Here is a 72,089-nt window from a genome sequence, read left to right on the forward strand (position 1 = left end):
TGAACATTTCATTGCTGAGAAAAGGGGCCTAGTTGTATATACACTCAGTATACAATGAATTTGATATTGACTTTGTAGAATCATAAAATACTTGTTTGAATGCAAGAGAAATTATATTCTTGTAATAAACTTACCAATATGTATTTGAACGTTGGATTTCACCCTGGATTCCTCAACCTCTCTTCCTGACAGCTGCTTCCTCCCTTTAGTGAACACTGGGGTAATTAGACTGACACCTAACAGAGTGAAGTCCTCCTGAAGGGTAAACCCCCCATCGGCCAAGATCTGAAACACATGAATAAAACATAATCCAAATTATTTGTTAAATATCTGTAAAGAGTATCCAGGGTACCTCTGTCTGGCAATGAAAAAAAAGGGGGTGACTGTGGTCCTCAACTTGGACTTTTAATTCACAAAACAAGTCATCTTGCCTAGGATACTATGCACACATGTCTAATACTATTCATTATGCAACCTTTATCTATTCACTTCAAGCTTACTCCTAATATGTGGTATTGCCAGATATGAATAATTTAAGTAATGAGAGGGCTTAAACCATGTAGGAGAATGCTGATTACTTAATGTGTGCTGGGCAACAAATTCACATTAAAATGGAAAATGAGTGTGCACAGTCATATGCCTCAACAAAACTTTTTCTTTTGGGTCTGACAATCTTGACATTGGATGCTCTGCCATCTCAACCTTTTGACAGGAATGTGATACTTCCAGTTGGGCTACAGGCAATGAAGTACTTCACCGTTGTCCTTTTTTATTTTTTATAATGTAGGTAAATCTTTGCCCTGTGTGAAATAAAGATGGATGGATTCACTTTTTTTGAACCCTGGCCTTATATCTACATTGTCTGGCATGCTGTGGTCTGGCCATAATTTCACCTATCTCTTTAGCATTGAGAAACTAGGCATTGCATTGCACCCTCTCACCAATTAAGTGGGGAAGGTGGTGAAACCTTCAAAACCATGATACATATCCTTTTCCAAAATTGTAAACCTACAGTACAGTCATTTGTATGTTCTACTGATATAATGATTGCAAACTGTACATTGTATCAAACATCATAAGTTGCCTAGGCTTTGTGCCATTTATGTGAGTTACGTGCATAACTAGCCTATGAAACTCACCATAATGTTTGATACAGTGTACATTAGTGACCATTTCCTCAGTAGAACATATGAATATGTGTCTGACTATAGCCATACTGTGAACATCATCATGCCAGACAATGTTTAAATAGGGCCTGGGTTAAAAAACAAACCTGTAATTTAATCAATCAATCAATCAATCAATTTTTATTTATATAGCGCCATATCACAACAGAAGTCATCTCAAGGCACTTTTCACATAGAGCAGGTCAAGACCGTACTCTTTAATATACAGAGACCCAACAATTCCCCCATGAGCAAGCACTTGGCGACAGCGGTAAGGAAAAACTCCCCTTTAACGGGTAGAAACCTCAAGCAGACCCCGGCTCTTGGTGGGCGGCCATCTGCTTTGACCGGTTGGGTTGAGAGAGAGAAAGAGAGAGGGAAAGGGGGAGGGGGGACAGAAGAAAAAAAAATCACACAATTTAAGACGATGGAAATTCTTTTCTATGGAAAAATGTCAATCATAAACATCATGCACATTTCAGTCCTATTTCTTTTGTACTTACGTTGCCTCTAGTGTCCTGGAATATTCAATACAAATCTCAAAACAGTCAATGACTGATGTAAGATGAGGAAATTTTACTTTCATCTCTGTTGGTACAGTAGCTGAGATGCATTCCCTGTCAGGCCAGTGGATGAGGAAGGTGTTCTTGGCATACATCATGTTTAGTCACTTTGTGAGCATGTCCTGTATGGTAGAGTGTCTCATGTCCAGAACTTGGCACCATGGATGGACTCTGGCACAGTTTCAGTAAGGTGAGGAAAAGCTGGTCTTTAGTGAGCAATTTGAACTCCCTCCTTGGCTTAATGAACTGGACAAGATACTTGTGCAAGCATGAAAAAAAGTGCAGAGCTGAGCCCAATCATGGCTTTGCATACAGTATCATCCCCCTTCACAGCACTATATAGCATTAGCTAAGTTAGCTCTTCCCTTGTTTTCCACACACGTGTGGAGATGCAGGGTCCCATAGCTTCCTGTTCTCTTCCCTTCTTGTAGCTTGGAGCCACAAAGCCTTTCTATTGGGATCTTTTTTAGGAAATGGTAGGGGAACAAATTGGAGATCAGCATTTTTGGATTTATTGTTGGTGCAACCAACTACACAGCAACTCTTTGGCATAGAGTTATTCATTTAAACCAGTTTGTTTAAAGTGTTAACACTGTTGCCGTCTATGTGGGACGCAGGATTGTTTTCCCCTAAAAAGGGGCATGGTGATGAGCATACTCTGGATGATGTATTGCCGGTCTGATGTATACCTCCATTTATTGAAAGTGGATCTCTGAGTTTTTTCCACGGGAAGATCTGCCCTTCAACTAAAAAGTGTTTGTGCTGATGTGATAGATGGAAACATACTTACACCACATACTGTAGACCTTTTTGAGAACCAATATGATGACAGGAAAAAATAAAACTATCAGGAGAGCAAGATCCCATAAAAGCTTATCAAATGGGGTTGTAATGTCAGCAGGTGCTGATATACTCGTTTGAACCTCGTTTTTAGCTGATATTTTTTTATGTTTTGGCAAATTGATTCTATTAAAATGTCATGTCGAAAAAGCTATTAGAAGTTCCTGTTTACAATGTAGCCATGGATGTACAGACAACTATGACTGGATTACTTTAATACTGAAGAAAACTTCAAAATAAGATGACGATGGGCAATGGCGGAGAGGATGGTGCTAATCAAGCTGGTGAGCTTTTTAAACAACATCTCCCATCCCTTCCATGGTGGGCTTGTTAAACAGAAGAGCACCTTCAGCAACAGACTGATCTCCCCTAAATGTTCCATACAGAAGGTCATTTCTGCCGGTGGCCATCAAACTTTACAACTCCTCCCGTCTCTGCTGCAACATGGGATTAGGCTGACATTTTCCACCCTATGCTTCCCCCTTTCTCACAATAACTGACAACTGGTTAAGAATTACACAATATAATTATTACTATCGTTCTGTGCAATGTATAATAACAATGTTTCTATTGCACATTGCATAATAATCCTACTTGTTTTATTTTTACCATACTTCATTATTTACTTTGTATATAATCATTGCACAATGGATAACTGTTTTATCTATCTCACTACTCTCATTTTATTATATACTATGTACATAATTACTGCACATTGTGTAATAACAACCTTTCCTATTTAACTATTTATCTTAATTTGTGATGTGTACTGGACAATGCTGTTGTGACACTTAAATTTCCCTTGGGATTAATTATTTCTTATTCTTATTCTCAGGCAAATTCTGAAACGTCTTTTTTCTCTGATTTCTAAGTGGATTTGTGGACGTAAATTGGTGATTTACATTGGAGTTGTCATCCTTGGGAAGTTAAACACACTGAAAGATACAGTTTTTCATGTTTGCGTATTAAGATTTGAGCAATGACTCTGAGAAGGACGATGATTTTTGACTCAAATTCACCTCCCTCATTATCTTTGCCTTACCTTCAAGTCTTCTGCGCTCCACTGTGGAGGCTTTTGGCTTCATTCTGCTGAATGTCTGTGTCTATGACAGACCAGATCCTGTAATTTCCTGATGGTTAAAATCCCATCTGGAAAGATGAGTTGAATAACCAAGGGGCACCTTGAATATGTTCTCCACCTTTAATGTTGATCAAAAGGGGGCTTAAGAAAGGGAAATGTCCACAACTTCTTTCAAGTAATTAAATCATATTAAGATACATTAATGTTCTACATTATACATCTTTGTTCTATTGCAGCTTACAGCTCATTTACAAGTGGTGCCAATCTGATCTGGGGTCTGACTGTTTTTCATCCTTATCTGCCACCTGTGTAAAGTAAGATTAAATACAGTTTTAAACTTAATTTAGCTGACTATTTTGTCAAATTCTGACAATGGTCCACACACAAATTAGCTTTTAAAATCTAATAAATGTACATATTTTTCTTTCTGAAAAAAAAAGGAAATGCATTTCGCTCGCATATGTGAGTGAAAATTATAGTATGACAGTGTGAAAAATTGTTTGGGCGCACTGGTGTGAATGACTTGAGTTTTGACACTCATGTTAGCAAAGCTCAGAGTACAAAACATTCAGATAGCCCCTTCCCACTTTTAGCTGGTGCTGTCACCAATTAAAATGTGAAACATCACATCATATCAGTTGTCACTAACAAATGTTTAATTGCATGATTTAGCTTGATGCAGGCCAAAATGAAACTTTGGTGTTGTTTGGCTTGTGTGCTCTCTGTGGGGAAACAGGCTTCAACACAACACAGCTGTTTGAACTAAGCCAAAGATTGTTTATGACGTAAAAGAAACTTCACTCTATAACACCACTATACAATCAATACAGTACGGTACAACTCCAACAGAATGAGATGTCCTCTCTACTAGAAAAGCTGACTGCATCATGTCAATTTTCTCAAGTCAGAAAAAGGAAAAAAAAAAAAAAGATTCAAATTATATCAATATTTAAAGTGGATCAACTGAATCAGGACCTTCATTATTTGGAGCAAGTAGCTGTTGGAAACTAAGGTGTGCCATAGTCAGTAGGCTGCTATTGTTTCACTGTGTAAATATGTATTTAATCAATATGGATATATTCTGTCACTATGTATATATTTATTTTTACTGTGTATACTGAGCATCTTTGGCAAAATTACTTTCAGGATGAATTAAATTCTATCTGATCTAATTTTCAGGTTGTTGTGGAGATTTCTGTTTTCTCAACCTACAGATTTTAGCTGGATATTTTGAGTTTTAGTTATTTATAATTTTAGTAGCTTTCAATAATTGAACAGTTACCATAGAAAGCTTCTCTACGAGTTTTGAAAGGATTTAGATTAAAAAAGGGAATTTGATAATGGATTCAGATTTTCAGAAGAATTTGTAGTGTAGAAAAGGATACATTGATCAAGAACAATATATTTCTGTCCATTTTAGGTCCCAAGTACACATTATGTTTAAATATTCTTTAGTAATCTTCTAGTTAAGTCAGTTTTGCCCTTTGTCTTATACATATTGTATGTTTAATATAAAATAACTTTATTACTTATATGACTTTTATAACTGTGCCCCCACATTTTCTAACAATAAATGTAAGCCCTGATCTGATTAAAATGTGCCCAATAAGTATCAGTTCATGTTTTTTGTCAAGAGAAGCACAAACCGTGTCCAGGACCTCGGCTCATGTCTGCATGTTTCAAACTGTTGTGTATTAACGGCTCTGTATAAAAAAATATGCATTTGGTTTTGAATATATAGTGATATTTACAAAGAAAGCAGGAGTAGCATGATGTCTTGTAAACAGAAACACAAAGACAAACAGTGCAGATGAATTAATGAGTGGACTTTCATTTTCTGCTGTTTGCGCTCACATTGATCATTTAAGTGTTCTGTACTTAGTTGAAGTAGCTGGTACTGAAAATTCATGCGCAGCCGTATGTGATAGTATTTACTTTTTAAAATATGCATAATGATGAAACCTTTGCAAGTGTTGCATGTCTTTTATTATTCTTGCTCAACTGTTATGCACATGTAAGCATAAAACAGATGTGTCATGTTTTAGGCTTTTTGCATGTGCCCAAGAAAAAAAAAAAAATCCTTGATCATTATTTTTATAACTGAGAAATGTGTTTACTATTCAGCCTGTAATTTGCACTTCACCCAGTTTTATATTCAAATAAAAAAAGTGTTTCTTGCTTGTTGAAGGTAGACGTTTAAGTTAAGGTCGAATCGAGAAGTACTTAATGCAATATTAGTATTTATCTTATGTAACTGAATCAAGAATTGAATCAAAATTAATTGAAATTAATCCATTCTGGTTTTTGTGAATCATAATCAAATCAAATTGAATCTCGAGACCAGTGCTGATATCCAGCCCTATTTCATGCTGTGTTTTATCGGATCATTATATAATCTCTGGCAAATATCATGAGAAATGTATTATACTTAGAAGCAACATGAAGAAGTTAAATTGTGTTTCTAAGTTTCTGTTATTTTCTCATTGTCAGCTTATGGTAATATTTTTTGTATAACACCAACTCCTCACTTTTATTTATTCACAAGCACTCTCTTCCAATTTTTCAGTTGGTATCTATCAAAAGCATAAGCTTCCTAACTAATTTCCACCATCAAAGAAGGTGAAATTAGAGTTGTGGAAATATTTTAGAAAAATGCAGAAAGTATGCAAGGAATTAATGATGGTTTGATGATCATTAACCTGTTTGTTAAAACGTAGTTTTTTTTCTCACATCTCAATCAGGATCTGTGGCCAGACACTTGCTAATTGATCGTTCACTCGCTAACCAAGGGATGGTGATGTGATGGACAGTCTCAAGCTCCTTTCACACATATAAACTGCAACCCTGAAGTTATCCGGACATTATCCAGAGGAGTTGTATATGAGAATGCAAATGTCTGAATTACTTGGACCAGACATTCAACAGATTTTACCCTGCCAGCTCCCTAGTACAAAGTCTGTGTAATGTTTGATTGAGGCCATGTGTGAATACAGTTGGTCATTTTCCAGAGAATACACAGCGAGTGAGTGGGGGAGGGGTCATGGGGTCAAGGCTGAAAAAACTTTTTTTAAATACTAAACTCAGGAATAGAACTCAGGAGTGCAGGCAAAGCGAAACTGAACTGAACAATACTGAACAAAGGATTCAACAAAACTGAACTGAAAACCAGGCTGGGAGCTGATTGGCTGGGTTGACACAGGGAACAGGGCAGGTGTGGAGCACAGGAACACAGAAGGGAAACACAGAGTAAGCAGAAAACCAAAAAAACCCCACAACTCACATGAACACAACTTGAATAAGTGCACAAGTCACAATGAGCACACAACAAAATAAACTTCAGCATACATTGCTGTTGACAAAAATATGAATAAATAAGTCTGTCAAGCAGAGTGGCTTGCATATTAAGGCTGCATGTGACAACATAAATCAAACTAAAAGACAGCTGCAGCTCTGAGTAACATAACTAGTGTTTCAGTTCACTTTAGCACTTAATTCCAACGAGAGTCAATGTAGAAAGCAACAGTTTCTCAAGTGGTCCTTAAATGTAATCTGCAACCTATCTCATCTGTCCTTCTTCCCACTCAATCCAGTCTTAAACCGGCAGAAAAGCCTGAGGGCATCTGGTGGACTGGTGGAGGGACATAGAGCCAGACTGGGACAGAACCAAGCGCTGCACATGCATCATTCTGTACAGTTAAGCTCAAACATTCAACTGTAGGAACAAGAAGAAAAAGCTTCTTAGCAATAACTTATCTTTAACTTAACCGTTTGCTTACTGCACACAGTGGGCTGCCTGGTCGATGAACAGATAGGGGAGAGACAAACTCCTCAGCCATGTGTGGTGTCGCAACGTGTCGTCACTTCCTGTATCCGTCGTTTCAAATTAAAAGCCCTTTATGTACTTTTGTAGCCAGGCAGACATACTGTGTGTTGTCTGTGTCTGTGTGACAGAGAAAATTGTTTTTGTGTCATTTAGAAGGAAATGCATTTTAGCGTTTGAATCACTTTTCAAAAGTTGCTAAAAAGTTCCAAATAAGTTTTAAAAGTAGCTAAATTTGTTGCTAGGTGCTTTTTGAAAAACAGTTGTTGTTCAAGTCTAGTCTGCAACTTTGGCCCATCCTTGGTCTGTTACTGAGTGTTCCCATGAAAGAACCAGTAGTGACGGGTTTGTTCTGTGGACCAAAGAAACCCAGCTGAGCAAAAGAGTTCCTTGGAGATTTTGTTACTGAGTTACAACAGCTTGAAAAAGGTTTTGATTTAGAGGGTAAGAAATTGAAGCTCGAGCTGGACACAGTCATTTGTGACACAACAGCCAAGTCCTTTGTTAAAAACACAAAGAACCACAATGCCTACCATGGCTGTGACAAATGTGTGCCACCTGAAAAATACATTAACAGATGCATGACATACTCATGTACAGACCATGAAGGACAGATAGATCATTTGACAACATGGTTGATAAGAATTGTCATCATGAGGGGCTACATGCATTTCATGGCAGTAGTGTTGGCATGGTTTCACAATTCCCTCTAGATTATATGCATTAGCTTTGTTTAGGTGTTGTTAGGCGAACGCTACACATCTGACTCAGGGGTCATCTGAGTTTCCAAGTACCTGCAAACACAGCAGAAAGAATGCTGGCAAAACACGTTCTATATATTCCTGTAAAGTTTGCCTAAAAGCTCAGATCGCTGAAGGAATTAGATCGCTGGAAGGCCACTGAATGAAGGCAGTTTCTGCTGTGCACAGGACCTGTAATGCTAGGTACCTTTCGGGACAGAAATATGTACAGTAATTTCATGTAATTCTTCTCTGGTATTGCTATCTTAGTAAGTACTAGACTATCCTGCCACACACAGTATGCTCACACCTTAGATCTTTTGTTAGTCACTTTTGTGAAATATATGGCAAAGATCAAATTGTTTATAATGTAAATGCTTTGGTCCACCTGTCAGATGAAGTACAACGACATGGTTGCCTTGACTCATTTTCTGCATTTCTCTATGAAAGCTACCTTCACAAGCTGAAAAATGCTAGTCAGAAAACCAGACTTTCCCCTTGTCCAAATTATCCAATTGTAATAGATGAGAATTACTGACGCTCCTTTACATGGTACCTCTTTAAAAAAGCAACACATTTTTGGGCCAATTGTAGGTGGACTGTCAGTGAAAGCACAGTGTGGTGAGATGGGCTGTGACAAGTGGACTGTTAAAGTTTCAACTAGGGCTAATGTTTTTGTCATTGGAAATGACATGTCACATACATAACATTGTAAAATGCAGTGATGGAGTGTATGTTGTATACAAAGAATTGTCAGAGAGGTCTTTGTTCTTCACTTACCCATTCAACTCTGACTATATGAATAGTCATAAAATTTCACAAACATCAGATATACTCAATTGTGTTAAAGTTTCAGAGCTTGTTCAAAAATGTGTTGTTTTGTCTCATAGGGATGGTTTTGTGGCCATACCCCTATTTCATACATTTTTGGGATGTCTCATGCATTTAGGGCTAGAAACAACAAAAACTCCACGGTTCTGTCATTTGTCCAGTTTTAGGGTAGTAACTCTACAGCTTTTGATCTTTGATGTGTGTTTTATTAGATTTAAAAAAAAAACTGTTTAAGGAAGATCAAATATTCAAATAGTGTATACTAAAGCAAATATGCACGCACATTCACAATCAAACTTGGGCTCATTCAGCTAAAACTAAAAGAAGTGTCCAGGTGGCGCACAGTTGTCCCACTGCTGTACAGATTTGGGTCAGTACCTGGCAGCAGTCCCTCTTGCTTGGCTGGCAGTTCTACCAAGCACTATTGACTAAGCAGCCACTGAGGCTTATCAGCTTTTTCTTTTTTTCTAATTGGCAATTAAAAGACCAAGGATGAAGCCATTTTTAGCTTGTTGTCATTATTGTTGTTTCCCAGGAAGAATGATGGTGCAGTAGTAGAATTGATGGTAGTATCAGTTGTAGCTCTTGTGTTCTAATATTAGCTGTTAAAATTGAAGAGGTTGCACACTTTCGTTTTGATTGGATGGGTGTTTATGCAAAATTAGATTCAGAGACTGTGACAAAAACTGACACTGACTGCATTACCACATACACTGCAATCTATGTGGAACTGGACAACAATCGACTGTAAGTGCTTTGTGTAGGTTGCTTGTCTTCAATATGTACACCAAACCTATAATTGCTGTTCAGTCATTACATGTTATGCAGTATACCTAATGTTTTCAAACCCAAATGAACTACTAAAACATTTGCCCTTATTTATCAAACCTTCAAGTGAAGATTCAAGTGCCAGGAGAAAAATGTAAACCTCTTCAGAATATTAATATGTTAGGAATTAATTTAAATGTTGTCAGTTTTGTCAGAGAATATAAATAAGTAAATTGTTTCTGATAAGAGGAGCTTAATCATCACAGTATGCCAGTGACTAATCAGATAAAATTGGACCATTCCTTTTGTTGGTGCTCTAGCTGCCACACCAATTACTTATTAATAATGATGGTGTCGCCTATTGGCCAAATTACATAAGTGACGAAAAGAGTGGACAAGGCAGTGAAAAATGCAGAGGAGCCTGGACCTGACTAGTTAACCTATGATGTCAGAGTTACTAAGTTATGTGGTATGCTAATTCTCAAATAATATTCTAATAAGAAATGGCTATTGTAAGCTTGCCTTATTTACCTTGTTATGTAATTTGAAAAAAAATCCTTTTAATCAACCTTGTTCTGTTCAGTTGTCTATAATTCTGTTTTTTTATACTGTTAATTTGAAACTCAAGTGAAGTTTTAACCATATTTAATTTTTAGATCATTACATTGAGGCACAACAACTGCTGTAGAAATCTGACATGCAACACATCAGATCTACAGTCTGAGGAGGAAGAGGAGAAAATTTGACTGAAGAGAAAGCCAGAGCCGATGTTAGTATATACGTATATTTTTCTTTATATTCTACATGAACTTTTTGACCTTTAGTTTCACAACAGCGTCAGCCAGCGTTAAGATATGACAAACCTGACCTGTCAGAGCATGCTGACAGACAGCCTAAAACATACAGACGTGGCCTAAATTATTGGTATCCTTGGATTTTATTGAAATAATGCACCATTTGCCCCAAACAGTGTGGAAATTAAAATATATTTTATTATCAGTGCATATCTATGTTTGGTTTGCAGAGGAACAAAACAAAAAGTTGTGAAAATAACTGAATTCATGCTTATTCTACAAAGACATTCTAAAATAGCCTCGACAAAATTATTGGTACCTTTTTGAAGTTGAAAGAAATGAGCAAGTCAACAAAATTGGGCAGTTTAGTTGTGCTGCTACTGCAGTAATTACGGTAGCCTAAAGGCACTCTGGGCTTTTGCTTGCCTGCCGTAATTACTGTAGTAGCAGTGCAACTGAATTTATAAGGCAGATGGCTTGACTGCAGTCAAAATGCTCTGCTTCTGAAACGCTCCCTGTGGGGCAGGATGCTGTGCGGAGGACGGGACAAAACCACTTCGGAGCCAGAACACAACGCGTACGCACCCAGTGGGATTCAGGCATAAGACAACCTGTTAAAGATAGAGGCTGAACTGAGGGGCTGAATAAAGGGCCAGTATAAGATGAATAAGGAGTTTTTTGAACAGTGAATCATGCAAAGATACTCTAGTGGAGTCCCATAATAAAAATACAGAGCTGGAAACGAGCATAATAGGTCTGCTTTGAGATCATATCACCACCATTATGCAGTGGGACTACATGTGCAGATTTCCAGTCCTGAGGGACAACTCCACTACAGATAGAAAGATTAAAAAGTTATGTAATTTGTCCAGTAATAAATGGAGCACATAGCTTTAAAAAATAAGGGTCTAGTTCATCCTCTCCAGTTGCTTTCCTGTAATCGATAGCTTGTGTGAATTACCTCCTTAACAGTAGAGGGAGTGAAGGCCTTTAGGGTGAAATGAGAGGTACAGTTTAAGGAGGGCACATGAGCCAAGGGCTTATTATTTAGAGCTGATACTGAGTACACCTTATCAAACAGATTTCCACCAGCAACAAAATGTGTGTTTAAAGCATGGTAAATCTCTCATGTCTCATTTGTTGAGCAGTCATTAAATGTCACATGAGAAGGAACAGATGTAGAGGATTTGTTATTATTTATATTTACTGCTTTCCAGAATTTTGACAGATTTGTAGAGGTGGTAGAGATTAATTCTATGTAATAATTGCCTTTTGCTTTTCTCAGGAAGGATGTGCATTTATTTCTGAGTTGTCTAAAAATCAGCCAACGGGTTCCTTCACCGGTATATTTCTCTAAAGCCCAGGCTTTGTCCCTTGCCTTGAATATCATTAATAATTCTGTGGAGAACCAGGGACTTGATCTATCTTTAACCCTAAGCTTTTTAAAAGATGCATGTTCATCAATGATAGTAAATACTGAATTTATAAAATATTGCAATGCCAGCTCTACATCTAGTATTTCAGATGTGTGATGTATATTACTGTCTCATCAAGTCTCATCAGTTTCTTGTTCCTGTTCTTGCCAAGTGCCAACTAATCTCTAATAACAGGTAGAAAACATTACTGCAGGTGTGACATATTAGTTGCATTAATGAAGTGGACTTTAGTACAGTAAATATGCTTCAGCTGAAGCAGAGTGTGAGTTTTTTTGTTTCTTTGTTTTGTTTTCATCTCATTACAATTTAATTTTACATTCAATTCTAGAATAGAATGTTTTTAGTTTTTGCTCAGTTTTAAAGCCCCTGAAATCTTGGTTACACATCTTCAGTACTGCTCCAGAACATCCCCTCTAGTGTTGAGAAAAGTATTACCATATTTTATTGATACTAGTGTTGTGGCGAGTGATGGCCAACCATGGGCCATGGAGGGCCAACAGTCTGTAAGTTTCATTCCACCCACTGATTAGCACTTCTTCAAATAGAGGACTCCTCAGTGAGATGCCCTGCTGTTGATCCTCTCATGATCTGATATTATGATGATCTGATATTATTATGATGTTCCTATGACATCATAATTAATGTTGCTTCAGGACCATCATTGCAACTGACCAATCATGTTGTTGTGATGTCATAGCTACGCTACTCAGGAAAAAAGACCAGAAAATACAAAAGCGTGGCTCAATGCCCACTCACATGCATACTGTATGCAGTGGGGAAGGTAAGCATTAAAGTACTTTCTGTAAAAATATGATATTTTAATCTAGAGATCGATCTTTTAATATATGCCTGTGGAAACGTGAAGGTCTAACCCCCTCGTGTGGCCAGCCTTCAGTAAGAGTGACTCATTTATCTTTATTTAACAGTAATTTACCACATTGCTGCTCCCACTGCTGTCAGACTGTTTGTTCTGACAGTTTGAGTTGCTGACAGCCGCAGTGTGGACACCACAAATACACCGTGATTTTCAAATGGGTGACGGAGCTAACAGAGCTAACAGCTAACCAAGCTAACAAATAAAAAGTATATTAATGTAACTGCTTTGGGGTCAATTTTTAATTTAAACAATATTTTAATAATGCAGCATGTTAGACGGTTCCTTGCACAATTTACAGCATTAATTCTTAGAGAACCTCTTTCATATCCAAACAAAATTGGTAACTGAAATATCCCTATTGAATCGAATTGGAAATTGAATCAAATTGGGACATTGAATTGTGAGTTGAATGAGAGAATGAAAATAATTACCGTAAATATAATTAACTGGCCCATGGATGTGGAATCTGGCTTAAATAAACGATTACGATTAGTAGGATTTAATAATAATAATAATAATAATAATAATAATAATAATAACTTTATTTGTATAGCACTTTTCATAGAAAAAAATGTAGCTCAAAGTGCTTTACAACAAAAGAAATTACATGCACCAAGTGCTTCACAACGAGAAAGACATAAAAGACATTAACATAATAATTAACATAAAAACATATAAATGTACATAAGGGGGAAAATAAAACATTTTTATAAAAGAAAAAATAAAGTGCAAATAGAATACATAATAAAAAAAAAATAAAATAAAAGCAAAGTTAAAACATAGAATACATAGAATGTATGAAATCAAGTAAAATTTGCCCAGAATTAACTTGTCCTGTGTCATCATAGGAATATTTGTCCTGTGCCATCATGTGAAAGTTTGTCTATTTATTTAAGACATCTATTTTAAATTTCACAAAACATTTTCTTTTTGTGGTTGTGAGACACCAGGGAGGACAGCTGCGGATGGAGTGTGACCTCAGGTGCTTTTGTCTGGGTTTTATGTCTGCTTTGTGATTTTGTGAGTCTCTAAGTGTACCTAACAAGACTGGCATTCACAGCGGAACATAGTTTTCTTTTCCGTGCAAAGGACTAAGACACACATGGTGCTGGGTCTTTACAGTTATTGAAAAATGAATAATAAATGAATTTGTACATACACAGCCAGGCCTTATTATTCTGCAAGAAAGAATACAGCGATCCAGAGAGTTACCACACCTTTTAATGCCAGACATCTTATCAAAGTATGACAAGATATGTGATATCAGTACAAACAAATGTAAACAAGAAGTACGAAATCCAAGACACTTTGAGTCCTGAGTGTATTAAATACATTTTTTGAATGCTGTAATGCGTAAGAACACACTGATTTTGTTTTGGATTTAAGCACTGCCTTTTAATTTACAAGATGATTAGAAGAGATGATTAATCTTAGTACAGTGCGCACATGAAACACATACAGTGGCTCACACTGGTCCCATAAAATTAATTCTTCATCATAAATCATTGTAGTATTGTTTTGTTGGATTTGTATTCATCAGTGATGGTGCAGACAACAAGGACTAATTCTATCAGTAAAAAAATCAACAATTCATGAAATAAGTTTAATTTTACTTGTGTATTGTGCCCCCTCCTGTCATTGTTAAAAGCCTTTTAAAATGCTAAATTTCTTAAATAAGTGGATGGACTCATAAATACTTGCTAACTTAAAGAAATAATAATGATGAATGATGTTTTTCCCCTTTAAAATCAAATAAAGCATGTGTATTGTTATGAATCATGAATGGTAATATAATGCAATACATTTACAGTAAGTGCACAAATAATTTATTGTAATTTGGAATTTTAAAACACATTAAGGCATTTTGAAACTATCTTAGAGGAACTGTGGGTTATCAATTTACATTTTCAGTTTGAGGTGAGTCCTCTAAACACAGCACCAAAAAACATCCAAATTGTATAATAGTATCACTTACTATATGTATGCTATATGCATAGACACTGAATTGTTTCAACACTTCACTGAGACTTAAAGACACAAAAAATCCAACATGCTATACAGTAGTATGTATCACTGGAAACTTTGTGATCTTCCATTATTGTGAGTTTAAATAATGTTTGACCACACAACAGTTTGTAAAAAAAAAAAAAAAAAAAGATTAATTGATTTATATGACAAATTGGTTGAAAGTTTTATGTAAATGTGGGAAACATTAGGCCACTTGTATTAGACTAAGTCCTTCTTGTTGATCCTCTGTAGGGCAGTGGAGATCAGAAAGAATTCATTAGAAAATGAGGGATGTTTGCAACACTTGAGGCCGGCTGCATGATCTATGATACATTTATTAATGTGTGATCTGTTAAGTGTGTTTTTTAAAATGCTACTCATGCTCCATAAGAAGGCTTTGAACTTGCAAGAATTCTCTTGACAGTATATATGGGTCTGGTGAAACCCAGATAGGGTTAAGTAATTCTGAATTTTGGCTCTTTTGCCACATTTCACTTCCAGTATATTAAATATTGCCAGCCTTAGCCATCTACCAGAACATCTTACCGTAATGAATCTTGAAGAATCAGGGTAAAATTGCTAGTATTAGTCGATCACTTTATAACATACCTGACATGACCAAAAAAAACGTCTTTCATCTGAATGAGTAATCCTGTAAGTATGCAGTAAGTACTCATTTTGTAAGTAAGTACTTGTTTTGGTAACAATATTAAGCCTTACATCCAATCAAAGGTTGAAGATTATATTCACTGTTTAAAATTCCTCAAATTTAATAAAACTATCAGGGCATTCCCTTTGTCACTATCTGTAGGATTGTGAAGTCACAAAACACTAACGTAGTGACTGTTATGTGGGCCACTGAAGTGCTTAGCCTGTTAGTAGGAGAAAGTGATTGAAAATTTTCAACAAAGAGAGAGTATACCTTTTTTTTATTTTGAAGAGGACAGAGGTCATATGACAAAAACACGATGATGAAGAATTAATACATTTGTACATCAACTGTACAAAGATTAACTATCCCTTCTAACCATCCAGTGAATTAAAAGACAGTGTTTATATTCAATTAAATTCATTTTCAGTTTTTGTTGATATTGTCAGAAAGGTATCGGTTCAAATGAGAACGGTACCCAACCCTAATTGTGTGAGACACAGCGTCCACCCTCGACTGGGCAAAAGTCTATCACAGGGCTAACCCATACATAGAAAACCAGAAGAAACCCACGTAGACCAGGAAAATATTTAAACTCTACACAGACAGGCCCCAAGAAGATGGGCCGATCCCAAAACCATAAAGGACGACTTCACGGACCATCAAGTTGATTCCTGTGGTTCTAATGTGGGAAGTACCTATATATGAATGAAATTAAACTTTCTGTTGTCTTCCCTGTATTATAATATCCGTCTTCATCCAGCTGCAAAAGTCTGGCAAAAGTCATCTGGCGGACTCTGGAGGTTTTCCTTTGACTACAAACTACTTCTCATTTTTTGTAGTGGTGCCTTCAAGTACTTTCAAAGGGGGGTGTCCTCAAACTCTGACCAAAACATCACATCTAGCATATTTTCTTGCCAGCAATAGGGAAAAGCAGACAGTAATATATCAGTATATTTGGAAGAAAACTAGTTTCATGATATGACATTGGAAACAGAGATGTGGCACTACTGTTCTGAGGCCGGATACTGTGCTGTAGAATTAGACACAACAGAGTATGGAGGAAGAAGTGACAGCCAGAACTACATTTCAGCTGCAGCCAAGAGACAGGTGCTGCAGCTGGAGTGGCTTTGCAATATCTACTAGTGCTCTGTGACGACTTGTGCAGCATCTGTGGCAGATGCACCATGATGGAGACAGAATGGAAAACTCTGCACTGCAACAAACTTCAAGATGCTGAGTTTATTTTGGGTAAACTCTGTGATTCCACCGACAAGGACCCAGAGAATTTTGAGCCCCAGAAAAAGCTGAATCTAAAATGTATTTGATATGTATTTGAATTATATTTTACAATATGACTTGGAGTCATACCTAGGCTACTGCGCTACTGTTACAAGGCCGAATATCACACAAGGAGCAAGTGACCACTGGAGCAACATTATAGCCACAGCCAAAAGAGTGGTGCCGAGGCCAGAGTAACTTTACAGCATTGACCAGTGCCTGATGAGAATTGTGAGACAGAATGGAGATAGGACTGAAAACTCTGTACTGCAACACATTTTGGGATACTTGGGTAGCCCTGACTTTGTTTTTTCACAGAATATTATATCAGACTCTGATAGGAAACAAATTCACCACCTGCATTATGTAAACACACCTAACCTTGGATGGGACCGCAAGCATACAATGTATTCTGGTTGTTTTAGGATCTCCCCCTTTAGAGCGACTGGGGAATATACAGCCTTTTTCTCATTTTTCTCTAGTCATAAGTTTTGAGAAATCATCTTATTTACAGCAGTGAAATTCCTCTTTAAAACTAAAAAAAAATACGTGTTCCTTAAATTCAACTTTTTATCCAATGTCCTTTCCGTAACTCTAACTTGTGATCTAGTTTGTTTAGTAAATCTACCAGTGTGTGCTCCCTGTCATCCAACTGACAATGAAGCGTGTGTGCTCTGCAAAGTGTGTATGCTCGACAAAGGTGTGTAATCTTAAATCTCTTCTCAGTCTGCTCAGTGGTGTAGTGTGTCCTCAGCCTAACCAGATTATCTGTCCACAGCACTGATGTGTGTTGCTCTTTTCTGTTGCAGCCAATTCATTCTAACTGTGTCACACTGTCAAATTACTGTACAACACATTACCTCCAGGGAGTCACACACACAAATATACACAAGCTTTGCAAACACATGAGATGAAAGGATAAAGCCGATACACAGGCACCCACACTGATTGCTATCAGAGGAGACAGGAAAGACGGAAGCAAAATCTCAATCACTTCTCCCATCTCTTCTCCCTTTCTGCTCCTCTGTCACATAAATCATGATGATGATGTTCTGTATTGAACAGTGAGTTGTGCCATTTTGCATAATAGCTTATTTAAGAAACGGAAAAATTAACTAAGAAGCCTTGCAGGGGAATAATAATAAACTGTGTGGTATTGTTAGATCTTTTAATGGAAAGATCAGTTGCATAATTCGAGTAGTTTTTGCCATTATTTCTATCATTCATGACAGTATTTACTCATCAAAATGACTTCTGAGATCTGGGAACACGGTGATATTAAACATTACATTAAAGTCTGACAGGCAAGACATAACACTTAGATCAGATTGAAAAGAGGCCAACAGTTTAGCCAGATAATCTAAACCCCTTTATCTGAGGTGAAATCTCAAAATAAATCTAAAAAGTAAGTGTCCTCAAAACAATAATCCTTCATGCCACAGGAAAACCACAGAATGTACAGAAGGTCACAGTTTAACCCGTAAGTTTTTAAAACTGATTGATGTGTTCAAACGGGCAGTTTTGAGAATAATAATGATAATATTACCAAATAATAATTTGGTTGTATTATCACCTGACTAGCTTTGTTTCTTGCCCTGTCAGATCTCTATGGAAGCTAAGATAGGCCTTAATACATTGAATTTCAACATGGAATTATCTTAGATAGGCTGAAGTGTAAAAAACTGATTACTTCTGTTGTGAAAACTTTTCATCCTCAAAGCATCAACTTTTCAAGAACTTAAAAAACAGCCTGGTTTGTAGCTTGACCTCCATGCTTGTGGTTTCTTCCAGTGGGGTTGTTTAAGGTATTCTTAACCCCGATGAGCTTCTTTCAACCCATAAAAGCTACACTTTATACAGTCTCAATGGACATACAAAGTGACAGCCAAGCTGCTCTACATTCGTCTCAGTATGTTAAGAGCCGACCTCACACGCAGCAGAGCAGCTCAATTAAACAGAGATAGCTTAGCTGGTGGGTTATCAAGAAGAAAAAGCGTGTGTAGCCACTGGATAATGTCATGGGAGGTCTCAAGTCAAAGATACAGCAGCCTTAATCCAAAGAAGGAGAGATTAGACTTTCAAAGATATGTCTCGGGTGGATGGATGGATGGATAACCCAGGTGATGTCAACACCTTGAAATTGTAACAGAAAGCCTGTGTTACAAACTGCCATGGCCGTTTTCCAAGTTTGAGGGACAGATGAAAAATGCTACTGGTTGCATTATGGGAAATGTAGGATCCAGTGTTTACTGAGCTTGACTGAAACTAAGGAGTGTTATGCCAGGTCTGGCAGCGGCCGAGACACAACATGAAAAACACCCATCTTCCCCAAGACTGCTGATATTTAACAACTGATGTGTTAATTTGTGTTGATGCAATGGATGTAGCTAGATTTAGCTTCAGGGTGGAATGAAATCAACATAACAAACAGAACAAATCTGCGAAGGTGATATCCTAACAAAATCAAAGAAAACAAATTGCAATAACACTGTTTCTACAAAGCAAGTGTTGCATGAGCAGCATGTTAGCAGAGCAGCAGCAGTAAGTGTTCCCTTTGTGTGTCTACAGATGAGGCGTTCAGGCACAGTGTTGGTCACCCAATATATGGAAGTGCTCAGAGCCCAATACACAATCACTGTAGGGTAGGCATGTAAAATGGAGGAAAATAGACTTGAAGCGTAAAAATATGCTTCGGGCTACGATTACGTGTGTATAGTGTAAGTGAAACGCAAGCCCTTACATGGCCTCTGTACACAGCTGTATTCATTAAAATAGAAGTGTATCTGTTCTGTCAGACGTGCTTTAGATGGATGATTGAAAAACGTGACTGCAATGCTTTCTGTGTAGACATACCATTATGTAAAATAGGAAAAAATAAAGTGAATAAAACTGGCAGCCCACCCTTACAAACTATTAAACAAAGCCAGCATGGCAAAGAGCATGTATTTTTATCTTTGGATGGCGAGGAGCAAGGTATGCCTAGTTTTCATAACGTAGTTCAAATTTCAAAGTAAAATTCTCCTTTTTTTGTGACACGGGAAGAAAGACAAGTGGAGAAATGTACAAGAGTCAATGCAATTTTATTTATCTAGCACCAAATCACAATAGAAATTAACTCAGGACACTTTTCACATAGAGCAGGTCTAGACCGTCCTCTTTATCAGTTCACTTTTATTTTTGTAATTTTTTTTGTCAATTTTGTGCCTCTATCACTGGAACAAAGAGGTGCATATTGTACCATGCAGAGCAGATTACCCTGTCTAGTACAGCTATGGATGGTGCTTTGTACCACCCTATGAAAAAAACATTCCTCCAGCTGCACAGATACGGTGAACTGGACGTGATGTACATGTTTATTTGCATATCGAGTGGGGACATGTAATCCAATCAGAAATTGTGACAGGAAATGGATTTAGAGATGCATATTGATGCTAAGTGAATGCAATCTGTCTCAGACACAATATCAACATCATCTTGACTCTGACATCTTGACTAGTAGCCGGGTTGAAATGGAGTTAAGAGATGACCACAGGAAAAAGATGTTAGAGACAGGTGAAGAGGCGGGGAAAGGATTTGAGTGTTCCTCCTAAGCGCTCCAAGACTCCTGCTGAGCCACTTGCTGTGACATCAGTCCTGTTAAAATTTACCTTTTTACCATGTCAAACACACTCACACACCATATCAAGTCTCTCAAGGCATGTCTTCTGCAGCCCCCGAGTGTTTTCTGCCAACTGAATTATGCAGAGTGGAGGGGAATGGTCTTCTGCGCTCCTCTCGAAGTTATACAGTACATACTGGAGAACACATACACACACACAGCCTCTCTCATTATCTCACCAGCTAAATCACATGTGGTTATGCATATCTAAACCTCCCCTCCATGTATCCTCTGTTGTTTTTAGTCCCCAGCGTGTCAGTGTTTGATGTAGAGTTGCTGGAAGCCATTTTAAATCTGCTCTCTCTGTACCCGATATCAAAGACACAATCCTGAATTTATTTGACCATGAAAATTCTACATATATTCAGGTTGATTCTCCGACGGCGTTTTCCCGCCCCTCTACTTTCACAATCCTTCATTATTTAATATAGAGATCTGAGATTTGTCCTCTGAATGTACTATTTATTGATATTCCCTAGTATCCAGATTAAACGCCAAGTCACAGCACATTTAGTCTCAGAGTTCAGCAGATCTTATGATAAGCATTTTTCATAAGATTTGTGGTTAAGAATATAAGAACTCATGTCTCAAGGCATTAAAAAAAAAACTAGGTGCGCTTGTTGATTATTGTAAAGGTCTGCAAACTCAAGTAGAATGAAAAAAGGGGACAGTCCCAAAACCAACACTAAACCTACACCATAAAACGTTTGATTTGAAGAAATCACCGTCAGCTCTGGGAACCTGTGGAGGGCATCATTCTTTGTGTCTTTAGCTTGTGCCGAGTTTCAAGTACTTGCGGTCGCTGTTTAGCCATGTGCCTCTTTCATGTCACTTCTTCCTCAACCACTTCTCTCCTTCTCTTTGCTGCACTTGAGGATAGGTGGCAGTTTAACTCCACTGACTGCATCTTGTAACGTTGTGTTATTCAGTGAAGCTTGTAGCACACATCAGACACACCAGATATGGCAAGGTGAGTTCACTTGTATAAGCCCTTTCATAGGCAAGGATAATTCAAGGTGCTTTACATAATACATTAAAACATTAAAAAGAAGAAACGGCACACTGGAACAGTATTCAAGGTACGGTTAGTCAAAGTGTGTTGATTCGGAGAGCGAATGTGACATAACTGCTACTTTTCTGGAGAGTTGATATAAAGACGCTGCAGGTGTGTGGGATTTTACATGGAAAATAATAGTTGTGGGTGGTTTCACATGCATCATATGCCGTCAACTACATTGCATTGAGAAGCAAATCACTTGCACTTCATAGAAAATAAAGAGGGACAGACTTTGCTTCATGACGCATTGCTTTTTGGGTCAATTTTGGGAATAAAGTAATGTTACTGCAGCTCAGTTATTCTGTGATTTGCCTACAAGCCCTGAATATAAGAATGGAATTTTTAAATAGTCAATTTCCATTTTGTCTTAACATCCCTCAACATTGTCCATTATTGAATGAGAACTGAGGACATGATTTAATACATAGAATATCAGAGTGTATGTTTCCAGAAACACAAACATCACTTATATCATTATCAGCTGAAACAGAGGAGGCAGTGACTGCCAGTGGTGGACAGTAACTAATCATGGAGGTACTTGCTGTGTACCTTACTGGAGTATTTCCATGTTATGCTATGTTACACATCTACTCTATCTTCACTACACTTCAAAGGGAAATACTGTACTTTTTTTTTTTTTATCCCACTACATTTATCTGACAGCTTTAGTTACTAGTTACTTTACAGATTAACAATTTGCATTCAAAGCATGGTCATTTTCTGAAATACCATGCATTTCTACAGATTAAACTACTATATAAAATACTTTTTTAAAACACATAACACGCATAACACTTTAACCCCCAAAGGGAGCATTTTTCTACTAAATGAATTTTACTATAGATACTTAAGTGCATAGTTCTGTACTTCAGTAACATTTTGAATGCAGGACTTTTCTTTTACTTGTAACAAAGTATATTACATTGTATTATTGATACATTTACATAGTACATTCACAAGTAAAAGATGTGAATACTTCACTGGTGAATGCTAAATGTCACTCATTTTATTACAGAAACAAGCACTGAAGTCTAATTCAATTAACTGTTTCTAATAATGAAAACTTTAATCTAAATTATGAAAACACAAATTAATAAATTTCATATTACCAATTAAATATAATTGAACCTAGCTCCCTCTAATGACATATGGGACCCTATGTGACCCAACCCAATTTAACTGATGATGAGGATGATGATAATTATTAATATTATTTGGGATAATGGCAAAGCCTTCTGTGTTGAAGCTTCCCCTTTGGTCATTTAAGATGATCAGAGGCAGATGTATTATTATAAAAATGCTTACTAGTGCAGTTTCAAGTTACATAATGTGACATATGACATACTGTAATAACTCAAGTACACTGTACTATATGTCTGATATTTTACATTTTAAGAAATGAGGGCTTTATTTTACTTAATTGATCTGCATGTTGATGTCTTATTTAGTTTTGTTTGTCCCTTTTTATTTTATTCTTGTTTCAAATTTTGCTATTATTGCTATCCATATTGTAAAACCCACTGAAACAGTAACTATATTTACATGCACACTAATATTCCACTGTTATTCAGAATATAACAATATTCTGAATATGATACAGGTCATGTAAACAGCATATTTTGTTTGGATATCCCGAATTAGGCCTTATTCCGAATGTAGCATTTTCCAATTAAGTGGGATATGCTGATATTATTTGGGTTTTGGGAGCATTCATTGGACATGTATACAGTACGTTCAGAATATGCATCTCATTTGGGGTTTTTACCACAGTTTCTGACACACTTCCTCTAGCCTGTTTACTGTCAGCTCTGTGCGTTGTAAACAAACCAACTAGCCAACAGTTTGCAAGCCTGGGATAGAAATGCATGACGAGCTGGTTGTGTAACGCACCCCTGCGCAGGCAAAATGACATATGCTGGAGCAGGAAGGCAGAAAGAGGAGAGGAATGAGAGGAGAGCGGAGAGCTGTTCAGGGCGGGCTGCAAAAACAGAGCGCGGGCGGAGGGGTTTGTTTATTATCCTGACTGACGGTGATGACTCGGTGTGATGCACCAAAAACACTCAGCAGTGTAGTATACATCATGGGACAACCTAGGGACTTGATGTGCCTGTAACTATAAATTTGCAATCTCAGTCATATCAAAATCACTTATAAATATCAAGCAGCAGCTCAATAATGTTTTTCACCTTACTGGTTTACTTCACTGCCTGTGGAGATCTTGTGATTCCTGTTCCCACTGGAGCAGAGTGAAACCCTGAAAACCCTCTTCATGTAAACAGGAATATTAGTGGAATATTCATTTTAATTAACCATGTAAACAGCTTGGTAGGAATATTGTCTTATTCAGAGTAAGGGCAAAATATTTTGTGCATGTAAACGTAGTCGGTGTTTTGATAAGTGCTATATAAGAAAGGTTAATCGTATTACTCTATGACAGGAGGGTTATTGCTGCTCTTTTATTACTTCTCTCATTTTTCCCTCTGTTGCCCTTTTGCTATGGTGTAGTGTTTGTTTTTGAAGTTGCTGATTTAAATGCAGGAATGACATTAAGGTAAAAAACATTATTTTTCTCTCTCGCTGTGGTGAAGTGGGTTTTGTTCTAGACATGCTGATTTAAATTCAGGTCTGACAGAAGGATTTTCACTGTTTTATTTTCTGTTTTTCTCTGCCTCCACTCTGCTCATCATGGGGGAGTCTTGCTCTAAAGGAGCTTATTTAAATTTGTATAACAGCAGGACTCACTGATTTGCGTTACTTTCTAAGTTTCCATTCAGTCTTTTTCTGCTTTTCTGTCTCTCCGTTTCTGCCTCTGCCCACCTCCATCTCGCTCTCTCTTCTGTGATTTTTAGAGTTAAGCTTTTGTTGAGGAGAGGGAATGATGGCACTACTGTCTCACTACTGTGAAATACTGTGTGCATGAGACAAATAGCCACAAAACTGTTTTGACCATTGGCCGACTATTGTTGTGCCTGACTGGAGAATTGGCCCCATTCCGAAACTTGGTTGATGTGGTGTCTGAGCCTGAATATAACTTACAACTAACCATTTAGTGTCCAATGAAAACTTCTCGCCTGGTGCATACACAAAGTTTTCTCTTTTCCTTGTCTGCTCCCATGATGTGTGACCAAATGGCAACTACCACAGCTTGAGGTTGAAGCCAGTGCAGAATGCAATGCCACTGATGGTCGCTAAATGCTGCAAAAAGCGTCAACTTCTATGTAGAAATACTAAGTCAATTTTTTTTCAACGAGTCATTGTGGTCTCAATCACTGAATTTAGGCCCTTTAATAAGTGTGCTGGTGGTTATTTTAGAAATGATTGTTCCGTTATAAGATTTGAAGACATATCATAGGTTTTGAAGTTTGCCATGTGGGCGTTGACTGACAGTTGTGATTGACAGCTGGTTCACCTGCTGCTCTTCTGTGATTCCAGGACTTGCACTGAGTCAGACTATTGTCGCAATATTTTGGTAATTTTAATGTTACTTGGTTATGATACATACCCTGTTAGCACAATTTAGCTAAAATAGCTAACGTTAGCCCAAGTGTGCACTGCTGGGTTTTCCCAGTAAGCTAACGTTTGCTTCAGTCTGAGAAGGGCGTGTTTCCAGTGTGAAAGGCAACACCTTGCACTTCTTATTTGGAAGGTTATAAAATATTAAACGTTTATGGTTTAAACATTCATATTACAAACAGTAATAACTGATCTTGTTTGCAGTTCAAGGTGTATTGTGAATAGTTTAACAGATGTAATGGTGGTCTATGGAGAAAATGGGTTTTTGGGCCACAGGAGATTTTTTTCATTGAAGCCAGCCAGGTTGACTGGTTGCGCTAGGCCAGCCGACTGATTTATATGTCAACTAACTTATGTGAGTGTAGTGAATGAATAATACATACAGAGTTAATATTTTTCGTCTCACTCTGACCATATCACTCCCCACAAGGAAGCACTAAGCTCAGCACAGCAGGGAATAGGGAGTGATGATAATCACCACCTAGACAAGCGTAGACTCTGCTACAGGTGGATGCTGGGGTGATGGAGGGGCTTTTGGCATACTTTATGTACAGTAGCAGCAGTGTAGCAGTAAGTGGGAGCATAGCTTGAGTTGACTACCAGAATTAGTTTTAATGTCTGTCTTGTTTTGCTGAGATAATCCAGAAACAGTGAGAAATGAGAAAAGATCAATAACACTGTGATTCAAAGCTGATTCAACAATAATTCAATTCAGCTCAGATTTCATCAATCATATTTTTAACTGTTTAGGTAAAGGCTGTAGCTAAAGAAATGAATCAATATTTCTTCACAGCTGAATCAGGTTTGAGAAGTATACAGTATATGTACAGCATATAATGTATATATAATGTATGGCATGTTGTGTTGAAAATTATTGGTGAGGAAAATTGAATTTATGGACTAAAAATCTGAGAATATGGAATGAAACATAATTCCTCAAACCCAGTGATGGCACCACATTTTTTTTCAGATATGTCATGTCAGCCTATCTTGTAGCTCAAATGTAGGTAGAAACAATGCTTGTAAACGAGTGAGTCAATGAGCATAAGTTGTGTTAAGTGTTAACATTTAAATAACTGTTGTAAATACTATATGTACTATGTTGCAACAGTAAGTACATCGCATGGATTGTAATGTTTTTATTTTATATTGGTTTGTGGCAACTAAAGCCTGATTCACGTTTTTAAGGTTATGTATGGGAAATTGGGAAAGATATTTGTCTTGGTTAAATATCAAAAGTCACAGTGAAATGATGTGTTGATTTAATATTTAACCAAAATCTTAATATTCCCATTCCATATTCCAAAGCGCTAATTTGTGGACAAGAAAAAAACGTCTTCAATGAACGTAATCTGCACTGCAAATATGTTTCCTGCAAAACATATTAGGTAAAATCATTTAGTGGTGCATACAGTAGGAGACAGGCTTGCAATGGGAAATCTGACAGGAACCATCTAATATTGAAAATACAAGGTTTGTTTAATCAGATTTTTCAGTGCAATTTAATATTCTCAAGTTTCATTCCATATTCTCAAACTTTAATTCCATATTTTCAGGTTTCCCATCCAGCTTTCTTACAAGTAATTTTCTGAATGACATTCCATAACAATGACTTGACGGAAATTCTTTTTGGGTCTTCCCTCTCCCTGTTGGCCCGAAAAGAGCTCAGACCTAGACCTCTTTCCAGCCTAGTTGTTCCTTTCGTTCTCTCTCTCTCTCTCTAAGGGAGAGGGATTTTAGGCAGAGAGACTCAGATGGCTATGTGAGGATAATACTGTCATTAAAGAGAGAGAGAGCAGCAAGAAAAAGCAGTAGATGCAGACAGAAATGTGGGATGGGAGGGAGGGAGGGATATAGCAGAGAGGGGGAGAGTGGAATCAAAAGAAGGCATTCATGAAAGACTTAGTGGGAGTGACAAATAGAGCAAAAAAAAAAAAAAGTAATTTTTATTATTCAGGTTAGAGCAAAATCCACTGATGTCTGCATTGCTTGCAAGTGTTGGATTTTTCTCTTTGCAAGAATATTTGGGTTTGTCAGTAAGCACCTTTGTGCCTTGCAACAATAAAAGACACTTGAAAATGAAAAGACAGTGGGAGAGAGGTCAGTGGAGGAAAAGTAAGAGGAGGATGAGAAGCAGAAAGGATTTAAGAGTTACATTGACTGGTGAGATTAGCCTGTCTGCAACCCAAGGATACACAACCCCTACATTTCTTTTATGGCATCTGAGCGTGTCCTTATTTTGAGAGAAACACTGAAGAGCAGTCCACTCTTCTCATACTGTAATCATTCAGGCACTTCACTTCATAATGCTTTGACACCCATGAACTTTCAGTTTTGTATGAATCATATATGTTGTATATCAAATTAACAAAAGACAGTAAATGTTACATGTGATGTCTTCTTTGGCCCATCTTTATGTAGATGCTGCTCTTTTCTCTGTGTTCAGTCATGGTGGCTCTCACTGTTCATGTTGACTACCTTGTTCTTCTTCTGTTTATTCAAAAACAACCAGTAACATCAATCACTAATCACTTTTTTTTTCTGCAGACTGGATCACTGTAGTGTTAACCCATCAACAAAACAAAAGAGAACAGTATATGGTGTATAAAGTAATGAACAATGCGTCCGTGTCTTTGCCTCAGTATGTTCCGTCTGAAGCTAATTTGTATCTGTTTGCTCCAACTCACATCTTGCTATCAAAGAATACCCCTCTCTTATTTTTCTGTTAAGTATAAAGCTCAATTAATGGTGCATATTTTCAGACAGTCTCCCCTAGAAGGCAATCATAGTGCTACACTCTGTTATTCACATAAAAAGTGACATAAATAGTGGTTTCAAGAATTAAAAAGAGCTAGAAAGAGAAATTCAAACACTGGCTCCTTTCTCACCCCCACATGGCTGGCCAATCACTGTGTGAAGTGGGCGTGAATGACGCCTCGCCTGTGAAATGGTCCTGCACAGTTTGTACAGATTAAACAAATGAGATCTAACATGTTGATTAGCGAGCCTTAGAGGTGTTCAGCACATTTCATGACAATCTGCCTGTTTGAGTATGAGATATATGCAAAGTTGAAACTTTGGTACAATGGTGGCGTTGAAGGAAAAATGTACTGTCCAAAATGGAATGGGTTCATCCTCTGGGGAGCTTGAATGTGCTGAGTAAATGTCATTAGATTTTAATCCAATTTCTTGAGTACAAGTTCATATTGAGGTCTGATGGTGGCTTTAGAGATAAAGCCTGAGGTATCACCAAAAGCACTAGCAATGTGTTTCAAGTGGAATAGATGATTAAAAATTAAACACTTGCCCTCATCTACAGACTCCACAAAACTATTCAACAATGAATCATGAAAGAGCCATTTGTGTAAGTGTGCATTGCAGTTAGTTTGTCTCAAGAATCCTTGTAAGATGTGATCATCAGTGTCTTCAATAGTGATAAAAATAAATTGTTTTGGAATTACATTTTCTGAGCAGGGTTAGAGAAAAAATCACAATGTAAAATAAAGTTTGTTAATATCAACTTATGCTGGTTCTTGCAACCATGCAGTGTATGTTAGGTATTATGTGGATGCTGTGTGTCTGTGCTCCCTTGATCCTCAGAAGGTCGGTCTCACACAAGTCCACTTGAGTATTTGAAGGTTGCTTAAAGTGGCGACAGGGATGCGGTTGATGGGAAGTGAAAAAGACTCAACCATTAACCTTTACTGAAACATACCGCAGGATTTATCTTCTGGGAACCATGAATATCGAGGATATTTAACATAAAACTGGCCAACTGACATCAACATCATTAGGCCCTGCTGCTACCAGGACAAAAATGTCCTTTTTGGCAAGTTATTATTTTTTTTCCATCTGAGTGAGATTCCATCCATTCATTTCCAAAGAAGTTCTGATTAAAGCACTGTATAATCATAACCATTATGAAAATTGTGTGCTGTAACAAACAAGCAAATAAAGGGAAAACAATATCGCCTTAAAAATAATAAAGTCAAATGTTATAAGGATGATGCCAATATTCTTAATCCCGTCTGGGCCAGAACCATGTCTTTTCTCTGCTTTATTGGCATAATATTTAATTTTCTCTATGTGTCTGTGGTTTCCTTTCTGGTGTATAAGGACTGTAATTCCCTATTGACAGTCTGCTAAGGTAGAAGCCATTAGCAGTCTTGCAGTGTGCTGTGTGTGTATGTTTGTGTGTGCATTGCTGAGAGTTGAAGGTCAGGGAAAGGAGAGGCAAACACCATCACACTTGTCAATCAGATCACAACAGACAGAGAGAGAGAGAGAGAGAGAGAGAGAGAGGGATGTGGCTTAGCGACGGAGAGGACGTGATGTACTGATAACATTAGAGAAATGGAGGGAGGAAAGGACAGATACAGAAATGCAGAAGAAAGAAGAGACGGGAATCAGTAGAGACAATGAATAATTGAACTAGCGCTGAGCTTACGTTGCCGTTGCGAAGAACTGCTTTAAAAAAGGGACACCTCCACAGACACACCAAAACACTCTGCACACTGTAACCCAGATTCTTTCCTCTGATCTGTGTGTCTGCGTGTGTGTTTTTCTGCTTTTACCGCCTCCCTTACTGCCAGTTCATCAAAAAAGACTTTTAAAAGGCGACCAAGTAGCTTGTGAGTGCTAGCAAACACTCTGTAGGAACTAACTGAAAGCCCCAGTACTAGTCTCCCATGCTGCCTTTCAGATTGGAAATCCCAGATTAACTTGGGGTAAATATGGACAGAAGCTGAGTCAGGCAGGTTACACCTCATTAATACCTGTTTTGGATCAGTGAAGATGCCGCCTCACAGCGTGCAGTGTTATTTTTTTGCAGTTTGAAAGAGGTTTGAAATACTAGGAGACATCTACCTTTAAATAAAATGCATTAGCCTGTAACTTTAAATCTTCACATCTTTGCTTTGATATAATCCTCTTATCTTATGCAAATGAGAATTCACAGAACTTAATGTTACTCCACAGAACAGACAAAGGCATAAAGCAGTGATCACATTAAAAAAAAAAAAAAAAAAAAATCTTTTAAGACCATCTGTAATCGCCACAAATGCACCATGGGACTGGTGTGAATCTGAATTTGTTTGTTTTTGTGTTCTCTTCTGAAAACAGGTGTCTCTTCCTGCTAGCCTGTGAGCTCCATGTCTTGCAAGACTGGTGCATAATCAAAATTTTGCAGCTCACCGACGCAGAGAGGCTTTGCGGCCTGAGGGCAGCTATAACTCCTCATGTGTGGACATACACAGGCTTGTTTAGGCATGATAAGTGGAGTGATAAATCCACTGTAATGACTCTGCTTTTATGTCCCTCTGTCATGATATGTGATATGTGGGACATTATGTAGTCACCGTGCCATCTGTCTGTGTGTGGGCATGTTCCTATATGCACAAGAGCGTCAGAACAACATGACATAAAGAATTGAATAGTTACACCACAGGTTTCCCCAACAGATGGTCTGATAGTTTGCAACAAGTGAAAAAAAAAGTTTGGTAAAACTTCTGTAACATGTGAAATATAACTATTCAACAATAGAATGGTTGCCCATGATCGGTGTTCAGACTGCTGAAACATTTTCGATGTACTACAGAAAGTAAAAATTGATCAGGACAGTTATATCACACTGGCATTCTTCATTTATCCATCATTCCAATTCCCAGTACGTAACAGCATCTGCTGTCTTTAAACAGTCAAATTTATGTGCAGAAAATGTACTAATGTATGGGGGATTCACAGGTAAGAGACATGGTCTTGAAATGCCAACGGGTGGATTGCACCCCCATCTCTGTTCAAAGATGGTGTTTGGTGTTGGACGTGAAAGGATACAGTCTCCACCCCAGACCACGAGATGCAGTTGAAAGCTCCGGAGAGCTAGTAAGTGGACATTTGACTTGACATTATTTCATCACACATGGGGTCCCAAGATTAAGAATGGACTTCCATGTTTGAGCAAAACGTCATTCGTTTATTATTTACATCATGTGTTTGACCAGCAGGCCCCATATGTGTCACGAGCAGGTGACCATAGAAAGCTGCACTGCTTTAATAATAGAGGAGAAAAGGAAGATTGCAACCCAAATAAAAACAATTCAGCTTTCAGATCATTAAAAAAGGCATTGAAAATTATTTATGTGGTCAGAAATGCATTTAAAATATTTTGCCACACAATGTTTTACTATAGAAATGTGTAAAATCTCAGCACTGTGCTACAGTATTTGGTGCTATCGTTCTCTCTATAGAAACAGCAATGGCTCATCACAAAATGATTCTGCAGGTGATATTGTGCAGACTAAGCCTAAGAGGGCTAAGAGTTTTTGTGTCTAATGGCAAGATTGATAGTGAGAAAGTTGAAATAGTTTCTATGTGAGTTGTGAACTAGGGGTGTGCCTGAATACAAATACATTATTTAGCAAAGCACAAATAGTAGGTTTTTTAAAAATATTTGTTTATTTGAAAAATATCTGTTGTATTTTTAAAATTGTTTTCAGGAAGAAAAAAAAACCATGTCAAATACCAGCATGCAGGTCGATTACATCGCTATCTCAGTCTCTGTCCTCTGCTCCACTGTTACGTCTATCAGCAGGTTTCAACAAGGGGAGTCACATCCACCTGCTACATGACACACATTTCCCAATTTGGACATCACTCCTGGAGTTGGGGGTATTCCCCAGAGATAGCTGAGCTACTGACACGTGAAGTGCTCTCAAGGGAATCTCCATTATCTGTTATTCCCTGTCTCCTTTCCACAAAGTTAGTTTGTAAAAAATAGGCAATAAATGAAAACTGCAAAGCAATAATTGCCTTTGAAGTTCTTCCCTACATGTGACACGGTGTGCTGTCTCTGTGTTATGGTATATAAATAGGTAGAGGTCTGTCTGCACTGAGGTGATGGTAGAGTTTTAGCTCAGTAGTCAGCACAGTCGTCTATGATCTGGGAGACGCCAGTTCAAGACCCGGTGTGGAGACCTCCTTCATAAGATTTTTATTCATGAACACTTATTGTAACACAATAATTTTCTAAAATTAAAAGCGTAATAAAAAACAAAAACAGGATTTTTAAGCCTCTTTTCACTTTTATTCAAATACAGATAATTTTGCTGCCTCAACAAATACAGATACAAATACAAATACTGGGCCCTCTGCACATCCCTATTGTGAACCAAGTCAGAAGAAGCTACACAAAAACTACAGTGTGCTGCTACTGTATGAGGTAAGTGACACTGTTCAAGCAAGAGCACCAATGACCTACAGGGTAAAGTGAGGTTACTGATCCAACAAGAACTGAAACGAAAAAACCCTGACTTGTCACTCTGCAGATGAAAGCCTAAAGTAAAGGGACAAGCTACTCCATCATGTAGTAAACAGTTCTCAGGATGCCAGCCTGGAATTTATTCAGTGGCTCTTTGCGAAGTGTGAAGCTAGTGTCCTGAAACCCTCTATCTCTTTGATACAGATGTCATTATCGTTTCCAGAGCACAGCACAACCAGGGGCTGTCTTTGCATGATGTGATTGGACACTGCTAGAGACTTCTTTAGTGTCTCTTGAGGCATTCAACTTGTGGCAGAAAGTAGTAGCCTGGTGACCCTGAGGGGGAATTTATAAAGGTGCAGCACTATGCTGATTACCTGTGTCTAATACACAAGCGTAAACAGGTGTCTTTATAGTATTTTTATGATGTTGGATATTTAAAACTGGCACATAAAGGAATTTCTCCAAACACACCAATAAACCTTAAGAGTATATCGATGCTAGGTATATATCTTAGCTCTTCAAGAGCTTATATTGGTCAACAGTGAGCAATTTAGGACTACATTCATGTTTTTATATATCCTATGTGTTATGTGTAGATAAAAACTGTCTATTTCAAATGGAGAAAAAATGCCAAGAAATCAGAATATATACCTAGACCTCCATCTATTTCAGTACTCACATTTACTCTGTTGAGTTTGAAAAAAACTGTGAATATAGGTCACATTATTTATAATAACAGGCCTTTTATAGGAGTTACAATACCTCTTCACCCTCAGAAGAAAAGCCATTTCAGCTGGAATGCCTAAAGATCAGCATAGTATAATTATATATATATACATTGTATTTATAAATATTTGTGCAGCTTTGTGTAGATTCTATTCTTGTACTGATAGAGCAGAGTAACTTTTGAGTCAGACTGGACACTTTACATGAAGGTCATGTGTAAAGAGTTTTCCATTACATGATTTCCAATATGTCTTTTCAAGAAAGAAACCATGCCCTCATTCACCCTTTCAAATCCGGGAGAATGCTCTTCTTAAAAGATTACTTTAATCACATTTCTGCTATATTAGCCTCCCCGTGGTGAAAACACTCAGAAAAGATGTCAGGATGTCATGCAGCAAAAGTTTTAGGCTAAATTCACTGCCCGAGGTTGACAGTAGCTAAGCCCCAAGGTCACCTTGGAAGAGATTTGTACCCTTTCATTTTCAGCCTGTCACATGCCACTGGGTTTGAATGAAAAACCTGCATACTCCTGGGCTTTGATGGCACATAGTTTGACACCATTGCAGCATACAGATGCAGTGTTTTCAACAGGAGAACAATGGTGTAAAAAATAATGCTGACAGAAGGCCCATTCTACATCCAAGCACAACTGCAACAAAAGCTGCATTTTCAAGACTAGACAGATAGATACAGACACAAATTATCCATTTTCTACTTTTCCAGTGAACAGAAAGAGTGACGTTTTCTTGACCCCTTTAGCTTTGTATTCTGTTTCAGCCCAAACCATATACAGTACAATTACTGTATCTTACACACTGTGTCCAAGGTCTGTCATCTGGCCTTCAGACCATTCTTGGTGGTGAAAAGGAGAAATACAATGTCCTACCCTATATGCAAATGTTTGCAGTTTAAAAACTCTGCAAAACATACAGTACATAAACTAAGATTAAGAGTCTGCAGCCACACTAGCAGCTCTGTGAGGCTGTACAGCAGTGCTTTGAACTAAATGCTAAAGTCCGCATGCTAACATGCCTCTGTTTAGCAAGTGTAATGTTTACCATGTTCACCATCTTAGTTTAGCATGTTAGCATTCTGACTTTTGCTAATTAGTACTAAACACAAAGTACAGCTGAGTCTGTCGGGAATTACATTAATTTTACAGGTAAGTGTTCAGTATTGGATGAATTATGGGGGGACATGGATGTCTGTGCCAATCTTCATGGCAATCTGTTCAGTAGCTGTTGAGACATTTCACTCTAAACCACAAATGTCAACCATATGGTGGCACTTCAGAGGAAAAGGTGATGCCCTGACAGTCATCAGCCGTGTTTCCATTAACCTATTTTTATGCGCATCTTGAAGTATCGCATTAAAAAAACTTAATGGAAACACCAAAATTCAAAAAAACTTCCTCAGTTTCGCAAAAAAAGGTTTTACGCTTCCTTGAGATGGATTTTGGAAATGTCAAATAAGAGTTTATGTGCAAAATGCATAATGGAAATGCATTTGTCAAATAAATAATGACGTAGCGAACATTTAACTCACATGACTGATCAGCTGTCATCTCCAGATAGCATGAAGCATGGCCAATACTAGCTGACATGAAAGAACAATGTCTTGTCCAGTTGAAACAAATTCTCGAAGACCTCTCTCCATTTTCTCACGTCAAGGCTATATAACTATTTGTTATATTTCTGGTTGACAACCTCTGCCTCTTCTACTCTGTTTACTGGCAGATTATTTAAGCCTATACCGTGAAATGGAAAATGGAAATGCACCTAATTCGCATTTTCCTTTTTGCGACACAATAGGTGAAGAGAGTAGTTAACTGTATTATATTGGTACATTAAAAGATATGGTGTGCTGTGCTATTGCTTTTTTCTTTTTGAAGGAGGAGAGAGGAGCATTGGTGCCACATTTTTAGTGGTATTGTCATCACTCTCTTTATTGATATGCACCTTTGGTTTTATTTGAGGTTCATAACAGTACATTGTACTATGCAGTTGTTGGTTCATTAGTTTGTTATTCACATGCACTAAAATTCACCAGAATGCAGTAAATCAAGTCTTTGTGACTAAAATTTTCCTAGTGGAGGAGCCCCGGACCCCCTGCTTAAAAAGTGGCCTGACTAAGGCTATATTTTGCGCTATATTTCCTGGCCTGAATGATTTTCCCAGTCCGCCCTGAATGTGAATCAAGTTTTATTTGTTTAATGTTAAAAACAATTCTGATGTCTTGAATTCGACAGCAAAATTAACATCAGCTAGCTGAAACGTGAGTTGCTAACTACAATAAATTTCTTGAAGGCACTACAAACAATCATCTGTTAGCTTATGATAGCTTGCTGCAAAAAGAACTGTTAGCCAAGTTGTTTGACAATGATAATTTATTCTAGTCAGCACATTAATTAAACTTCAAAAAATGATAAACGCATGTTGATATGATCTGTGTCTGTCAGCTACATTAAATCAGCAGTAGCCTACTGTCTTAAGTGTAAATGCTAGTTTAATACTTGTTTTACCAATTTAATTAAGTTTAAATAATCTTAATTAAACTGTACTGACTTCCTGTTTACCTCACAATATCTGTTATCAGCCAGTCTCTTCATTTTGATATTGTTTTGTAATGTTGGATGAAATATTTAGCATTTTTAATAGTCAGTTATTATGTAGGCCTATTCTTCAGACCTATGCCACATGTTACTATTTGTTAGATCCTGTCATGTGCTGTATGTAGCTTATATGAAGTGATTTCATGGACACAGATTAAGCTCAAACCAGGACAGAAGATTCAAAATGTCCTTTGGTCCAGTACTAGGCTTAGTCCTAATTTATGTCTGTGAAGTTTCACAGTTTCATATTACAGTCAATTGGAAAGAGTCATGGTGTCGTACTATACAAGAAAGAATTCATGGCACTGTCCTTGTGCAAGGACAAAGAGATCGTGCCTACACAAATATATAGTGGTGCATATATATATATATATATATATATATATACACACACACACACACACACATATATATATATATATATACACACACACACACACACACACACACACAAACACACACATATATATATATATATGTGCATATAGATTTGAAATGGCACTTATTTCAGACACACTGTGAACTGCTCAGGAAAGTCTGGAGCACTAAGGTGGAATACTTGAGTACAGCTACATCAACAGTGGACAAAGACAGTAATGATGAGGCTGATCTGGGTGACATACTGTATCCACCAAAAGATGAAAGGCATGGTCCATCAGTGGAAAAAGAATACCCAAGGCATCTCATTCCAGAGGATGATGTGCCTGCACTGCCCAGGCAACGTACCCAAGTGACCCAGTCCTTATTACAAATAAGGTCAAAATCCTCACCAACTCACGTATTGTTCTGTTCAAGGTAGGTCAGTGATGTTGATCTATTGATATCTTATTGCAGTCTGCTGTGGTAGATTTACTGTAATGTGATTCTTCTTGAATCTTTGGATCTCAAGATGTCTCTACCTAATGTAAATCTTGCCATCAATGAGGAACACACTACCAGTACCAAGAGTGGAAAGACGACCTACATAATTTTAATGACCGGATACTCCTTGATCTCCCTTTATGCATAACCACAAGGAACATGCTACTGTTGAAGTATAATCTGTTAGAGAATCATTTTTACTGTGTAAATGTCCAAATGCACAACTGAATTATTACAGTACATTTGGTTTTTCATTATTATGTTTCTTTCTTAGGCTCACACTGCAGTGAGCAGAATGGTATTTTGAATTGACTTCAAGGGTACAGTTCCCCTCAGCTGATAGAGTTCTCCATGGGTATCTTCACTTCGAAGCACTTACAAAACATGACTACCATTATTCTTGAGTAACCTGTGGTGATCATCTACCAGTGGTCATGGTGCTCTTGTCCTGTCATGTTCTTAATTTTTTTTAACTGTATGGCAGGAGGGTCATAATGTATCAAGATCAAGAACTTCTTTTACTTGATGGTTTAGCTTTTTTAAACATTAACCAACATGTATCATTGATAGTCTTCATTGTGTTTTTCTACTTTAGTTTCAGCAGAGGCAATGCCCCCGACAGTGGCCCTGAGCTATTCAGCGACAATTAAGCCCTGGGAAAGAGACTGGAATCCTATCTGGGACCAACTGGTAGGCTAATTAATACAAATATTAATTCTTTGTCATAGAACACACTATTATCTGACTAATAGCTGTTATTTGCAGCTCATTTACGTGCTGGACACGGGGCGGCCTAGGGCGGAAATTATTGTGAAAGAAGGGCCCACATGTCTCATGTGGGAAGAATTTTGGAGCGTGGAGTTGCTGAGAATCATGGATTGTCATGTGAGTGGTGGGAAGTTAGTAAACATGAGAAAGGGAAAAGCCATGTTTGTATTTGCTTTTATGCTCGTTCACTGATGAGCTTTGAATGTTTCTTGCAGATTAGGAATGCCTGTATGAAATTGATTTAAGAAGCAGCTCAGCAACATGCATGTAACATGTATATAAAAGACTTAAGCCTAAATTAAACAGAGTACAGATGCTATTGTATTCTGTTACATTTTTGTCTACTTTCAAAGTTGTTTTTTTCCATATGGCAAAGACACTTATATAGAGTACATGTACGTCATTCCTACATGGAAGTATACACAAAGCAATGGTTGCCAACTTTCCAGTGAGTGTATACTAAATAACAAAATATTCAAAAGGTACCAGCCAAAACACGTTGGTCTAACAATAAAGTTGTTGTATATACTACAAGTGTTGCTGGAGTTTTGACCTCTTTAGACTTCTTTCCCTTCTCCGTGCACCTTGGAAGTGGGTGAAGTTGTGCCATAAACCCCTACTCTGCATCAGAAGTCCTCTTCCCAGGTGCCTGTCTACCACGACAGTGAGGAACAACAGGACATGATTTTTGCCTATCTGAAGGTAGTACTGCATTGAACATCAACACAATTGAGCTTCACAGATGAACTGCACTTCATCTGCGGTGGTAGAGGAAAGCCTAACTATGTAATGTATTTGTGCATTTTCTTGCTCCTGCATTTTCAGTGCCTAAGTGCCTAACCAGCATGCCTAACATGGTCCTACTTGTGTACGGAACAGTGTATAATGGCTTGCTGTTCTGTATTGGTATAATGGTATATTTAAATTATGTTGTTTAAAGATTAATCATTTTCTTTTGGAAGGCCATCATATATGGCCTGGCTGTGCTGCAGAATTTGTACTTGCAGGAGGCTGAGCAGGTCTTCCTCTCTGGTCCAGTCATCACAAGTAAGAGTAGAGAATGTAATATTTTTTACAAAATGCCATAAAATCTTTATCAACTATTTACTAATGTTAGTTAATGCCTTATCCAAGAAGTAGTAATGTTAATTAATGTACCCTTTTTTAAAAGTGTTACCAATATTTCTATTAACCCAGCAGTGATTATGTTGTGATTGTGTTGTGTGTTATGCTGAAGTAGAGGAATTTAATAGAGGGATAGACAAGCAATTGAGGATCCAGGGCACCTTTGTTCAGGTGTTGCCGCTGGTTAAAAAAGATCATTTTGTCCATAGTCCTTCCGTTCATTAGCAATGAAATGTTGCAGAGAGAACTGGTGAGACACGGACAATTAATGTCTCCAATAAAACTGATTCCTCTGGGCTGTAAATCTCTGCACCTAAAACATGTTGTTTCCTTCAGAAGGGAGGTCTTTTTGATCCTGAAGAACAACACAGAGTTCACTACGGGAAAATACATAGTTCACAACAGACTGAAGCTGAGCTTTAGGCTGCCGGTTCAGGTGGTGCTGGTCTAGGTTCTGTTAGTAAAAGTTTTGGAGGTTATTGAATAGTCACACACTTATTAACCGTGACACAGTGGACACAGACTGAAACAAAGGAGGCAGAATGTTTTCTAGAGGAGGAAAGTGAGATGTTGGTAGACAAAGATTCTTCTAAAGACAGGGATAAGAAGAGGAAACCTGATGACGTGTGTCAGTCTTCTAATAAAGTGAAAAAAGTTTCTCTTCAGAAGAAGTGTCTGCATTCAGAAAAGAGTGAAGGTTGCTTGCTCACAGATGTGGGCTACTCTGAGTGTTAGGACGTTTCTGCAGGACACTAATGGACCTAGAAATGTTAAAGTTGACAAAGTGTTCCATGATTTACAACTATTCTTTGATTCAGTGAAGACTTTTCTGAGAAATCCAAATGGTTTTGGGGAGAAAGCTTTCACTGACCAGGAGACTTATTGTCTAAAAAATCTTGTTCAAAATGTCAAAAAGCAGTTAGGAGACGATGAATAAGTCTAGTAAACATTCCAATTTATTCCTACTTTGTTTTTGTTTTACAGCTTTTTTTCTTTACTGTGGGGGACATTAGAATGGGTAGCTTAAATGGAGCAAGGGATAATGGCAAAAGGGCCTCTCTTTTCAAGCTGTGTTCTCTTAAAAAGTTAGATGTGTTTTTTGTGCAAGAGACACACAGTGCTGCTGATAATGAGGCTGACTGGAGAAAAATCGCAAAACTGATAACAGTTATGGGGTTGGAAATCTTTTTTTCCAGGAATTTTATTCCACAGTCTGTAGAACCTGAAGTCATTAAAGGCTGTCTTTTAAAAGTACGAGCAGTGTATGAAAATGTAAAAATGGTGTTTATTAATATTTATGCTCCAGCTGTGGGAGTGGAGGAATTAGTCTTTCTAGATGTTTTGAATGAGGTGATTGAGAAATGTAACAATAAAGAATATATATGCCCTCTCTGGCATGTTGTATTCTCTAGCAATTGAGCCTTTGTTGCACAAACTTAGATCTGACATTCAGGGTCTGTCTATTCCAGGTTGTAATGCACCTTTAAAACTGTCAGCCTATGCAGATGATTTGGTCATGATTTGGTGGTGAACAGTCAGCAGAATACTGATATGTTGGTGAGGGATATTGTCCAGTTTGGCTTAATATCTTCAGCCAAAGTTAACTGGGACAAAAGTTAAGCTCTCAGTGTTGGAGGTGTACTGGAGAAGAAACTTAGTTTGCCTGGGGGGGTTGATTTGGAAGACGAGGGGAAAAGTCTTCCAAATTGTCTTTCTCCAGAGTCGTCCTTGTGTCTTGCCTCTCTCCAACCTTTAAAATATCTAGTGACTGCAAAGGCCATAGCATATTATTCCATATTTATTTTACCTGATAATGAGCTAATTATGCTAATTACACAAATTTCCCAACATGCGACTATTAGCAACCAAGTTAAATTGCAAGACAGGGTGGAATAAAAAAAAAGTTGTTAGACAGAAAGTAGTATGTGGGTGGAATAAACCTTTAAAATTATAAGTACTTGGACAGAAAGTAGTATTTGGGTGAAATAAGCCTTTTAAAATTATAAGTCATTAAGGCCGTTTCAGACACAATGTGATTTGCACTGTGCTCATTGCTGGGTTCAGCGCAAATCTGACTAGGTGTTCAGGGAAGTTGTGGAGGACGGAGCAGAAAAGGTGGATTTTACAAAACTTCTAGCGGGAGTTACAACACTACATCACTACATCATTACGTCTACCTTTGTAATTTTGTTGTTGCTAGTAACGAAAACGCATCTGTCCCATGCTAAGAAACATGTGTTAGCACTAGCCCTGCTAGTAAGAAGAGGAAGGGGAGTACCATGGAAGAAGAAGCTGTGGGTGCATGAGACCCTCAGGTCCAGAGAGCAGTTTTGGGAATTGTTGAGGCTTGTGAAGGAGCTCTGTTTCCATAGCGACTGGTTCCAGGTCTACTTTCAGCTCAGCAGGAAGCAGTTTGACAGTCTGCTGGGGAAAGTTGGACCTAGGATCTCAAGGATCCAGACAAATTACCATGAGCCAGTTTCTCCAACAGAGCATCTGATAATTTGTCAGAGGTGAGTGATTTATAAATGATTATAAAATGGTGGCTATATGATAAACAGTATTTTAAATAAGTTGGATTGGAGGTTTTGCAGTTTTACTTTTACTGACAGCATTATCATTCATTTCAGATACCTGGCAACTGGTGACTCCCACACCAGCATTACCTCCAGTTACTGGATGGGCATCTCCACTGTGCCAGATGTGGTCTAGGCCATTTTGGACAGCCTGGTGGATGAATTTCTGCCTGTACCAAAAGGTGCTGATTAGCAGGAGATCACCGTCAGCCCTCACAACAGCCCTCACAACACACCTAATCACAAACGGATAAAAAAACAAGTTAAAATTGAACAGTAAACAAGCATTAACTCGATTTCACAGTACCCTGTAGGTTACTTACAGACTGTCTGGGTCCAGCTGATGAGGAGCCCTGAATGCTCAGCAAAGAGTCATGTAGATGCACTGCCTCTGAGTCCCCTGTTCCTGTTCCTCAGTCCATGTGGTTCTGGTTCTGTGATGTGTGCAGAGGATAAAAAACTGTCACACCAATGATGCAGATGACTAACACAATCGGTTGTTGTCTGAAAATAAACTGTTTGAAGGGTCATGGTGTACCACTTAAGTGCTGTGAGTGACAGAGAAAAAACAAAGCAACATACCAGGTACATGTCCAGAGATTTTTACGGTGTAGTCTTAGTGTCAGGGAAGTATTGCTGAAGTCCTCCTTCATTTCTGGCTGTTGTGGAACGCTCTAGTTCACAAACAATAAGAAAGGTAAGGACAGCTGTCATACAGTAACACGTTGTATCTTTGCATATTTAAATTTAAATGTCACAGAAATCAGAGTCCAACATTTAACTCTTGAGTGTAATAGGAAAAAAAGGAAGGGCAGCATTTGAACATTTGCATTTTTTCACATTATCAGTATCACTGATAAGTATATCTATTTTTAGTATGCATAATTCATGAGCTGTAAAGTTGACCTACAACATGCTTGGGTCCAGCTCAAGATGACTGCACTGCTTCTGCGACAAGTGTGCAACTTCACCTCTTGTCATAGCCTTGTGAAAGGGAGAGAAAATGGTTACACTAGTGTTGCAGAAGACCAACATTTACAATATTCAAAGGTAATTGCAACCTTCATAAAGATAGAACTCACACAACTCACATCTTACAGATGAATGAATTTGCTTAACTGTGAAAACACAGTAAACGTGTTGCTGGAAGCATTCCTAAATGTTTGTTACAGCTTATGATTCAAATTTAACAGTAAACAAGCATTAAGTTTATTTTAAAGTACCATGTAGGCTACTTACAGACTGTCTGGGTCCAGCTGAAGAGGAGCATTGAACGCTCAGCAATGAGTCACGTAGCTGCACTGCCTCTGAGTCCTCTGTTCCTGGTTCTGTGATGTGTGGAGAAGAGAGAAAACAGTCATATACCAGGTACATGTTCGTAGATTTGCTAATTAATAAAAATGGTCTTGGAACAACATTAGCTTCAAAGTTTGATAATGCAGATTGGGCCACTAAACGAGCCATATGGCATTAATATGCCAAATTGGCTATATAAATCGTGTCATATGCCTAACCAGCAACAGCGCACTCTTTGGCTATGTGATGAGTCTGTAGTGGTTGTTAGTACGATCAAATGTAGCTGTTAGCTGCAGTGGGAGAGTTGTGCCTTGCTGCTTCCCTCTCAAAATGCACAACACCATGTGTCACCAGGTAGCAGACACAGCAACAACCGCTCCCTTTCTGAAAGTACCTTAACTGTTGTCATTCAGTACTTCCACTGTCCAGCTCCAAAGCACAAATTAGAGATGATTTATTTGAGTTAATTGCTGACAACCTATTGAAAGCATAAATGAAAGCATTCACAGATGCATTAGTTGTTAGTAATGACTCAGTAACTTGGCCTTGGGAGAAAACTACTGTGACTTATTGTCTAGGTTTAGAGAAATGTCTACATAATGTATATAACAGCTGGCGGTGAAATTTACTTTTTGCTTATTACAGAAATATGCATTAGGAGGCAATTACACAGGTGGAAGAATGCAGAAACATAAACACTCAGTTGCCAGTTAGGCAAACCTAACAATAGAATAAAAATAATACATTCAAATACAACACATAAATCCTACTTTCATGAAGATTAAACTGTTCAGATTTTTTGCTGTCTTAGAGAAGTGTTGATTCAACTTTATGGTCATTTTGCAGGCTTAAGTTACTGTTAACTGGGAATCTGCGTTGTTAAATCTTCGACATCTTGGGTACCTGCACATAGCTGCCCTATTGAGCGAACTGCTGCCACTGTAGTTACACGGACCCGGAACTGCACTATTTCTTTTGTGTAATGGCAGACTACAATCCAGAGCAACAGGTGCATGTAATGGAGTGTGCAACATCATGACTTCATGTAGAGTTTATTAGCTGGTTAATCGGTACATTTGAATTCATAGGCTACTGGGAAAAATAAAACATGTTCTGGTGGGTTTATTATTTTCATTAAATCAATGTTACCTTGCCTCTGAAAACAGTATTTTTTGTGTCTCATGTCTTTTTTGTGTCTATATTTTCAGAATGGCACTTTCTAAAAGTTTCGGAAGACCTGCAGGCCCAAACAGTAATGATAGACTGCCCACAATGGCCATAAAAGTAATTTGTGTGAAAGAGACGAGTCAAAAAGACATTGCAAGGCCACTTACCATACATACAAACATAACTGCTGCAATTACAGATGGCAAAACGGTATAAAAATTAATTTTATTTCAAGATTTAGCAAAAGGGGTTGAGGAGGAAAAGAGTTATCTGATCAGAAATTACGGGAGAAGTAAATTTGGAACCCAAAACACCATGCTCAGCAAGAGAAACACTGCATTATACACCTGTGCCTCGATGTGCCCAGCCACCTGGAGGAGGAGGCCAGGAGGCTCCTGGAACCACCATCACCACTGATAAAAATAAAGGACCTGCAGCAAGCGCCAGTAGTGGACCATTTCATTGCAACTGAAGGATGTGTGTTGTCTGTAAGTTTCTGGTGATTTTCTTACTTCCGCACTCGGTTTCAACCTCAGAATTTAAACCCTTGCATTCTGACTAAAACAGTTTGCACCGAATTTCCCGTCCCGTCTTATGATTGCAAAAAATCTGTCAAACTAGAACACAAAAACTAGCCCTTTCTACACTGACATTATGTCTATAAATTGATCATTTCCCATCTTACCTTCGCTTTAAATAATAATAGCCTATTTTGGAATGAAATGAAGTGAGTATAACTTTTTATTATAATAACTATTATAACTTTTTACTATTTTCAATTTACATTATACCACAGAGAGATTGCTAACTCAATTTTGATGTATTTTGCCATTAAAAAAAAAAAAGTCCTTCCCCTGTCACACTTAGCTTGTACCGTTCGAAATGCATGAGGGTCAGGATGACCCATCAGTGCCTGTGAGAAGAGTCCACATAAAGGAGGAGGCAATTATTAAAATGATGGGGGTTTTTTTTCCAAATATGAAGCTCAGTTTCCAGCATTCACAACAATAACTACTAACATTACAAAAAGCTTCTGATATGGTTGGCTGCGTATGTGTTTGCTGACTTTGCTCCTGCCTCTCCTGGTCGACATCCTCCTCTCTGATACTGTGAAAGGAAAATTATGAGATTTCAGTCATCAGGTATAGTTATCGATGACTGTAAGAAAACAGCAGAGGCTGCACACGCAGTAGTTTTAATTTACTGACATGGTGATAGACCATTAGTCCGGAAATATTTATTTTAAATGTTAATATGATATATTTTGATGACAGATGACACAGACTGAACTTTAAGAATGGTAGCCTACTACTACGAGCCATGATTACATTACGTTAGCCTAAACACGTAGCATTTAGCCTTTAGTCATTGCGAATGTTCTATGTAAATATAGTTGGCTACACAGCAGTGCTAGCTGTCTCAAACAAACATAACGGTAATGTGTAATGTTATTTCAGGATAAGGATAACACTTTGGATAAATTGTTAATGTAACGTTAACATGAACTGAAACTCACTCACCTTGAATTTGGAATAAATTTGGATGTCTGTCTCTGAGGTCGCTAACCCCTGGGACACACTGGATGAGTGAGCAGCGCGTGTGCGTCACAGAACCTCTTGCTTTTCATTTCGGTGCCCATGTTAACAGGTTAGAGCGGTACTGACCGCGTGAGACGCAAGGCTGCTGCATCGCTTCATCTAGAGATTCGAGGTCTCGCCTATTTTCACCGCGTGACGTGCGTGGTTCTCAGCAGAAATAGACAGGGAACACGATAGAAAGATAGGGCTGCCAGTGGCAGAAGTGCCGCAGTAGACACGCTTCCAGTGTGGACGCTACAAGCCTGAGAGCCTGCTGAGGTTCACGCATCCGGTGTGTCCCAGGCATAAGTTGGAAGTGTTTCCTCCTTTTGTCTGAAAAGTTGCATAGCACCGTTTGCATACTGGTTTTTGCAATTTAATTATTAATCCCTGATCATCTGCATCGAATGCAAAGTACTTCCTTACACAATTCTTACTGTTTTTCTTTACAAGTAGAGATGGAGCTGTCACTGCAGCTTCACTTGTCGCCCTCTTCCACCTGTTGTTGCTCTTCTGTTCAGGTAGGTGTTCTTCTTCTTCCTTTGGCATTTAATGGCAGACTAGAACACTTGTAGGCGTATGTGCTACCCTCGTCAGTTCGGGAAGAGTTGCATCCCCGGTACCTACAGTGCTGTAGAAAAACAAGTAGCATCACGTTTTCAGAATTTGGCATCAACTTGGAACCAAAGCATTGGGTTTCGTGACATCTCTACTCTGAACAGCCTTCTACTAAAGAATAGTCTCTCTTTTTAAATCACTTGCAGCATCACATTTTTATAGAATTGCTTTTTTACTGATTACTTGTTTTCACATTTTGGTGCAGCACTATGTTAAACTTTCTAATCTTTTATTATTGGTTTATATTTTGGAATTTTTGGCCTGCTATTCTATTCTGATGTTTCTATATATTTTAATGTCCTTCTTTGTCTTCTCATTTTACTACAAGAAGGAATGTGCTGAGGCCTAATCCTGGATCCCAACCAAAGAAGATGTTAAACTACCACCTCTCATGGGCCAGGAGAGTCATTGAGAATGCCTTTAGAATTATTGCTGCACAGCGGAGGATCCACCACCGGGTGATTGGAGTGAAGCCTGTGAATCTTTATGCCATTGTGAAAGCAACAGTGGCCCTTCACAACTCCCACGTGTGGAACTCCATGCCAGAAACTGCTGTCCCACTGGAAGAAGAGAACATCACTGCACTTCAACATGTGAGGAGAGCGGGCACGAACAACTCCACCCTAGAGGCCATAGCTGTACGAGAGGCCTTCAACAGCTTCTTCTCTGCCACTGGTAAAGTTCCTTGGCAGTACAACATAGCCTGATGTGCCCACCTGTCATCTCTGTGACCCACACCTGCTGCCTGAGTCTTAAAATCTTATCTAAAATGGTAATAATTTGAAGATGTTTTGTACATTTATAGTTGAAGATGGTAGAGGTTTAATACTTGCATCTGATGTATCACATTCATACTCCACTCCTAAGTGATTTGGATTGGCTTTATGACTGCCACTGCATAGGGTGTCCAAAACATTTCTCAACAGACTTTGTAGTTCTTTGTAGATGAAACAAAACACAAAACATGAACTTATAGTTCTGTTAATAAAGAACTAGTTTGCTTGGATGATGTTTGTCCTATCCTTTATGTGTAAAGGAACATCTAAGGTGAGTTTTCAGAGTTAGGGAAATAGAAGTGTGTGTTTGTGTGTGTGCATATGTTTTTTAAGATGCATTAAAGCTGAGTCAAGGAAGTGATAGATATGTGTATATTTATCAGGATTTTTTTCTCAGGAAAACTCAGTCCTGTATAAAGCTGTCATGAACTCTATTTTTACTTCACTCCTCTTTTCATGTGACAGGTTTCTGAGGTGTGGGGCTAGACTCATAAGAAAGAGCTCCTCCTCATCGCAGACTGGTTGAGCACTTTCATCACCTGACTCAAACACATCATTCTGTCCTTGTCTTTTCTTTTTTGTCTTGCGTGAACTCTGGGTAACCCATGGAGTGCAGGATACTTCAGGGACATGGGACACTGGGGTAGATGGTGGCCCCCAGGATATATCAAGGGCCAGAGATACAGGGTCAGGCAGGGTCTCAGAAGATTCGTCAGTGGCCAGAAGTGCAGGGGTAGACAGGGAGCTGGGAGATCAGACAGTTCTTCAGACAGGTACCAGGTGAAGATGACTGAGCAGCCAGGGGTGCTGAGGAAACCTGGGAACTCTTCTAGGGACATGTTGGAGGAAGTGGCCCTGTCTCTGACATGAGGCTCCAGAAAGCTCACGATGGAGAAATACTTCCATGTCGTCTTCTGTTCTGCCCCTGCACCACTCTTCTTCTCTCTCATGGTCTTTCTCTCCTTAATATATCTGTCCCTGAGATTTTTCCATCACCTTTTACACTCAAACTATAAATAAATGGAAAAATGTGAAAACTTTTCTGTAATAAAATATATTGTATGAAAATTATACCCCTTTACCTCATTACTTTGGCTATAGGTAACAGCTAGGCCTACTAAACCAATTCTCAATAAGAAACTAATAGATTTGTCAAGTTTTTGAGGGGGAACACTCGGTAAACCATATAACAAACCTAAGCTATGTTTAACATATAGACTACACTACACATTTTGCCTACCTACAAGTTACTGACTGTTAAATCACACCTGATATGTCTACTTGGTTGGAAACATATTTCCAAGATAGGGCTTTCCTCCTGAGGTCCGAAACAAATGCAAACTTGTGTTGTATAATAATTCAGGGAATTCAGACAACACAGTATCAGCTTTTCCTCCATTTTGCCTTCGATGCCTAGCTGGTTGCCTCCTTTCTATTGGCCATGTGGATATTTGTCACAGTGTGCAGCTGTTGTTGAATTACGTTGAACTTCGGAAACAAGCTCGCTGAGTGGTGCACATGCTTTGCTCAACGCAGCATGGGTTTCAGAGTGCAGTGGTGCCATTGTAGTGTTGTGTCTGAAAAGGCCTTTAGACAGAAAGTAGTATTTGGATGGAATACTGCCTTAGTTGCACTTTTGCTGTAAACCAATGTGCTAAGTGGCACAGTCGCAGAAAACTAGGATCTGAGAAATGCAGTCCTGAAACTGCAGCATCCTCTATTGCAGGAACATAGTATAGGTTTCTTCTGCTACATCACTCTGAGTTGCTTTTTAATTCTGTGTGGATTCTTATTGACTGTGTTTATAGGTCACCTTCGTGACTATAATAACAAACAGCTGACAGTTTGTATCTTGGACATTGCTTTTCTGACAAAGAGTGAAAAATGAGGTCCGATGCTCTAAAAGGTGCCTCAGCCTCAAACAGGCCTTGAATGATGAAAGTCTTGGCTTGCTGCATTGCGTCACAGATTTGTCACTTCCTCCCTGCTCTATCCTGAACTCCTACCAAATCTCCTTCACACCAAAGACTGCACCTCACTCAGCTGTGATGGATATAGCTGTCTGCAAGACTGCTTGGCTAACTAACTGACTGGGTGACTGATTGACTGGGTGATTGATTTTTGTGTATAAACCTGTACTAAGTGTGCAAGTCAGCAAGAAAACCCATGCCTGCATATGCTAGGTATCTATGTATGTATGTATGTATACTGTTGACAGCTGATGGATATTTGTAAGAGATGAAAAACCTCCAAGTAATCAGGTGTTGATCAGCTAAACCCTGAACTATAAATTTGCTGCATTTGGTATTACTACTGAAATTGTATTTCTGAAAAAAAGGTATAGCGTTGAAACAAACTTCTGTGGGATTTTTGTGTTTCATTAGGATGTTACAAAGTGATGGGTGCTGTGATGAGACTTGTATAAGAGTTGAAGAAATAGTTTGTTTTGAGATAGATGAGAAAGATCAATACCACTACACTACCATACACTAAATACAAAGCTACAGCCAGCACTAAATATTAAGCTACAGCTAGCAGGTGATTAGCTTAGCCTAGTTTAAAGACTGGAAACAGTCGGAAACAGCTAGCCTGTCTTTGTAAAGGGAAATGGGAGCTACTTGCTGGAGCTACTTCTTGGCAGTGACTTGCTGGGGTCTTGTCTTCACCATGTAGACAGGAAACCAGCATAGACTGTGCCCGGCTAAGAAATAATCCGGCGCATAACCTCTCATGAAAAAAGAAACTTTTTTCCACTTTGTTTTTTGCATGGATCAAGCAAACAAGATACGATGTGTTAATTAGTGATAACTAGAGGTGCTGGTTGGTGCATTTTGGTTACCTTCAGGAAGAAGCAGGCAAGCAAATTTGCTTTGAGTCTTTATGCTAAGCTAAGCTAATCATATGTTGGCAAATAAGTGTATTTCTCAACATGTCTAACTATTAACTTTTAACTAAATGCAAAAACAGATATTTTTGGTTTATGGCTGCTTATAACTGGTAGTTTATGCCAATACTGGAGTTTGTAGCGTCTTGAGACAGAGTGAGGCAGGTTTTAATTGCAGGTTTTATAGAATGACACCCCTAAAGCAACTGAGTCAACAAAGGATGTTATTTCCATCTCATCTTTGTTCAGCTGTTACATAGATTTAGTTCAGGCAAGGAACCGAAATTGCGATTGCATTCGATGATTGGCATCAGCTGCGTCATTCATGCTTCACCAATACGTGGCTCATTCAGCAGCTGCCTGGCTGCCAGCTAACTAGTAATGTCCAATCATATTTATTCAGGTGTACAGCATGGCCATTATAATGTGACATTTTCATGCCAACACAGTTCCGGCTCCACCACCTCAACTTCGTCTATGTTAGGTTGTGTATTGCATCTCTTACTGAAATAATATTTAGGTCATATCAGCCCCAATCCAACTGATGATTCACTCTCCTGGTTACTTTTCAAGGAAATATTCTTTAACATCTTAACTGCAGCAAGAGATATGAAGAATTAGAGCCAAAGTGGTCAGATTAAGCTTTTACTTAATTTCAGATCTGCACAAAAACAATACTATATGTCCTTAGATCTCAAATCCCAGCTATCATCTTTAGTTACAAGCACTTCATATGTACTGGACCATTAAGGCCAAGTGTGTGTGTGCGTGTGACAGAAACAGTCACCAGAAGTCAAATAAAGAATTAATGGAGACAGCTGTCCAGATATAGTTGTCCTACCTGCCCACAGAAAAGCCCGAGAATAGGATTTCACAGTCTATGCTAATGCAAAATTCAGCCAACAGAATGTGACTGGTACTGTGACTGTACTCAGCTGAATGATGGATACAGCTGTCTGACTGAATGACTCCGGTGTGTGTGTACTTCATGTGTAGTGTGTATTTTTTATGTGAGTGTGTGTGTGTGTGACTGTACCAGGCTGAAGATGAAGGATATATTTCCATCTGAGTGACTTGTGTGTATGTGTATGTATGTGTGCATACCTGTGTTTGTTTGTTTGTTTGGATGTGTTTGGTTTGTGTGACTGCAGTGGTGAGAGATGATGGATGTGTATGACAGGTGTCTTGTTGGTGATGGATGGCTGGTATTTCACTGGTACAGACACAGCAGGCAGGAGTATTAGTGACTTGCTGTGCTAAAATATCACTGGAGTATATCAATATTCAACTAAGGTGAGAATTTGAATAGACAGACAGTAAAAGTTTTAATGATGCTTGTGGGAAAACTGGGTCACAGCAACCACAAATAGTAATAGGATATACAGAAAAGACAACTGAGAGTTTTAATGAGAATCATCTTTATTGGCCAAGTCTGTTTACACATTCAAGGAATTTGACTCTGGTGTAGTGGCTCTCAAAGTACTTACACAGAATAACACAACACAACAATCTTCAGAAATGTACACAATCAATGGCTATATACGGGTGAAACTGTTTCTGTTGCCTGTATACATGATACAAATAGTGCAAAGAAGTGAAGGGATAAATATTAAATGGTAAAAAAAAAAAGATATTACTTTATATACATATAGTAGATGGTTAGAAGGTTATGTACAGTATATACAGCCTGTTCAGTTATACAGTAGTGAGTGGACTGTGTTGCACATAATGCATGTTTTGTGTTTAGACTAAAATAATTATATATAATTTGTAGGTACAGTGGGTACTACAGTGTTCCAGATTATGACTAAAATAAATATATATAATTTGTATGTACAGGGGGTATTATAGTACTCCAGGGTTATTGCTAAGTGCCACAGTGAGTTAACTGTTCATAAGTGTGACGGTGAAGGGGAAGAAACTGTTCCTGTGTCTGGTGTTTTTTGCGTACAGTGTAGCGAACAAATTATGTCCAGTGTTCGAGGCAGGTTGTACTTCCTCAGCTGGCGCAGGAAGTACATGAGGTGCAGTCGTTTGTGTAGAGGGAGATGAGCAGTGGGGAGAGCACACATCCCTGAGGGGTGCCAGTGCTGATTGTCCAGGTGCTGGATGCGATTTTCCTTGCGATTTTGTCTGTCAGGAAGTTTGTGATCCTCTGATCGGACACAGTGAGGTGGAGGCGGACACAGTGAGCTGGGCGAGTTTGGTGAGGAGGACTTCTGGGATGATGGTGTTTAACACTGAGCTGAGGTCCACAAACAAGATCCTTGCATACATCCCTGCGGATTGAGCTGTTGCAGGGTGTAGCACAGTCCCATGTTGACATCATCCACTGACCTGTGTGCCTGGTAGGCAAACTGCAGGGGGTCCCACAGGGGGCCTGTGATGTCGTCCAGGTGGGTCGACACCAGTCTCTCAAAGGACTTCATGACCACAACATCAAGGCGACACGCCTGTCGTTGTTCAGTCCAATGATGGAGGGTTTCTGGCTGACCCGGGATGATTGTGGAGTGTTTGAAGCAGAAGGGGACTTAACACAGCTCCAGAGATTTGAGGATGCCTTTGAAGATGGGGGCCACCTGGTCAGTGCAGACTTTCAGACAGGAGGCTGACACGCCGTCTGGGCCAGGAGCCTTCTTGATCTTCTGTCTCTGAAAGAGCAGACACACATCTTCTTCACAGACCATCAGTGCCGGGGGGGGAGTCAGAAGGGAGGGGTCACTGATAGCAGGGTGTGCAGTTGGTTGTGTGATGTCTGAGTAGGAGCTGTTGGGGGTGTGAAAGTGGGCTGATCAAATCTGCAGTAAAACACATTCAGGTTGTTGGCTAGTTGAAGGTTCTCTACAGAGTTTCCTGTAGCTGGTGATGTCCTGCAGGCCTTTTCCACACTGACACAGGATTGTTAGCTCAAAACCTGTTTTTCAGCTTTTCAGTGTAGCACCTGTTTGCTACTCTGATCTCTTTTGTCAGTATGTTTCTGGCCTGGTTGCACACGATCCTGGACCGTATCCCGGTAGGCCTCCTCCTTGGCCTGACGAAGCTGCCTGAGCTTTGCTGTGAACCAGGGCTTATTGTTATTGAAGGTGCTGAAAGTTTTGGTGGGCACACACAAGTCCTCACAATAGCTGATGTAAGATGTCACAGTGTCAGTAAGTTCATCTAGGTCTGTAGGCACAGGCTCAAAAGCATTCCAATTAGTGCAGTCAAAGCAGGCCTGTAGCTCCATCTTTGAGTCTTTGGTCCATCTTGTCACAGTTTTAACCACAGGCTTTGCAGATTTTAGTTCCTGCCTGTACGCTGGGAGAAGATGAACCAGCAGTGATCAGAGAGTCCCAAAGCTGCACAAGGAACAGAGCGATATACATCCTTTAATATTGTGTAGCAGTGGTCCAGTGTGTTTTTATCCCTGGTGGGACACTTAATATGTTGTCTGTATTTTGGCAGTTTGTGGCTGAGGTAACAGAGGATATTTAACAGAGAAGAGCAAGTGCCATTTGCACACTAAAAGATATATAGTATAAACTGGAAATATATTAATGAAATTCTGACTTACAGCATGAATGCAGGGACATATGCAAAATGACTCAAGGTAACTAGCATTACACCTGGTAAGGTAATCAAATACATGACAAGCAGTGAGCACCCAGTATTTGAAGAAGAAAGAAGGAAGAAGAAAACACATTATGTGTTATGTCAAGTAACAATGAATATAAGAATAACTTTTGTTTATTTACAAGAAAACTTCACAGGGTACCTTTAAGTTACTAAATTTAGTAATGTAGTAGTTTTGCTGTTGCTTACCTTTATCACATTGTGATAAACACAACCTTTTGTTAATGTCTCTACTGCTAATTCAGCATAGTTGTTACTAAGATGTTTTCAGACATTTGTGTGTGTGTGTGTGTTTGGTTAGTCAATCATAAGGCATTATAATCACTACATATGTTGTTTGACTGACTTGAATCAGGCTTCTGATTAATATTTGTGATGAGGAAAAGATGCACTAGCTGCATTAGCCAACAAGCACATTATAACTTTATTTTCCTCTTAAACAGTGTAGTCTAGCCATCCAAAAATATCTGTATTTTATATTTAAGGGTTCCTTTAAACAATGTTTGGAAAATGATATTTGAGATTTTTTTAATCTTTTCATTCTTTGCAGTTTTCCTAATTGTTTTGTTGATAGGTTTCCCCATCTTTGATCAAATATGTAAAGGCCAAAATGTGAATAAAAACTTCCAAGATCACTAACAACCAGACAGTAGCTCAGTTCCACAGAACATTTGGAACAAGCTTTTGATTTTATTGTACAGAGAGCGGCTATTTTTATTCTGGTAAACATATGAACAAAACAAATAAAATAAGAGAGAGTATGACGTGGAACGTAGCAGTGAAACCCGAGGGAATGGAATGTGATGAAAAGTAAGAAGCAAGTGCTCACAGTGGGAGGAGGAAGTGACAGGCAGAGGTTATGGGAGAGAAAGGAAAGAGCGCTGGGAGAGAAACAAAGTTTAATGGAAAGACGGAGACAAAGAGCAAGTCAGCCAGTCAGAGAAAAAAAAGGGTAAACAGAGACTCTGAAAAAGAAGTACAAGGAAAGAGAGAGAATCAATCTGCCATCTCAAGCTCCCATAGCCACAGACTGATTACAGCTGCCTGCAAAACAGCCTGTGGTGTGTGTGTGTGTTTATTGATTAGTCACAACCTTTTGACTGTTACAGCGTGAGGAGTCTATGACTTAGCCAATCACTGATGAGAAGGGCCATGTTCATTTCCTAGTCTCTCTCTCCCAAACACACACTTGCACACCTGATCTGCACTCTTTTATCAGCAGTCATCTTCCTGGCTTACTGAAGCATCAAATTATATCAGTCCGCAGGTATGCATGCAAACACACAATCACACACATACTGTACAGTATTAACACACACACAAAAACAGACTTCTGTAATGGCAAGACAGTGAGTTTTCACTCTAACAAAACCCAAGAGAGAGAGATAGAGAGAGCCCTGCAGAGGAAAGCAATAGTGAAACCCTGGAGGATGAGCCAAAGAAGCAAAATATCACGTTGTATGTGTTTCTCTTACATTCACAGAGACCATAAGCTGGGCTTTTTGGGCTTTCTCGTAAGTGTAAAAAGCTATGGTATAACTTGCTAAGTGCTGCAATTTCAAAGCACTTTCTTGGACAAAATAAGCGTCCATCAGTGACATCAGCTGTGTGTCTCCATGAGGCCAGGTTCAGACATGTAGTTTAACCAGAAGATATCCATCAAGAAAAAAAAAATATTTCAGTGTTCAAACTTTATTAATTTGGGGGAATTATTATTGTTTCTTTTCTTTTGCATCTCATAGTTTCAATGACATTTCAATGGTTATATTTTAACAAGAGGCAGGAGGGATCTTGAAGACATATATCTTTGCCAAAGCTGTGCAAAAGTGGTAAAAAAAACTAAAAAAAACCCAAAACAGTCGTGAACGTATTATTTAGGCCCATAATTATCATACAGAAAAGATAAAACTTGAGAAAAACTTAAGAAAAAAAGCTATTTATCAGTGGTTAAGATCGTAGATGGCTGCAGCACTGAAACAGGTGAACACACACCTTCTGAGACATGTTTTGGAGTGATTGTACAAAATAGCATTGGTCATGATGAAGAATTAAATTTTTCACTTAAGTCAAAAATTTTTTGATAAATAAGGGCCCAGAGCTTTTACTCAAGTAAAAGGGCAAGTATTGGCAGCAAAATCCTTATCTGTTCAAAGTAAATGCATTATAAAGAGTGGTTTTATGTTATGTTATAGCATTGTATTATTAATATTATTCAACCTTTAATATGTAAATCAAATAATGTTGTAATTTTAACAACTTTATATACTATTGTGTAGTTACAATAGTGTATCATATTGTATAAGTCGATCATAGCTTTTGTGTGTTAAATATTAAATGTATAAATGAGACTAATGACGATGGCTGTCAACTAAATGTAGGAGTAAAAAGCACAATATTCCCTTTAGTGTAGTAGAAATATAAAGTTGCATAAAATTGAAACACTTAAGTAAAGAATCTCCAAACTGTAATTAAAGGCCTTGCACATCCACACGGGTGTTTTCACTTCTAGTAGCTAATAGGACACTTGCTCAGGCTGATGTTGGGTATAGATACTGCATGTTGAACGTTACTTGATGTCATTACCAAACCAGATAAAGTAAAGTCCGTACACAAGTTCTAATCAGGCAACATGATGGAAAACACCTGTGTGGGGTGACCATAGGTATGTAGGGGTTTCACAGTACTTATTTATCTGCTACCGTTGTTAAAAAATGTAATGTTTTAACATCTTTGTGTATATTTACAACATCTCTAATGGGAGACTTAAGTGTAACTAAGTCATCATTAATCTTATTAGATATTCAGATAGCTGTTTCACGTAGAAACAGAAACACTTATGCAACCAAAGAACATTTTGTTCAGTGCACTGGAGTAAGAGCGTGAAAGTAGTGCCCCCTATTCTATTTATTGAATCCAGAATCTTTTTCTGTGGTAAAATATCTTTCTAGGTCACAAGGCATGCTCATAACCCTAAATAGGAATAAGGGGATAATGGGATAATGAAAATGAATGCAGAATACAAAAAAACAATGGAAGAAAATTGAGGAATGAATATACTCCTTGTGACAAAAGCAGGATGAAAATGAGTAGAGCAAAATAGTGTATGTAATTACACACAGAGGACAGCAAAATGAGACTGGAAGAATGAACAAATTAACAAAATATAGCTAAGTTATTTTCATTGCAGTACAGGAAATCAATTAACAGGCTAAACAGAGCAGAATATGATAGAATAGGGCAATTTGTAACTCTGCCAGCAGTATTTTTTAATAATCAGCTGTATTTTATAGCCTTTAATTTCATCCATTTAACCTCATTCCTCAAGACAAACAGACAGTTACAGGGGCGGAAACACGGCCGTGAAAATTGACAGACAACAGCACAAATGCACGTACACACAAAGCAGGTGTTTTATGTGGGGTGGATGGTGTAACTAACAGGGTGTAATAAAGATTGAAATACAACAACAGCAGATTCTAAGTATGTGTGTGCATGTGTGGGGGTCTGTATCACACTCATTTGTTATGTCTGAGGTGTATTTTACATCACAGCTTTTTTTTCCAATGTTTTTGTCCATTGTATTTGTAATACTCCCTACCGTCTTCGTGTTTGAGGCGAAACGTTTGCTGTCCTCTGTCATGTGCTCACACACTGCAAAGGAGGATGATGACAGGCCGGAGCAGATTATTAAAGACTATGATGCAACTCCTCTGCATAATTTTTACAGCATTTAAGCTATTGTATTACACCAGGGAAATACTTGGTTAACCTAACTGGTCTTGATGAAGGTCACTTTCTGATGAACAGAAAAAAGAAGTGTACTTTTTTTAAAAAAAATTGAAAAAACTGCAGTAATTTGGAAACATGTTACTGTCTTGCCTGTATGAGAATAAAGACATGAAAGTGAAATTGACTGACCACTACAAGTAGCTAAATGGCTTTGGTAAAACAGAAGTTTGTCTATGTGTTTTGGAGTTTGTGTAGTTATGAATATTATTCTCCAGCAGTGAAGAACAGCACTTACCAGCATCAGGGAAACCCATCATTATCCACAGCACTGTGCAGACACAGGTCTATGAGTTGGGCTATTTTCTCTGCTTGCTTGAACTGGCTTAAGTTTTTGTGATGAAGTGTGTGTTGGTTGGCCAGCTTGCTTGCTAGTGCTGAAGATAAGTGCTCTGCTAATGTTAGCATCTGTGTGGTTCCATATGATATATTCACAAACAGAGGCGTTGTGCCCATTCGACTTGAGGGGGCACGTGCCCACAAAAGCTGAATTGTTGCAAATTGCAGTTGTGTTAACTGCAGAGGCATGAGCAACCAATCACAGCTCAAGCCATAAAACACTACAACTTGAAGGAATTTGTTAATTTGAAGTGACTTTAGCGTCAGCTAAATTATTGTTTTTGTCAAAACAAATTTGTAGCACTGAAATGTGTCCTACAAAACAAGAGAGGACAAGGACATATTTTTTTACAGTCAAGAGATAAATAGTGAGTAAAAACTGTGTTTGTGAGCTTTCTTTACTTAATATGAAATAATCAACTAGCTACTTATCTATCATTTTTTGTTCAATATTACTATTAAATGTAATATTGTGTTAATAAGTGTAATTCAGTTATAGTTCTAGATCAACAAGTCCTCCAAATTAAACAACCAAATATGTCATTTGACTGTGCACTCCAGAATACCACACTGGAGCATTTTCTAATCAGGTTTCCTGTATCGGCAGTGATCAGCAGGACATCACTTGTCTGTGCTTTCCAAAATAGTTACAAATCACTGTTAAAAAATAATGATGTGTTATGATGTGACAGCACTGTGGTTAAGGTCTGGTTAGGTTTTGGCACAAAAACGAGGTTTAGGGAAAGATCATAGTTTGGGTTAAAATAATGACTTATTAAGGTTAGAGAGACGTGGTATGGGTAAAAGTTACAACGTCATTAAAGTTGGATGACCTTTGTCATCACGGCTACAATAATAACCATAAAGTTAAGGTTAGGGGATGATTGTAGTTACGATTTTTAAAAACTGTCATGACTCGCGGTTGGAAACAGGGAACAAACAGTGCTTCTCTCCTGTGGCAAAGTCCACTGTTTGCAAGTTTGGGGAAGACATCCATCCAACCCGCCACCTTGAGGAGATGTCAATTTATATAGACTTCATCTAAACTGCACCACTTCTCTGGGTCATTATTACTACGGCTACAGCTACTAGATAGCATCTGTGACTCAAATGTAACATGTACCCACACTTACGTAACACAACTTACACTATGGCCTATTGTGTCGTTTTTCTTGGGAGCACAGTCTCTTCTAGATAATTACTGATAGGGGGGCGGTTTGATCATAAATATAGGCCAAAGCAGATAATTACTGGTAACATCTTGATTCGGTGTGAACATTAACATACCTTATGCAGTTAGCAGCCTTCTGTGGCATAATATGGACCAGCATGTTTGAATCTGCCCTCCATTATTAACTACATAATGTATATCCCTGAGCATGACAGAGTCTATTGCAGCATGCACCGTGGGGAGAGAAGGGAAACACCCTGAACAAGGCCAACACCTCTTCAGTGCACCTGTAACAGATTGTGTCCACTTCATATTGTAATAGCCTGCTGGGCTGAGGTCAGTGTGGTCTTGACACCACAGAAAAGAGGCGACTGCGAGCTTCGGAGTGTTTACTGCCGAAATAACCAGCTGCTTTGAGATGGATGTATCTCTCTGAGGGAATATGTCTTAGAGCATTCACTTCCTCAGTGCACTTTGAATGAGATTCTCAGTGTGTTGTCTCTTTTTCCCTTTGTCAGTCAGGAAGAAATTCTAGCAGTCTGATGGTCTAGCCCTTCAATATCACAACAGCATATCATTGCCCTTCGGTCTTAACTAATGGCAGATGAGAAAAATGACCGAGGAACACAAAACTGTTTCCTTTGAGTCATAAATCAATGTCTGACATAGATCGAGTTTGGTGCGGTTTACTCTGCTTTCACACAATATGAAAACAGTCCAGCTCAGAAACAAATGATGCACGGATAGCTAATCAAATAAACCAGCATCAGAGGCGTTCAAATGATTTTTCCTCAATATCTGAGAGACTTGTTAGAGCAAACAAACACCGCAGCAGAGAGCATGAAAATGAAACCACTACACTACAGATGACAGTAGTGAAGTAAATATTAGCTCAGGAAAATAGCAGGTCTAGAAAAAATTAACTGAGTCATTTTAAGGTACAGAACAAGCAAAAATCTCATATTTATTATAATACACTGTGGTCTGTGGCCCTATTAAGGAAATATCCTGTTTGGACTGTAGTGTAGTATAAACAATACCTGACAGTTTTTCCTCGCATGGCTACCATACAATTACCCCGGGAGGATGTTCTGAAGTTTGGAGGCAGTTATCTAAAATTTTTATCACAGTGCAGAAAAAAAATGTAATCTTTCCTCTATGACTGCAAGGAGTTTTTCTACAGTTGATGTTTGTTCTTTGGAAAAGTACGTTTTCATGAACTTGAAGGGAGTAAACATGATTTAATGCCTTTATTAAAAATAAAACTACATATATAGGGATTTTTGGTTTTATCACAAACTGGAATTAGAGAGGATTGGTTCATTTTCTGAAGTTTCATTAATCCATAATAGTTGACAGTGCTGAGTGACAAGATTGACTCTGATGATGATTTGAATCTTCCTGAACACAGCTGCCCAACGAAAATATGAGACATACAACAATAGATTATGCAAGATCACAACAGACATCCTGCACACATGTATATACATCCAAGACGTTATACCTTCTCACATACTGTATATCTTACTGTTGCTTAGCAAAGCCTTTAAGTGCTTTTCTTTGTGCTATTATATTCAAAATGTCTGTGTGCTCTAATGATTGCACAGCTCTTACAAAGAACAAATCCATCTGTATGTGAGTTTAAACCACCACTTGAGACACAGCAAATTATAACAAGAAACATGAACCCTCTGAGCTCAAAATGAGTAGCCTACTGAATTCGGAATGGCACACTGAAACACACATCGGGATAAGAGAAAAATGATAAATGAAGCCGCACAGTAACCGAGAAAATAAAAATGAATCACAGTAATGTCTTTACATTTCCTGTCTCTGTTGCATCTGGCTAGTGATTTATAGCCATATCACATCTTCATTTGCAAAGAACAGCTGATAAAATCTTTTTGAGTGTCTTATCCACCAGTGGCACTGCTGAGCTGTAATGTCATCACAGACCTCCTTCGTGGCCCGAGAGAGACTAGCTGCTCGTGTTCTTTATCTTATAAGTCCAAGCTGACAAAAAAAGTCTGCACTCAGTTAAGAGAGGATAAGTAAGGTGGCGGGAAAAAATTAGGCTAACTCTCATCTTGCTGAAAACTGCACTCCCCGTAGATAAGCACTGAACGAACATTTGCGTGCACTAATTACAGAATCCAGAAAATTAGGAGGTGCATAAAACCTGTATAGTTTTTTCTTCTTTGCACTGTTAGCTGCAGGTTGGTCCATTCGAGTTCTGTTAATAGTGTCAATTAACTTTTTATATTGAATTCAAAGTAAACCACAGCACAGTGGCTGTGTTCATGGTCATAAAGAAACATGTCAGCCAGTGAAAGTGTGGCTCATTTTTGTGTTTTTAATAGCTTTTGGATAACAACAGAGGTTTATGGCACAAAAGAATAATACTAATAATAATAATTAGATACTGTATATCAGGCTGTGGCTACAAAGATCAATTCTTGTTGTTTGTCTTTTTATGGGATTTCTTGACAATAAGAAATACATGGAATATCTCCACCCTTATCCTTTAATGTAAGCAATTTGCAGATCGGATGGATTCCCAGACACCATACTATTAATGTCCTTGTGAGAAGATTACTGCACATCAATCCATCAATCAGAGTTTGTATAGCACCTTTCATACAGATTACCGAAATTCAAAGCACTTTACAGACAAATCCTCAGAGAGGCACAGTGAGACATGTACAGGTACACAAATACACAGACACGCACGCACGCACACACACGTTTGGAGGGCTGGGTACTGAACTTCAGTATTACTGAGTACCTATGCACATTAGATCAATAGGTGCCACATTAAAAATGAAACGTGTTGAGTTAGTGGAGCTTCGTTAGCGGTGCAATTCTTCAATAAAAACAAGTTGACACAACAAGATCTGGAGATATTTGGAGCTATTTGTTCTGTGGATCAGTTAGAAATACTACAGAGAGGATTAGTACAAGCAGAAACAGCCACAGTGAAATGAAGAGCTGCGGACGACAGGCTCTTAGCGCATTTTCGGCAAATGGCGCATCTCCAACAGGTAGCCTAAACAACTTATTTTACCTTGTTTATTATTAATTTATTATTTGGTATTGTTTATTTTACTTTACACAACAAAACGTTCTTTTACAAATTACATTTTTGTTATTAGAGAGAGAGTAAAGTTCCAAAAAAAGGTACTGTTGTGTACGGTACTGAATTCCAAGCACCGCTACCAGTATCAGTTCAAATGTGAACAGTACCCAACCCTACATGTTTGCATGTAATGTTTTAGTTTACGGCTAAAGATAAATAAATTATACTCACTATAACTAGTGTAAAGAGTTTCACAGTATTGCTCCCAGCTATTTAACTTTTTGTCTTCAGGAGGCACTGGGCTTCTAACTGTTTCCATTTAGTCCAACGTCAGAGGTTGTCAGTTGTCCTCTGTGCCTTCTATTATGATTCTCATAATCTCTTCTGGAAATCAGTCAATCTAAAAAAAAAATTCTCCACCAGTCACAAATCCAATCAAATAAAATTCACATACTGTATGCTGCGGGCAAATCAGGGTCAGGTTGCCTTGTAAGTCAATAATTTGCTTGCAATGCTTGCTTGTTGCTTGTTTAAAATGTCAAACAACTGGCGAGAAAGCTTGCTTTGATTTTCCAATTCATTACTCAGTGATGTATTGCTAATGCCTTGATCGATGGACATCAGGGAGCATGTCCACTTTTAGTTCTCACCTACTGTACCTGTGATATTGATGTTATTAAATATTCTATCATCTTAATCGATCATAGGCTACAGTCCCAGTACTTGAATCCTAATATCAGATACTGTATTTTCATGCCTGGTCTTGAAGAGATAACTTTGTGACTGAATTATTCTTTTTATTTTGTGCCTTTAAGCAAAACACTCTGTACCCTACCATTATTTTATCCTGTTGAACTACTCTAAACATGGCAAGCATCCTTTCAAAGGCTCAAAATACAGCAGAGTCATATTTATTCTCCGGGCACTGTCACTGTATGTTTTTAAGCTCGAGCATTAAATATGTTTCCGGTCTCAGTGTGTACAACTGTAATAAAACACCTCCAAACACAATATATTAGCTTTTATCTGCTTTCTGGGGTTTTAGCTAGAGGCTAATGTTTTGCAGACTTTGTTGTGTGTCACGAAAGTGCTGTAAATAAAATATGGTGCTTATGGTAATGTCAGCAAAACAGTGCTCCCTCTCTCTCTGTCACACACACACACACACTACAAAAACACCCAGCAACACAATGGGTGTATCCTCCATAGAGGACCATATACTGTTTTCCCTTATCTGTAAACACACACATACCCATATGCATATTATTCCTTCAAATAAAGGGCTAACTAATGGACAAGCTGTAAACACACACACAGAAATACCTTTTTGGTAACAGGCCAAACACTGTATTCACCATATTCAAACTGACAAATGACAAAATAATTATGTCCTTGGTAAAAGGCCAAACAATGTTCTCTCTCATTTTTAAACACACACATGCTCACACACGTACACACAAAAGACTAAAAGCTAATAACCTTTTGGTCCAACTCCCAGTAGTTAACTTAGAGACAAGAGAATTCATTATGTGTACACACACACACACCAAAACATAATGTGCATTAGCAAAGTATGCCTTTTGTAAGTGATAACACAAAATGACACAGCATTTATAAACACACATCCACATAGTTCAATAAATGTGTGCAATTTTTTAGGAGTAAACACATATGAATCAGCACCTTATGTGTGCATGTGTGTGTATCTGTGTCATGTACTGAGTGTGTTGAAAAAATATACCCTCTTTTTATACCCTCTTAACAGAAATGCTGGACATTGTACAGTTTTCCTTGCAGAAATGTTGACATTGTGAAGAAGCAGAATTGTCTTTCAGCAAGATAAATTATTAACATTCACTAGACCTAATGTCCTGAGAGACAGAGGGCACGGAGTGAGAGAGCAGCAGAAAGAGAGATGATATAGAGAGAAGATAGAGAGATGGGAAAGACACTGATAGGAGCAAGAAAGAGAGACACAGAGATATCCCACCCACAAAGCCCAGGAATCTGCTTGGTTCTCAACAGAGCATACAGACGCGGTCAAACCAGCAGTGGAAGCAAGCAAAATAGAACAAATAAAATCTGTATACAACCAAAAAAAAACAAAACAAACAAAAAAAACCAAACCAAAACAAAACAAAAAAGCCAAGAAAAAAGTAAACAAACTTAAGCAATAAGCAAACTTATTACTTATTACTAATACTCACTCTAAACAGCTAATTCACAATAGAGAATCAGCAATTTTAGAAGAGATTAACAGATAATGCTGACCTTACAATTTTGACCAAATTCAAAAGGTTTTATACATTATGAATTTGGTCAAAATTGTAATTAAGAAAAAAATGAAATCTATGTGCTAGTTAGCCTAGCTTGTTAGCCTAGCTTGCTTACTTGCACTTTCAGAGTAGTAGAATACAAACTTAACAGCAGAGATGTGTCTTCACAAATGTTGAATGTTGCAAGACGGCTTAAGTTACTAATGGTTGATCAGCAATGCTTGTGGACTTCTTGAAAAAGAGGGAAAAACTTCTTTTATTTATGGCCTCATTTACACCTGGTATTAACATGTGATCTGTATACATTATCTAGATAATGACATCCAATCTATGGGTCTTTGCACACACCTGATATTAAGCTGGTACAAATTTCTCAACTGTTCCTACATTGTGATCGGATCTCAATATGCAAATTAGCTAGGCGGAGCTGGCAGACTTGTCAACGAAAAGGGCGCGTCCAAGGTCAAGGAAACTGCTGCCAGGAACACACGTTCTGACCGCTTGCCACCACTACTACTGTGATTCTGATGAATGTGCTCTAGCTGTACACATTGCATTTACACCTGGCTTAGATCCGATCACAATGTGAGCCTGACCACCTCCAAATGTGATCTGGCCAATCCGATCTCATTCTGATCACAATGCGTTCTGAGTGCATTTACACCTTGCATTAACATTTGTTTTCCCATATCCAGATAACAAATCCAGATACAGATGGCATTTAAATGTCAGGTGTAAATGGGATATGTTTATAAGCTAAGCTGTATGTCATTAACCAGACAGTGGAACACAAAATGGAAATCGACCACCTAGCAACACTGACTTTCAGATATCAGTCAAACACTGCTATGGAAAACACCCAGTCAAAGGCTTGAATATTAGACATTCTTTCCACAAATATGTTCAAAAATAGTTTTATCCTATTTTGAAAAAAGTACAGTAGTTGCAGTATCATTATAGTTTATATTTCCTTTTACAAAAACTGAGGAGAATTCAAATTTTGAGTTTGACCTTAACATTGCAGATAAATCACTATTGTTAGCCTGATATAGTAATGGATACCATTGTAATTCTCACTGTACTATGTATTCTGAGATGTACACAGTAATCCAAGCACTGCTAATAATAAAAAACCTTTTTCTTATTAAGATGTGATAAGTCTGTGTTATGTAATTTTGATTTAAATGTTACAAGTAAGAATTACTAAAGGCCCAGTTGACAGATCACTAGCACCACTACATCTTTCAGAAAAATCATATCATATCATATTATCAAGTTATTTTTATTTTCCATGAAATTGCCATATCATAATGTATATATTGATTTCAGAAAATATATCACCAATATCTTACTGATGCATAATTGGCAACTTAATCACACCTAGATGTGATTAAATGTTCCTGTGAGGACGGGTGTTATTCTTATGTTGTATTATATGTATGTCACTGAAAATATTCAGTAACACATAAGTGTTAATGCATGGTCCTCCATTTCAACATTTTTATGTTAAATCAGGCCAACTCACCCCACAGCAGCCCACCAAGACCTTGGCAGCATCCATGGACATTGACCTCAGGAACCAATTTATCTTGAATGATTCGGACACTCATTTTAAGTTTGCAGCAGGATACCTTTGGGTCCCATGCTAGTCTCTGAAAAGCTCTATATGTCAAGAAGAAGCAGTGGCTATCCTCCGTAAGCCAGCGCCATGCAGCAATTTGCTGGAGCAATGTGACACAAAATCCCATTTCCCACTCCACAGTGGTTAACAGGATGGAAGGCTCTCTCTCTCTCTCTCTCTGTATGTCCTTCTTTCACTCTCTCTCTCTCTCTCTCTTCTTCTGGTCTATTTTGCTCTATCTACCTCTCCTCTGGCTGTCCAAACATTTTGCTTGGAATTGCTTTTAGGCCCGTTTTTTTCTCAATCTCATCCTCCTGTTCTCTCCTTAGTCTATACTCTCCTTCTCTCCCTCACATTCTTTCTTCTATCTCTTGTTTTCCTGTCTTTCTCTCTCGGCCTTGCTTTCGAATATGTTCTTATTCTCAAGCTAATCCTCTTCCTCTCTGCTCAACCTTCAATGTTCTCACTCTGTCTCCGTGCTTTCTCTCTCTCCTCTCCTTACACCTCGTTCTTTCTCTTACTATGACCACACTAAGGCGGCTAAATCTGAAAAAAACCTGTTAAATACCTTTCTAACAACTTAGTCCACTGGGTTCTATCTGTTATGTTAACATTGTACTCAGGAAATTAATTTTCCTTGTAGATTTTTATAAAATATGGGATATTTTTTGAAGTATCTTGGACTAGAGAAATCAGTCAGTTATTAATGGCCTGTCTGGGCTTGCTTGGAGAGTCAGGAGTGACTGACTTAGTATAGCTAAATAAACATGAGTTTATTATTATGCACAAGTACAATTATAATGATTATAATTTCTGTTTTTTTATTCAGTCATTGATGTTTATTATTTGGAGCATGTTGTTTCTCGTTTAAGTTTTTTGTTAATGCTCTGTCCCTACCATGAAAGGTATCAATATATTACTTAAACCTGAGGAAAGCTCAATAAATAGAAAATAAATTTTAAAAAATTAATAATTAATGACATCTCGGAACATGGTGACAGTTAAAAATAGGTCCAACGAGGCAACAAAAACAAGCAGTCAGACAATTAGACAATGAGAAACAGCACAAGTAAAAATGCTGAATGATGCTTGAGCAATCACAGCTTTTTGCTTAGCGTGTGTGTGAGTGTGAGAGAGAGTTGATGCATTGGAGACAAGGATGTGAGACAGGCCTGAATGGAATCAGAACGTTTTTAGACAGCTTGTACGGATAGCTGCGAGGGTCATTACAATCGGTGTGTGTGCATGCGTGTGTGAGAACACCAAGGGTCTGTCAGGAGAATTGCAGGCATCTGAAAATGGTTTGCTCATGCCTCCACACACGCACACATCAACCTACACAATCAAATAGACACACATGGACAGTCTGTGGTTCTGTGTATGGGGTGTTTTTGTAACTGCACTAACACACATAGATGATAGATAGATAGATAGATAGATAGATAGATATCCGTCTTTCCTCTCCTTCTCATAAGTATTATATTTTCTCAGTACAGTGAGTATCTGCATTAACATGGTGATATCTTTAATGGAAACTGTCTTCGAATTTCAATGACTGATGTACTTGCTTTGCTTTTCAGGCAATTTGCAATGAATTTTATTTGAAAATGGAAGCACAGTGAAATATTAGACCTTGAGGCTATCCTGACCTAGACTATATTTTTTAATAAAGACAAATTGAATGAGTCATAAAAATCCACTCCGGTACCCGTTACATTTCTCATCCTATTTCAGTGAGTCTTTTAAATTCTTGGAAATTGAAATAGAGGCTCATTAAAACAGATTAAAAATCAAATGGAATAATACATTTACTCATACATACACGTTTCTGCTACAAAAGAGACCACCCTGTTTCAAATCTCTACCCATACATATAAATAGTATTTCAGGATCAAGTGTATTCTGCATGTGATCATTTATTTTCTCATATGTAGCTCGATATTGTTCCTGTGTACGACCAGTTCTGTAACATACTGATTTGCTATGGAAACAGAATGAGTCCAGCCACTTTTACAAAACTCTGATTTGTGCCACAAAATAGACAGATGGGGTTGGACAATATGTGGAAGTGTATGTATTCATTTATTGAGAAACTGCGATGGAAACTGTTTTTTTTTTATCCATATCGAAGATAAGCATGGCTAACGGTAGTCAAATGATCAAGAGATGGTAATTCTATCTCTGACAAAGTACTTCCCCAGTACCACCCAACTTCCCTGAAATGGCATCAAAAATTGCACAGACCTATACAATAATACTGCAAGAAAACATTCTGATCTCACAATTCAGCTTGCCAATGAAGGTGTAGGATCACAGGTGACCTGTCATGATAGTCAAGATAATCATCTCTGATGGTACTTTTGTACCTGTCAGTAGTACATCTTTCATCAGCTGGTCAAAACTCCAAGATGGAGAATGAATCCCAGCCCAATTCAGTGAATTTCAGAGGACAACACTTACCACTGAACAAGGCATAGGGTCCACAGGTCAGACATATGTTACGTGGCTAGGCAGAAAACCGTTGTACAAGAAGAAAGTATTTCTTCATAGATATTTGGCTTTTTGGCTATTGCTAGAGTTACTGAATGCTAACCCCAAAGCTTCTAATGGCTTAAGATAACTTCATTTTCAACTTGGCTTGGGCATAAGTCAGGTACATCTTTTGACAAGTTCTTTGTGTGATGGCCATGAAGCCACTCACTACCAGTGACAAAGTGGAACAGAGCTTCCCTAAGGTCAGAATAAGTTCTTAGTGATCATTATATGCAGATGACAACCTGGTGTTTGCCACTGAACTGAAAAAAAAATCTTTCCACTGTTTTTTACCTGCATCCACTGATTCCCTGAGGTCTTGTTTAACAAGTTGGACTGAGCTCAATCAATACTCCCTCACTGTGCTACCCAATGTCCCTATTTCCAGTTACAAGAAACTGAATGGTCAAAGACAATTAAATATTTGGGTAAAGTATGTTTTTCCCCACTATCAAACATTATCATGGTGCACTTTGAACCTTTTCAAACTGGCACAGTAAGATGGTTCCTAGTATTAAAGCTGCTTTACAGAATGTGTAGCAACTTTCTGTGGATTAAGAAATATCAAGAATAAATCAGAAAACTCAGAGGCCTATGGACCAAGCTTGCAGCATTCCTTACAGTACAACTGGTTCTCGATCCCTATTGAACAGTCCTTATCTTTACCTGCGTCCAAACCATTACTTGACAGCTTAAGTGGACTCTGAAGGAACACGCACACTTAGCAGTTTTTTGTTCTTGTTGTTTTTTACTTTAACCATTCCTTCAATCTGCCTATGGCTGAGTTGCAAGTTTATGTGGGTTTGTTGAAGGTTCATAGTAACATTAATGCATCTGTAACAGGGACACAAGTTCAAGTTCTCCCTATAACCATCCGGAATATTTGGGGAAGGTCATGAAACCACCACAATATTACACTTTAGTGCAGAATTTATTTCATCATTTGTTTTTCAGATGAAGAATGGGACAAGAGCATCAGAATTGTGTCAAAACCTAACAACAGATCTGTTCTAATCTAAGACAATTGTTCAACTCTGAAGAAGGATATGTTAGAAATATCAGGATGAAGAGGGCAAGCTGCCCAGAATTCAATATCTTTGGTGGAAATAAATCCAATACATTCACTAAAGTTTTATCATATTATCCAGTTCTCTCCTGACCTGTATGTGCTTGAAAGTCCCTATTCCCTTTGTGATGCAAGCAAAATGTAGATGTATAATACCATTTTTTTCTGATATTGTAAGGTTACACATCTATCTTAGGAGACTGTACCACTAAAGCAGTGGGTAATGCATTTTTTTCTTGTTATTTGTCACCACAAATGTGTGCTTTAGCATGTGCTCTATACCTCTTGGTAATTCCCTGTCAGTTCGGTCAGGTTTGTGTGCATGCATCTGTGACTTTACAGTCAACTGGATTTTGTTTTGCTGTCCCTAACAAACACCACTTGCAGCTATGTTTTTCAGCTGTGTGTGTTCTGTGTCAGATGCATTATGACTAACCCTCTCACACCAATGATAACACACACTTTTTTCATAGCAGCTTCAGAAGATGCTCCACCAATACCTAGAGCCATTACAGTCCCTTGCCTTGATCACAGTTGGATAAAAATACTGTGGCAGAAAACTAGACTGAAGGTATATGGTAAAGTATTTTTCTTAATACACTGGAAATATTTACATTGTAGCATGAGTAGCATGAGTGCAAAAAAAGCAAGCATTCATGCTGATGCTGAACAGAGGGGAAAACAGCTGTGTGATAACATTTCTCTCTTAATTAAAAGTTCCAATGAGAATATAAGACAAATAAAAATCTGATTTTTTTTTGTCTGGTATCTGTTTGTCTAACAAAGCCTGCACTGTGTGAAGCCTTGTGTAAAATAACTTTGAAAACTCTTTATTATCACTAACTTACAGTTGCATTAAAAACACTTTTTAGTAAACATATTCAGTGAAGACTCCTGTTTGTAAATTAATATATTAAACATATATTTATATAATAAAGTGTGTGATTTTTTTTTTCTACATGCACTTAAATATTCTAATGCCTTATAGAGGCTGTGACAAACTTCTCTGGACAGACTCTGGCTTTTTTGCTTAGGAAGGTTCCTAAGAGGGTGAAATGATCCAGAAGTATCTAAGTGGCAGCCATGGTAAGTGCTGGTCGAATTCTCTAAATGCTAAGGAAATGTGCTTCAATGCATCCTTTCTAATCTCCTTTAGCATATGGTACACTTGACCATCCTTTACGAAAGGAAAGGAGATAATTCCGTCCCACAGTTCCTTGTGTAACTACTTTCTAAAGTGAGATAGGTTAAAATAGTTAAACACCAGTATCTTAAATCTAGGCCCTGTAAGGAGGATAATAAGTAAGACACAAATACTACTTTGTGAAAATAAGCAAAGTAAATTTATTCCAAAAAAATAAAACTAAAACAAAATAAAATAAAATAAAAATAATTACTCTTCACACTTTTCACTTAGATGGCTAAATGAAACCAAAAAATAAAGACTCTCTAAAATAAAACGAACCAACTTAAATTTGTTCAGGGCTCCTATTCAGATAACCAAACCAAAAAAAAATTAAACTGTCCACCTCTCAGTTTCTATTCTTACCCAGGTAGTGTTACAATTTGACATTTTCTTTGGTCCATATTTAGTTCCTCTTGGGATGCAAGTATATATTCTTTTCCCTTGAAGAAGTTTAGTCCAGTTCAGTCAAGTCAGTAAGTTTTTTTCCAGTCAACTACGTAGTTATCTCATAGTCTTGTATTATCCTCATTACTAATTTAAATGTTCACAAAACCAGAACACAAAATAAAAACGCAGCAAGACCAATGTTTCTGAAGCAATAAAACTTCATATTCAAATCTCGTACACACAGTAAGTTCCACAGTGTTGGGTTTAAAACAACTTTTACTTCTCACTATAGCTGGCTTGCACACCGGACTCTGCTCCTTCATTTCTTCTCCGTTTTTCCTTTCTGACCTTATATACCACCTTTGTGGAAGGTGTTTATATTTACAGATTACACATTTACACACAGATTGTCGATCTGTTCACACAAATCATTATGTAACAAATCTCACTCCATAGTCTTAGGATCCATCCATTTTAAACATTTTGAGAGCTTCAATAGTTGCAACATTGCTGAGTCACCAACTTACGGGTTTAGTTTTTGGTTGCAATATTATTTCAGTGTTTTATATATACATTGGTCATATTATATTTCTGTTTCGTCATCACTAAAAGCTGTAGGTATTGCTATTGTTGTTTCTTGTATATTGTTATCATGTTATAATTAAGATGTACAGTTTATATACTGTATATATATTCTTTTCATACTCATCATCATCCACCTGTAGGCTCTTGGTTATACCTTATGCTTAGAGTTAAACATTGCAACATTTTCCTATTCTTATCGTAAACCTACAAGTCTGATTGAGAAAACACTTGTTATTGTAAATTGTTTGTTTTACTTTGATAAATAAATGCCACCTGTTCATGAGTGGGTGCACTGGGATTCTTATCTCAAACTGGCCATCCAAAACCCACAGATATACTACTAGCACACTTTACAAGAATTAAGGAGTGAACGGACATTTGATAAATTAACCATGATAGTTTGTTGAACTACATAACATAGAAATCCCTGTACAGTGTTATATCATGGCAAAAATTGTAATAATACATCTTTACAATTGTGTGATGGTCAAATTGTTATTTATACTGTGTCAGATCACATTCTGTGGTGAGCTGTAGTTTGTGAAATTTGGAGGTGGATGAAATATCAGAAACACCTTTTCATATGAAACAGTCCACTACATCACTACCACAACCAAGTACATATAACTGCAGCACACAAAAAACTAAAGTAATATTAACAAGAACTGACCAATAATAAGTAAGGTAACTGGTATTTATTGCAGTTCCATTTGCACTGTATTACACTGTACCAATATTGATGGTATGAAAAAAACTAGAAAATATTATAACTGTCAAGACTATGCCTTCACTGAGTTGTACCATGACAGAAATAAAGCAGAAATAGTTTGACATAAAGTTTTCATATTTACACATTTTACATTTCATTACAGGTGATGTTACACTTGTCAGGTATTCACCTGGACAGCAACCTGCATAAAGACCCTTGAGGCAACTGTCGGAGTGAGAGAATTTTCAAAGCTGAACTGTATAACTTGTCATGCCGGATTACTCTTACCAATAAATAATAAAACTAGAAATACCACCTTGCGGTTGTATGCCTCCAACAAACAGTCATGTTGTAGTTTACATCCATATCTGTACAGATGCATATAATATTTGTTGTGAAGACTGTGAAGGAAGTTGTAG

The 72,089-nt window shown here is 38.0% G+C and overlaps 1 long non-coding RNA gene across 2 annotated transcripts; it reads right to left on the minus strand.

Annotated features, from left to right (window-relative positions):
• Nucleotides 1-37,874: 37,874 nt before the first annotated feature.
• On the minus strand, nucleotides 37,875-43,602 carry LOC121880655. 2 transcript variants are annotated; one of them, XR_006091617.1, is made up of 6 exons: nucleotides 42,246-43,602; nucleotides 41,917-41,990; nucleotides 41,589-41,680; nucleotides 41,330-41,440; nucleotides 40,709-41,242; nucleotides 37,875-37,958 (listed from the first exon to the last, which is right to left on the minus strand). It is a non-coding gene; the product is annotated as an uncharacterized LOC121880655 (long non-coding RNA). The 2 variants fall into 2 exon arrangements; XR_006091616.1 differs by lacking the exon at nucleotides 37,875-37,958 and having other exon boundaries at nucleotides 40,216-41,242.
• Between the last annotated feature and the right edge of the window lie 28,487 nt (nucleotides 43,603-72,089).

Source organism: Thunnus maccoyii, chromosome 16 (assembly GCF_910596095.1).
Source record: "Thunnus maccoyii chromosome 16, fThuMac1.1, whole genome shotgun sequence".
In the NCBI taxonomy this organism is placed as follows: domain Eukaryota; kingdom Metazoa; phylum Chordata; class Actinopteri; order Scombriformes; family Scombridae; genus Thunnus; species Thunnus maccoyii.